Here is a 60948-nt window from a genome sequence, read left to right as displayed (position 1 = left end):
GATGGTACCTTCAAGACTCGTCATCCAGCAAATCTTGGTATTTTGGGCTCACCTGGACTTCTTTCTGCTCTTCTTGCATCCATTGAGCCAAAAGATTTCAAATCTGTGGCTAAAAATCCTGCTTGAGTTGCTGCCATGGATGAAGAAATTCGAGCTTTTTACAACAAAATGACACTTGGACTTTGGTTCCTCGCCCTGCCAACAACAATATTGTGGGCTCTAAAATGGATCCATCAAGCATTTCAAGGCTCATTTTGTTGTCAAAGGTTATACTTAGATTCCTGATCTTGACTACATTGACACTTTTAGTCTGGTTGTCAAAGCTACCACTGTCCGTGTTGTGCTTTCTATTGCGATCATAAATAAATGGCGTCTTCGGCAACTTGATGTTAAGAATACTTTCCTCAATGACACTGTTATTGAATATGTTCATATGGAACAACCTCATGCGTATATTGATCCTTGATTTTCCAACTCATGTCTGTCTCTTAAAGAAAGCCCTTTATGGCTTAAAGCAAGCTCCTCGCGCCTGGTTTCAGCGTTTTAGCTCATTTCTTCTCACACTTATTTTTCTTGCAGTCGCGCTGACACGTCCCTTTTTGTCTTCAATTAGCAATCTAACCTTATCTATTTGCTTCTTTATGTTGATGACATTATTGTTGCCGGCAACAACTTATCTCTCATTGACAGTTTTACTCCAAGCTTCATTCTGAGTTTACTACGAAGGATTTGGGTTCTCTCAGTTATTTTCTTAGTCTTGAAGCTTCACTCACTCCTTATGATCTCTTTATTAGTCAGTTAAAATATGTTCGAGATATTCTTACTCGTGCTCAACTGCTCGATAGCAAACCAGTCCACACCTCATGGTTGTTTCCCAACACCTGACTACTGATGGTTCTCCTTTCTCTGATCCTACTCTATATCAATCTTTTGTTGGTGACCTTCCATTATGTGTCCAGATATTGCCCATGTTGTCAATTCTGTCCGTCAATTTTTGCATTCCCCTACTGCAGATCACTTTCTTGCTGTCAAACGTATTCTTCACTATGTCAATGGAACACTCTACTTTGGCCTTACCTTTCGTCCATCCACTATTCCTAGTGCGCTAGTGGCTTATTTGGATGCTGACTGGGCTAGTTGTCTGATACTCGTCGTTCTACATCTGACTATTTTATTTATCTTGGTAACAATCTCATTTCTTGGAGCGCCAAAAAGTAATCTACTGTCTCACGCTCCAACTGTGAATCTGAGTATCGTGCTCCTGCCACGACTACTGTTGAACTTTTTTGGGTTACGCATCTTTTGCATGACCTCAAGGTCCCTATTTCACAGCAGCCCTTACTCTTATGTGACAACAAAAGTGTTTTTTTTAGCTCTAATCCCGTTTCTCACACGCGGGCTAATCATGTTGAACTAGATTATCATTTCCTTCGGGAACTTGTTATCGCTGGCAAACTTCGCACACAATATGTACCTTCTCATCTCCAAATTGCTGAAATCTTCACAAAAAGTGTTTCTTGACCTCTCTTTGAATTTTTCAGATCCAAGCTTCACGTTCGTTCAAATCCAACACTCAGCTTGCAGAGGGTGTTAAGGATATTTAACCTTGAATTACGATTTACGATATATATAATATTTGACTATTTATTATAGATAAAATATCTAGATATTTTTCATCAAAGCTTACCATATTTGCCCTTCTAACAAATATATTGTATTCATTTATTATTCTTTACATGTGGTTGTAATTTACCATAATTCTCTCTAATTATAAATAGAGAACTTTCACCATGATTTAGGTGCGGTGATTTTAGCAAATATTCTCCATTTGGAGAATTTTCAAAACCATATTTGATTATCCAATCAAAGTCCATAAAATTAGTTTAAAACATTTTTCATCGTTTAAAAATTATGCTCTCTCTCAAACGTTCTCTTCTAGTTAACGTCGAATATATAACTCAACAACATAATCCAAAAATTAAAGAGTGTACGTGGTCATCATTTGAACGGTACAAATTCATCTCTCTCAAAATAGAAACCTAAAGAACTCTTTGAAAGTGAAGCAAAAACAAGAGAGGAAATAGCTGCCCACATTGATCATTAATTACACAAAAGAATTAATTTCACTCACTAAAATAGCCTACCAAGGAAAAAATAAACTAAAAGTTCAATTCTTACCTCTACAACACATCACATGAATCAATTTTTATCTTAAATTTTCAATTTCATCCAATTAAAAACTTTCGATTTCATCTGAAAGTTTAGGATAAAAATCGATTCACCCGATCAACTTTTGAGATAAGAATCGTAATGATTGCAGAAGTGAGCGATACGGAGGTTGATATGATCATTGACATTTGGGGTTTCTACCAGGACCACCGTAGTAGAAGTGAGTGCCCCATTGGTCATTATACGAGCTCATGATATTATAACAATTGGTGTTTTCAGCCATAATCGAGATGTCTTGAACGGCGCTGAGGCTGTTGTCGCTATCAACAATCTCGAGGTTTCGAAAGTAGCTAGCTTTGCCAAAGCCGTCGTCGGGGAAATGGCCGGAGCCCATTTGGGTTGAAGTGTGCTGGCCATTGGCCCTTGAGTTGACCACCTCGCCACCCCACTCGACCATGGTGGCATGGTCGCCCAGGTGAGTGAACAGCTCCGCCGGCCAGTACCCGACCAGTGTGTTGTCCCCAAATCCCATCCACCAGCTTCCCAACTTCGGGTCCTGTTTTTTTTTTTTTTTTTTTTTTTTTTTTTAATAATCTTAAAAACAAAAAAAAAAACAAAAAAAACAAAAAAAAAACTACCTTCCAAATGAGAATGGTAATGTCATACTGGCTGCCGGAGAAGGAAGAAACCGGAGAAATGGCGGCTCCGATGGCGATTTTGTTGTTTGTTTGTACAAATCCAGAACATAACAGATTATAGCAACCGGTTGCCTGATACGCATCACTCTGAAAAAAAAAAGATAATAAATAAATAAATAAAAAGTAATAATTATAATAAAAATAAAATAATAATAATATTAAAATGTTTTATCTATAGATTAATGGTGAGTGGTTCCAATTTAATTAACTAAGATTAAAATCTATTATTTAAAAAGTTTGTTTTTTCATAATTTTAAATTATAAGATATTTAAACTCTTAGCTAAATTTCAAACCTAAAAATAATTTTTTTAAAATTTTAGTATTAATTTTCAAAATTCAGCTTGAATTTTAAAAATATTCTTAAAATATAGATAATAAAATAAAAAAATAAAAAAAAAAATGTAAAATTAGAGGATGTGTTGATAGAGATTAAATTATAAATTTAGTTCCTAAGTTTTGTATTAGTGTCTTTTCGAGATTTTAAACCTAAAAATTATAAATTCGATTGAAAGTTTAGAATTTTATTAAATATAAAATTTAAGTTTATATTTAATAAAAAAATGTTTGAATTTATAGATGATTAGCGTGAGAAGATACTTTTAAAATTTCAAGAGTGAAACGTATATAAATATCAACTTTCAAAAATTAAATTTGTAATTATCTTAAATTCTTACGACTTAAAAAAAATAATTTAAAAATAATAGTGAGATTAGAGATCGAACCGTCCAATACGTGAATAATCTAGGTCTGCTGTCACCATAAAGCTCCGGACTGACCTGACTAGTAGAATAATTAAGACTTTAGAAAATCCAATAAGCTCGATAAATACAAATTAAAAAATATATTTATAATGTTCTAACTAAAACACAGAGCTCAATTACATTTAATTGCATAAATCATATATTTTTAACAAAGAAAAAAAAATACGTGCATTATCTTTCGTATAATAATTGAATATTATTTTAATATTGAATCTTAAACAAACGAATAATCTTGACTTAAAACATTAATAATCAACCATTTTTTTAACTCGATTTTATTTATAATTATCTCAAATTTTCTTAAAATAACAAATATATATATATATATATATATATATATTTATAAGGAAAAAGAATCAAACAAACTTCTAGAAAATTGAATAAGCTTTGGATTCAACAAAGGACTGAAATTGCATTAAAATCAACAAGTTAATAAAAAAAGAAAAAAGAAAATACTTTTTTATTATTATTTTATTTTATGAAAATGGGGAGTGGTATGGGATTGTGTGCGGGAGGGTGCAGAAAATGTAAAAAAATACCTGCCAACCAGCTTCTATGCTGTTGAGATCAGAGCCGTCGAATGATCCCGAGATGATCCAAACCTGAGAGAGGCTAAACTCGTTGACCACTTGAATTGACGGGTCCCACACGTTTATTGTTGCCTTAGCTCCGTACATCTCTGATGATTCCGTGTATGCGATCGCATGCTATTTTATATGCAACCGTCCACATAATCATCATCAAATTAAATTGATAAAAATTGAATAAAATTTAGCAAATTAAAAACAAATAAAAAGATTTTTAGGGTAAATATATATATATATAAACTGACAGTAATAAAGTCAATTAGTTTAAGCTTTTTTTAATAGGTCATTTATTATGTTTGCTTTAAATTAATTACTAATCAACCCTTTGACCAGTCAAATTTTCAATATTTTTTTTATTGATGCTCATTTAAAATTTTATTTTTCCAAGTTGGGATATTTTAAAATATATTCAATATTTTTTTCAGCAAAAAAAAATTATGTTTTGCAATTTCTATGTTATTTGAGGTTAATAAATATTTATAATTACCTTATAAAATCATTGAAATAGTTTTTTTTAGCTAAATTAGTTATTTTAAGCCTCTCTCAATCTTCTAATAAATATATTAATTGATATTAAATAAAAAATTTCAAAATTAAGCAAAAAAAAAAATCAATTACTAAGTTTATAATATAATAATAAAAAAAAACCAAAACCAAAAATTTATTTATTTATTATTATATTATTATTATTTTAATGTAATAAAAATTTAATGATAGACCTAAAATATATAGAGTTGAAGTGAAGGAAAAGAATCCATTCATAAATGCTATGAAAAAGGAGAAAAAGGGAGGAAAGATCAGGTACCTCGTGACCATTCCCACTGACTACATCAGGAGCGTCGATTTGTCGATCAAGGAGTATCGGTCGTTTTTTCTTCCCGTAGTCAAAGATTGACTTGGTTCTTAGCACGTCGTTCACTGTACTGCGTCGCACTGGAATACTCCCTTTCGGACACCGTGTCCCGTTCACACGCCAAGTTTGAAATGGACCTCCCGCACCTGATCCTGCCCTCCCATCCCTCACATCTTCTTCATTCTCTTTCACCTTCTTCCTTTTTGGCCACTCTGTTGGCCCTCTCTGCACCAATAAATTAATAATTATATTAATTTTTTTTACAAGTTTTTAAATTGTTATTTTAGTTATTCAAATTAAAATATTTATCATTTTTATTCTCCGTAAATCAAGGGTGTATACGGGTTGAGTTGAATTAATTTTTTTTTAACCAATCCAAAATCGTTGGTTAGGTTTGATGACCCGAGTAACCTAAAGAGAGTTTACAATCATGATTTAGTTGTCGGGTTATTTTTTTATAATTATTTTTAAAAAATCTTATTTATTCTCAATTATACTAATAACTAAAATTTCTTAAAATTCAAATATCAAATATTTACCGTTCATACTAAAATCGATTACCAACTTTAAATATTCTTAATCCTTTTTAAAATAGGACGGGATTGTAACCTTATATTTTGAGAGAGCTAACAATTTCAACGTGTGCAAATTGAAACAAATTTGTTTGACTCTCTAGAAATTCAACATAACTCAAAGAGAGAGAAAAAAATCTAACCCAATTCAATCTTTATGGTTTCGATTAAGTACTTTGAATTAGTCGGGTTATCATTGAACGTCTCTACTTGTATAAACTATTTGTTAAATAATAGACGGAAAATGAAACCGTGAATTGATATGAAATTTATAATAATAAAAATTACTATTATTGTATTTAGAGAGTGTTTGGACCTGAATCTTGTGGTTCTTCAAGAGGGGATGATCCAAAGCAGGCTGTTTTCTTTTATGAACACAATCTATAATATCACCGTCTGGGCTCTGAATAAACAAAATAGAAAACTATTAGTAAAAAAAATTAAAAAAAAAAAATTATTTAATAATCTTCAAAAACAAATCAAAAAAATTGTAACGTTCATATTAGTTGGGAAGAACAAAACACAATTTATAAGGATGTGAAAACCTTTCCAGACACGTGTTAAAGCTGGAGATCCAAAAGGAAAAGTTCAGAGAAGACAATATCTACTACATACATTTCAAATACCCGTTTCAAAAAGGTTCGATTTTTTTGGTACAAACCAACAAAAAGATGGCAAAAATGTATAAAAGTTCATAAATTTGATATACCCATTACATACCCAATTAAAAAAATGGAACATTGAAGAGAAAAAAGGGGAGAAATTGATGACCTGAATGGTAAGAAGAGGAGGCTTGTTAATGGTGTCCAAATGCCTTTGAATCCTGTCCAATCTCAAGCTGCTAACTTGTTTGGAACTAAAATTGAGGCCACAAACCAGAGGGAATCTTTGAATAAGAAGAAGAAAAAGAGATAAGAACAACGCAAAAGGAAGAAGATGATCCATTAGGGTTCTTAGAACACGAAGAACATTAATGGAGTTTCAACATCAAGATCATGATTGGCTGCATTGGATTCAGATAAATAGAAGGGAAAGAAGAAGAGGAGGAAGAAGAAGAAGAAAGAGAGGAGGGAGGAGGTTGAGGAATTTAATGAAGGATATATATTATTTATAAAAACTCAAACCTACCAAACTCAAATTTTATTACACTTTTTCTCATCCTTCTTCAATGTGCATTATCTGTCATCTTCCTCTCTTTCTCTCTTTGCTTTTAATACTTTCTTTAAATTGCACATCTTCCCATCTTTTACCCTTTTTTTCCCCTTTCCTTTGCTTCTCACTTTCTCCTTTTTCTCTCTAAACCGGGTTCGTTTCGTTCGGATATGGAGCCGAAAAGGAAGGCTCGAGACCCTGAAATCTTGGTGGAGGACGAATCGAAACCAATTAATGTAGGTCTTCATGAAGAAAGACCTTTCTGACATCGAGCTGAAGTAGTGGCCAATATCTGTTAGGAGCAACTGATAGAGTGACTCGTATGGAATTTTTTTGAGTCTGGTCACGGGAGAGATGAAAAAAAGTTCGGGTAGAATCAGTAATGCTTTATGCTTAGGATTTGAATCAGGATTTAGAATATGGATTTGGTAATTGATGGCTCTTACATTACTTTGCATCCCTTGTGACATGGTTACGTTATTTTTGAAGTGCTTCTAAGAGTGAAGAGTATCCCTACTGCAACATATTAAGAGATAGCAAAGTTATAGGAACTCTAAAGTTAAGTGTATTTAGCTTGAAACAATCGTATGTTCGGTGACCTCTTGAAACTTTTCTTAGAAACATGTGATTGAGAATAAAAGTTCATTTGATTATATGTATCTACACGTAGAAAGCATATACTGCTCGATGAATTCGAACTTCGATTTAGAATAAAAAACTAATACCTGATAGTTTCGACAATACTCAATAACCCCTACGACATGGTCACCATACCTACTTGTCTTTGAAGTGTTTTTAAGAGTGAAGATTATCCCTACTGACCAACTTAATAAATTTTAGCATGTTTTGTCCTTACTAACACACTTTTTAGGAAAACTCTAGGAGGTAACTCAATTTTAGAAACTTTAAAGTTAACATGCTTAATTTTGAATAAGTTTGTCAGATGACCTATTGAGATTTTTTTAAAGAAGCACGTGAGTGAAGACATGTTACGTTGTCTTTAAATGATATTTGATCGTGATTTCTTTAAAGAACAGTGAATCTGTTGGTTAATTATATATATCTTAACTAATTGAGTTATGCTCATATTGACATTTATCTTCATATTACTACTATGGAAACCTATGTTGTGTGTTCATTTATGAATCTCTTTTATTAAAAAAAACTCCAACGAATCGAACTTGGCTCTCCTCTCATGTGCACGAAACTCTAGAACGAGCCAGTGCTACCAAGCCCCTATGTAATCGACTCACCTTAAAGGTTAGTGCACGGGATGGACTTCAGTTTTATTGTTTAGTCTCATACGAAGAATCAAAGTAGTATTTTTAGCTATTACTGATAGTTCATGGTTTTTGGGAACGGGTCATCAACGTATGAGTTCGATGGTCAGTGTCTCAAGGTATCAATTAGAATTGAGTTAGACGATCGTGATTCAAGGCAGACCATGAACGAGTGACCTTGTCTTGAAAAGAAAATTGGTCCCTTGATTTTGCTGGCTTGTTGTAACATGTATGCATGCCTACTTAAACCTAACCTAACAAAGGAATGTCTTAATTAGTATTTATGATACTCACCTTTGTTCAAACGATTTTTTGATAAAGACAAGACAGTAGCACAAGAGTTAGGGGTAGAATTATGAGACCGCCCATGTGGTCACTTAAAATTATTTTAAGCCAACCACCTAAAATTATACATTATTGGTATAGATACTAATTATCACTTTTTTTTTTTTTATCGAAATTTTCCTTTGAAGCTTCAATGAAAAATAAACATCCTGCATATGAATAATTACAAATGTAAGATTAATATCACTTTAAAAATTTAAAGATTATTCCAACTTTTAAACTTAATTTAAAAATTCAAATTTTGTGTCCTATTTTGGTAGATGAACGTGAAGAGTGTGTTACAACTATATTTGTCCAGTACGTGTTGTCTGTAGCCATGTATCGAATGTCTCAATTATGCTTGTCGAAGACATATTGTCCATGATTACATGTCCGTTCCGAACTCTTTTTACTTACTTTCATGTTAGATAAAATTTTACTATTCATGTTATGTCAATAAAGAAAGTGTATAACCGATCACCAAAATCATGACTACACCTGCCAGGGTTAATTGGGTAATGAACTATATTCAAGCCATTCGGGTACAACTTAACTCGTGTATAAAATTCGAAAATTGAGGGTTTATTAGGTAATGAACTCTATTCAAGCCATTCGGGTCCAACTTAACTCGTGTATAAAATTCGAAAATTGTGGGTTTATTGGGTAATGAACTCTATTCATGCCATTCGGGTCCAGCTTAACTCGTGTATAAAATTCGAAAATTGAGGGTTTATTGGGTAATGAACTCTATTCAAATCATTCGGGTACAACTTAACTCGTGTATACAATTCAAAAATCGAGGGCTTATTGGGTAATGAACTCTATTCAAGTCATTCAGGTTACTAACCCAAAATTTCGTGTCCAACTTAACTCGTGCGTACCTTGTATCGATCACCAACATACATATTTAGCGATTAAATATAAGATTTAATAAATAAATATATGATTTGTAGTCAAACCATGGAAGAAGGAACACGTGGGTTGAAATATTAAATGTTTGTTTTTTCTTTGAGAAATGAACATAAGCTTCTATTTTGGAATCTCTAACACATTGATAAGTGAGAGAGAAATTTTGAATTCATCCCTTCATTAACTTCAAAGCCTCAAAATTTGGGTAACGCTTTAATTATATAATATATTGTCAAGATCCATATTTTAATTTCCCAAGGAACTCCCATCTTTTTTTAAAAAAAAAAATTTATTAATTAAAATTGTGCAACAAAAAAAAAATAATAATAATAAAAATAAAAATGCTTGTCGGAAACAAAATCCTCTGTCGATTGTCGTAAGTGTTCTAGTCATTCTGTCGGAGTGTTAAGTTTATCTGGTTCTCAATATTATGAAGAGAGTTGTCGTTGGAATCCGCTCCAGTAGGTCAGTTTTTAAATTCTTTTTTCGTCAAAATTATGTCAATTTCGTTACAATTAAGTTGGAGTGGGTTAGAAAATTAAATACGAGAATAATTTACATGTTCTAGGAAATCACGTCACTGTCCATCGCCATAAAAAAACGATTATGAATTCAATCATAATTTTCCATTCTTAATTCTAATTACACTCAATAAAATTATTGTCTTAAAAATATGATCAAAATTATATGAAAGTATATACCCATGATTTTTAATTTCAACATACAAAACAATAGACTTGATTTTTGAGGAGAAAAAGATACAGTGGATATATCGAGATATTTTTTTATCTTTAATAATTGGATTACAAGGTGATTGATCTTTACCGTCATCTTGTTTTAATTGATATCAACAAAATATGGATCTGAGGTTGAATTGGACCTTGAGCAAATGTAGTCTGCTACCAAGAATAATTAGTAACCCGAGCTTAGGTCAATCATGTAAGTGACTCCACTATCAACTGGGGTTGGATGAATTGTATTATGTATGATTATGTGTGTCCCATGGCCCTTGCACGTGTCATGTATACGATTTATGTGTTATCCTATGCTAATTTATGTTATGCTATGACATGATATGTTATGATATGCCATGTTATGCTACATTATGCCATGTTATGCTATGATAAACTATGTCATCTAATAAAACTAAGCTATTTTTGTGATCATGTCATGTTGTAAAAAACTGTTATGAAATCGGTAATTTATGATCCATAAACCTCTTTAGATCATGCCATGAAAGTTATGTTATGTATTACATATTGTACAAGAAATAATATAAACATATTTTACAAATTTACTGTATTATAGATAAATGAAGGTTTGTCTTACATCATACATTATACCATAATTATAAGTTATGAGGAACTCATGCATATTTATGTGTCATGTGTATCAAAATACTTCCCAATACGATTTACGACATTATGTTTACCATGATATTATGTGTGCCCTTTCTCTTTGTGGTGTTCGACATAGAGCCCCTTAGCTAGTGCTAGCCTGATAAGTCAGGCCTACGGGGTTTGCTAGCCCGCCTAGTGAGCCCATGCTCGCAAGCGTGAATCATGTGTAGAGAAGTATTATACATCCAACCTTGTCTGAACTGGAGAGTTGCCCAATGTCATGCTATAATATGTTAAGTTCCACCATGTTGCATGTGTTTGCATTTCATAACTCCAGTGGTAGGGCTATTTATTAAGTAGTTTTTAAAGTGCTCAAGTTATGTGTAAAGGTAATGCATCCCTGTATTGGTGATGACGACGTCGCGATGAAGAACATGGAATCAGTGTTAGGGTAGTTGTATTATCTATTTTGTAGCCCTTAGTTTAGACCAACGTTACCAATGTTTAAGTCAATGACATCGATTTTAAATCAACGTTTCGCACTTAACAGACATGCATGAATGCAGAGACAACCTTTTTTTTTAACAGAAAAATTGGGTCGGTACAAAACATTTTCTAGGCCAATAAAGTTCACGATCAACCACCAACCAAAAAAGTAGTGACTTTTTAAATGACTTGAAAAATAATAGCAAATGAGCTTTTTAAATAGAAAAGATTAAACCATAACAATTAAGGTTTGGGGTATGTGTTTTTTTGACCAAGAGATTAGACATTCAAATCTCTCTTCCACAATAATAATTGACCTATACAATCTCTCGTGATATATCAAAAGTTCAAATTCCGCTACTCCAATTTGTTGTACTAAAAATCAGAAATAGCACCGAGCATAGATGGGAAGTCTTTCTCATTCATATCTTAATTTAATCTCCTTCTTTGTGAGATTCTTTATTTATTTTTGTGGGATCGAGACAAAAATTCTAATTAAGAAATTCATGAAATCTTTAATGAAATTTAACGATATGAAAAATAAAATTAATAAATCTAACTATTCAATGTCATCAATATTAAAAGTTTATAAAAAGTTGGAATATAATTTTTAATATTAAAGTTTATTCATGTAATAAATAGACATTAATTTCTAAAAATTCTCTTTGCTATAATTTAAAATAGCCTAACATTTATTCTCCTATATGTGTAATAAATCATTTTTTAAATCATAAATTACTTTAGGATCACATCTAATTAAATAAAATCTACCATACTAGACATTAGCTTACCAGCTTCAAGAAGTTATTGCATGTACCATTAGCCTGCGATTGTTGACATATTAGACTATGAGCTATAATTAGTTTGAGTCTAGATTGGTGAGGTTATCGGGTCAAACGAGCACCTTTAGTTAAAATTACAATACCTTTTACCGGAAGCAAGTTTGTCTTTACCAAACTCGAGACTAGAGGAGGCCTAAGCAGGCTGCGTAGCTTTCAGATTCCCATAAGTGATTGTTCACCTCTCCCTATATTTATTCTGTCATTTCCCGAGTGTTGAACTATCTCTTTTCTTGAACTAGATAGTAAGATCAGAGGCGGGAAAAGTCTCAAAAGAGAAAGCTAAATTCCTTATTTATCTAAATTTGATCAAAAATAGAAATTTGAAGATTAAAATTAACTCAATTCCCCCTCATTTAAGGTTAAAATTATTTAATTTACATAGGTTAGCTATTGTCTTTTTTGGGCTTTCTCTTTCCGGCTTCCTCTGAACTTTAAAATGTGTCTTCTAGGGGAAGATTTCCACACCCTTATAAAGGGTGTTTTGTTCTCCTCCCCAACCAATGTGGGACATGGTATCAGAGCTAGACACCGGACGATGCGCCAGCCTTCTCGCTGTTCCTCGAAGAGGGGTAGACATGAGACAGTGTGCTAGTAAGGACGCTAACCCCAAAGGGGGGTGGATTTGGTGGGGGTCTCACATCGATTGGAGAAAGGAATGAGTACCAGCGAGGACGCTGGGCCCCAAAGGGAGGCGGATTGTGATGACCCACATTGGTGGGGGAGGAGAACAAAACACCCTTTATAAGAATGTGAAAACCTTTTCTTAGCAAACGCATTTTAAAGTCTTGAGGGAAAGCCTGAAAAAGAATAATATCGGCTAGCTGTAGGTTCCGATTGTTACATTTTCTTTTGAGTGAATATCAAAAGATCCTCGTAATTAAGATGTAGCAATGAATGCAACCAAATATGTTGGCTCAACTCCCATAATTTATTGCTATCAGAAACTTTTTAAAAAATGAACCAAAAAGTTTTGTACTTGAGGGACGCATTTATATATGGAAAACCCTAAAAACCCTAATGTCAATGCAATTAGCTTATCATATCTTCATGAATTGAACTCACCCATACTAGTTTAGGTGACTTGTTATTTCACTTCATTTCAACTACTAAATTAATGTTTCGGTTTCGGTTTTAAATTTTCTACGATGTGTCGACCTTTTTTATCAACATTTTCGTACGTTCGTAGGTTGAAGTTGACATAAATGGGCGAATCAATATTTTCATCTTGAAACGTAATGAAATTATTGACAGAATATCTCGTTACTAATTATCGAAAATTCTAACTTAGTTACAATCGTGAAATGCTTATTTTTAAATTTAAGCTAAATTAGAAAAATACCCCTAAAATTTATATTTATCTTTGAAATATATCCTAAACTTTATATTTTGTCTAAAAAAATACCTCTAAACTTTTAAAATTTTCAACAATGCCCTTAACCTTTCAAAAAAGGTTCAAAAATATTCTTACCGTCAGTATATAGAACGAATCGTCTCCATAGATCATCTCCCTCTTCAATTTTAAGGGTATTAACAATAAAAACATTTTAATTTTTTTTCTAAAAGTTTATGGTATTTTTGAAATGTGGTATCAACGGTCGGTAAGAATAATTTAAAATTTTAAAATTTTTAAAAATATTGTTGAAGTTTTTAAAGAAGTTTACTTGTATTAATCTAAACTTTTGAAAATTTAACAGTATTTTTGAAATACTTTTAAAATTTAAATAATATTTTTGAACCGAGGAGTATTTTTTTTATCAATTTTTTTAAGTTAAAAGAATATCATTAAAAAAATTTGTGACAAAATGCAAAATTCAAGGGCGGTTTTTTTTTTTTTTTTTTTTTAATTTAGTCTTAAATTTAAATATTCTAATGATTTTTTAGGTTAAAAGGACTATTTCATATAGTTAATACCCGAAGAATTCTTGTCTATCTTCCCTGTCTTGAAACTGACAGGCCTGAAAGAGAAGAATGAGGGTTTTTTCTAACTATCTAATTACCCGGAAACCTCAACTTAGCCGACTAGACCTTAAACCGCTTCCAGACCGGACCAACCTACAACAAACAATGAACCGGTCGCTCCGTAACTCAAACAGGCTCCGAAGGAGTATAGCTTTGTTGGGGGTGAACTGATTGCTCCTGGCTTTCCTTTTCTCACAGGGGTAGACAGGCATCTTTTCTTTCTTTTTTGGTTCTCGAGGTAAACGACTGATTCTTAGTGAACTCGATTAGCTTCCTCTGCTTCCGGTGGTGGGCCTGTAATCTTGTCGCATCATTTAGAAGAGGTTATCCAATAAAAAATTACTTTATATTAAATACGAGTAATTTTTGAATTTTTATGATTGAGCCACACCAAAATTGAGTGAATTTTGTTCTCATAAATAGTAACTATTTATTATTTTAAGCATTTTGTTTACTAATTAGAGTTTACACGGGTTGAGTTTGAGTTGGATACGAGAAATCTTTTGAATCAATCCAAAATCTCGAGCTGGTGGCATTGGATTTGTTGGTTTTTTTAAACTTATCTAAAAAAATTAATTCTACTTCTTTACCATACATGTTAGGTTAATAATTAAAGTCTCATAAAACTCGAATATCAAACATTTACGAGTCACAATACATCACTAACATCGGTACAAAAGTCAAATATTCTTAATCTTCATAATAGTCTTAAAAGTAAGATATAGTCAGTTGGATTGTAACCCTATCTTTTTTGGATGAGTTGAGTTATTGGGTCATAGGAATGAATACGATTCGAAAAATATAAATAATAAAATAGTATTTTTGGTTAGGTGAAAACAATAATGAAAAATTAAAAGGATGGGCCACTATTGGGAACCGACCTCCTTCCTTTGGGGTTTGCTTTAAAGCCAATCACCGTCAAGAATAAATGACTTTGAAGAAAAATGTAAGTCTTTTTCAATATTTTATTATATTCATAAAATTGTTTGGTTATTGCTTTGGATTGAGGCTTTGATTTGGTATGTCCCAATAAAAATTAGGTATATGTTTGGTATTGTTGTATTGATTTATAATTATACAACTTTTTAAATTTATTATTATTTTTTTTTATCGACGTTCATATGACGTGAGAATCTGGCTAACCAAGTCATCTAATCCAACGATTATATATATTTTTTTTTTAAGTTTAAACTGAGTTGAATTTTCGAAAAATTGAAAATTAGGATAAATTTCTCAGTTAATATTTTTTTAATCGGGTTAATGGTGAACATACTCTCTATGGGAAACACTCACACACTAGGATCAATCGAAGATATTTACAAAAACTCTGTAGAACTACCGCTTGGGATTTGTTGGGATAAGAATTAAGTAGGGTGGACGGTATGGAGATAGTAGTCCATCTATTCCTAAATTTTTTTTTACTGAAATATCTAAATCATTTTTCTAAATTTATTCCTAAAATCCTAAATCATTTTCCTGACATAAATATAGTCATGCTTGGGCTTAATCGTATTGGGCTATGATACTTTAATAATTAACTCAACCAATTCAAATATAGGGTTACAACCCAATCTAACACTATTTTAAAGGTTATCAAGTAGATGCTTGTGAGTGATGTTAGTGATACGCTGTGACTTAGGTTTGACATTTGACTTTTTATGAGATTTTAGTTATTAATGTAACATGTATTATCAGTAAGTAAACTTTTTTTAATAATTAAAAAATAACCCAACAATCAAGTATAATTTAATTCGAAAATAGAGGGTTGAACGGAGTTGAATAGACTGTTTTTCGATCCTTTAAAGGTAAAGTTTGCCTTTCAATTTGGCCATTACATATAGAGGTTTGATCTGTATGGATGGGTTGGTTGAGGATATTTAAGAGGCTACTTTTACTTTTACTTTTACTTTTTATTTTTTTTTGTTTTGAGTTATGAGTGAGTGTAAATTGCATAACAAACAATTTAATGACACTCACGGTGGGTGAGGATTCATCTTGTTCTAGTGTAAGGATTATGAACCATGTTTACTGACTAACGTATATTATACCCCAAACATGAAGAATAAAATTATCAACTTTGGTCATGTAAGAGCCCTAGATTTTTACTAACCTAAAATCTCTACGGTCATCTTAATCTAAATCTTACGTGAAATTTAACTCTTAAAAACGTCATCATAAAGCATAACTTTATCTTAAAACACTGCTATGGTCTTATGTATTTGAAAACATAATTAAAAAACAAGCTAAAAATAACAATAATAAATAATTTAAACTATGAAATGCAGGAAGACTTATACTAACCTAAGTCTAAGAATTTAAAAATGTTACTCGCTTAAATAACTTATAAGCGTGCCCATGGTCTAGATTTGCGATGTCGTCGTCAGCTGTACAGTGACACGTCTTTACCTGAAAAAGATGTAGCACAAGGCCTGAGTATTTCTAGAATACTCAGAAAGTGACCCCACTATTGGGACCGTGAAAATGCAAACATATGTAAGATATGCTTTAGGGACCTATCGTTAGAACCATCATAGGGGTGGCCTCGGGTCTGGACTAAATTAGATGTGTAATACTTTCCTATACACGACCCATACATGCAAGTGTGAATCCCCAGGCGATTCGCACCCCCTTGACCCATCATAGTTGAGCTAGCTGTCTGTAGCAACGTTTGGAGGTCAGAAGATCCCTAAGTGTCATGCACTACATAATCACCATCATCATCATAGTGTACGCATCTGTACTCGTCACATAAAAGGGGAAGTAGCCTGATGTTTATGTACACACAGTATGCATGAGGTCCCTATGGTTTCTCATCTTTAAAACATTCATGACACCACCCTAATTTTATCTTTGTATTACTATAAGTAATATATGTGCATTAGTCTTCATACTTTCATCATTATTAACATTAACTAGGATTGTGTCTTAGAAAAATCATCATCATGATGCAATATGACATTTAAAATCATCATCATTATTAACATTAACTAGGATTGTGTCTTAGAAGATTCTGGCACATCGCTGGAATCCTTGGGGCTTCCGATGACTCGGCAATCTTTTTTTATAATGATTGTTACAAGTCAAATGAAAAAAAGAAGGCAACCATAGTGGAGTTTGTTAGTTCATTCCCCAAGATGTTCGATAGAAATAGAGCCTTGCTGATGAAGGTAAAACGGTCACAAAAACGCATGTACAAGATACTATTGGAGACCAGCCAGACCACATATCTATAGAAGGCACTTATATAGACCTAGTTTGGCTATGACATGCAAGACTTGGGCACATGAACTTTCAGGCGCTCAAAATGATGAGAGAGAAGAAGAAGGCTATGTGGCTACCCAAAATATACATTCGAGCAACTATGCGAAAGTTTCCTTGTGTCCAAACAAGCAAGATTATTGCTCCCAACTGAAACAAGTATTTGTACTAAGCGACCACTACAATTGTTTCATGTAAATTTATGTGGCCCGATCACTTCATCGTTTATTGCTGGTAACAAGTATTTTCTTTTATTTATTGACGAGTATAGCGGTTGGAAGTGAGTGTACATGCTTAGAGAAAAAAAGAGAGCACTATGTGCATCTAAGAAGTTCAAAAGACGTGTTGAAAATAGTTCTGATCAAAAGCTAAAAGCCTTGTGCACTGACCAAGGTGCTGAGTTCTTATCCCAAAGCTTCTCAAAATCTTGCAAAAAAAAAAAGGTATGAAGTATCAACTTACCACACCGTACACTCTACAAGAAACTTACTCAATAGCACGCAAGTCTCGACGATTTTCATGGGTGAGGCAATACGACAAGCGGTTTATCTTCTAAACCATTTATCAACAAAGTCATTGGACACTTGTACCCCCTATGAAACATCGTTCGGTAAGACACCTCACTTCGGATGTCTAAGAGTCTTCAGTTGTATATCAGATGTTAAGACTGCAAAACTATATATGAATGATGTCAGAGTTCAAAAAATAGAATATTTTGGCGGAGAGGATGGGACCAAGGCACACAAGTTGTATGATCTGCAACATGAGAAAATTCATGTAAGTAAAGATGTCATATTCGAAGAAGAAAAGAAGTGAGATTGGTGTAGCGTCGATGATAACAAACAGACTTTTATAGAGTTAACTACTCTCGAAGAAGTGGGAAATGGACAAACCTAGAAAGTGCACTGACACCAACAAGTTTACACATGTCATCACGAGGGACATTGAAAGGTGTGATGAATTCTTTATAACAAGAGAGTTGAGGCGAGAGCATATAAGAATCAACAATAGATGGAGGACCAAAGAAGTTCCGTTCTCTCACTGAAATTTATGTTGATACACTTGAAGAAGAATTGGATCTTGACAGCTAGTGTTGCTTGTGGCAGAGGAGCCAAAAATTTATCGTGAGGCAGTAACTAAGATGACGTGGCAGGAGGTCATGCAAAAAGAGTTTAAAATCATTGAGAAGAACAAGACCTGGACACTCACTTAAGTTACTGCTCGGACACAAGCCCATTGGTTTGGAGTGGTGTTTAATTTGAGGAAGAATAGTGAAACAAATGTTATCATGCATAAATCAAGACTTGTGGCTAAGGGCTATGTATAGCAACAAGAATTGGATTTTGTGGCTAGACTCGACATTATAAAGCTGATTCTTGCTCTCGCAGCTCAACACCGGTGGGAGGTCCATCACTTGGATGTCAAATCAGCGTTCCTAAATGATAACCTCCAAGAAGAAGTGTATGTTGCCCAACCCAAAGGGTTCTCATCAAAACCGAAGAGCACAAAGTATAGAAGTTGTCAAAGACCCTCTATTGTTTACGACAAGCACCTAGGGCGTGAAACTTATGCCTAGACAAGAGCTTAAAGAGTCTAAACTTCATGAAGTTCTCATAAAAACAAGTAGTGTATACAAGAAACAATGGAGCTAAAACACTCATAGTGGCGTGTACGTTGATGACTTGATCGTCACAGGTACAAATGTGGAAGACATCAAAGAGCTCAGTAACAAATGATGAAATAATTTGAGAAGACTGATCTCGAGTTACTCACGTATTACCTCGGTATTGAAGTAGACCAAAGGAAATATTGTATAATGCTAAAGCAATTGGTCTATGCTACGAAGGTGTGGTCAAATTATTATAAGAAGCTAATATAGTCCCTCGTTGAAAAAAAAAAAAAAAAAAAAAAAAAAAAAAAAAAAAAAAAAAAAAAAAAAAAAAAAGCTAACTTGAATGAAAGTGATGACTAACAAAGTGATGTAGCTTACATATACATATATACATACATGTATGTATGTGTATGTGTGTATATATATATATATGAGCTACTAGACCAAGGATCCATACGCCCTAGTATTTTTCAAGGGGCGGATTAACCTTGTTTATAAAGAAGATAATTCGATTCATGCCATTACAAATTTCTTACTAATTGTAGATTAAGTTAATAGTGTGAAACGAGTGCCTTCTGTAAAGAAGCAAAGATTTTCTCAAATATATGAGTAGTTGAATTCAATTGCGTTTGGAAGAGATTGTTAGGTTGCTTGGAGTGTCAGATAGAGATTCTCGATTCACATCGAGCTTTTGGTAAAATCGCCCGTGAGAGTTAGGCATAAAGTTTGAGTTTAGTACAACTTTTCACTAACAGACGAATGGTTAAATTGAAGGCCTACATCTCACTTTGTAGGACATGTTGTATGTTTGTTCATAAGATTTTATAGGTAGTTAGGACACTCACTTGCATTTTATGAACTTCACTTATACAACAGTTAGTAGTCAACAATCAATATGACACATTTTAGGGCACGTTGTGAAAAAAAAATGCAGATCCCATGTGTGTTGAGACCATTGAAGAGTGCAAGTTGTTAGAGCGTGAGTTAGTCCAAGCTTCAATATAGTTGCTCAAAAGATAAGGATGAGGATGTATCCAAGTACATAAAAGAGTTACAATAACATGAAACATAAAAGATTTTAGAGTTTGAAAGGGGTAACCAGGTGTTCTTAAATATAACATGAATGAAGGATATTATGAGTTTGGAATATAAAGAGAAGTTGAGTCCACGTGAGTGTGCCATTTGAGATACGGGACCGAATTAGTTTAGTAGCCTACTTATTAGCATTACAACCAATCTTTAGAGAGTTCATAATCTTTAGGTGTACAAGAGATTTGTCTCATGTTATTGATTACGAGTCACTATAACTAGACCATAGCTTCAGTTAAAAAGAAAAACTCGTGCAAATCTTTTGGTAGAATCACAAATCCAAGAAAGAAACATGAAAATGATGGTTAAATATTCATAGTTTTTCCAAGGAACGTGAGAATAAGGCTGGGTGTCGGAAGGGGTTCAAGAGTAAAAGTCTCAAGGACGAAAGTTCTTTTAAAGTGGATAGATTGTACCGGCCCATAAATTGAAAAAAAAAGCCTTATAGTTTCAGCTTTTAAGTTGCATGCAACTCGAGGGAGAGCCACCTTCTAACTTCAGAGTAGTACTAATACTTTTGTTAACTTTTATAATTTCTTTTCCATCTAGTATAATAACGATGACATGCATTTAGTAACAGCCCGATCAGTTTAGGTCTATAAGTTAGGTCATTATATAAATAATTCAAAACATGCACATTTTCTCGATCAAGCCAACAACACAACACTAAACACAAACCAAAGCAAATGCAACATTAAAAACGACATAATTCAAACCCTTTTGATTATAAGAGGCAAAAGAAGATTATATCTTTTCTCTGTCTTGTTCTTTCTTGGTTTCGTGGCTTTCGGTATTGCTTTTATTGCAATTTTTCAAGTCCTAGAATCCAATTCAAAGATGGTTGTGAGGTTCATAGGGTACATATATTTGGTTGACCCCGACAACATTTGCTTCACTATCATACCATTAGCCTTTTGAGAAGGATGAAAGGCATCCCAAAACGCATACGCATCTCTGTTCGAACATAAGTTTGATGCTTCGGTGCAAAGCCCTAAGCCATTGTATGGCCCTTGTCCACAACATGCCACTTTTGATGTCTCAAACCCTACCATACACCAATTTACATTATCATTAAAGGACATATAGACATAAACTTAGCAAAATTTTAGACATACCAAATGCTTGAGGATTGGAGACGAAATCATTGTGCATTTGTTGAGTATTAACAGCCACAAACACATTGGAACCAACTTGGGCATTGAGTCCTTTGATCATTTGAAGAAGTTGTGGATTATACAATGCCGCTGCCCGTTGCAGCTCCGCCGAGCACTGCCCGCCGCTGCTTCCTCGCATCGCTAATTCTGCTGGGACGCACCCTAGCGGCCCTGTTCCTGTAACCAGAACTCGTCGCGCTCCGAGCTCGTGAAGCCTCTGCATCATAAAATTACAATCTCATCGTCTTATCGAGAGTTGATGTTGAGAGTATATGCTTTATTATTATTATTTTTCTAATTTTGAATTTTAGAATTAGGGTAATTTTATTTTTATTATTTTCAAGTCATTTTAAATCTAATTAAGTAAAACTAGTTAAAAATTAAATCATTAATAAAAAGTGGTTAACTCTATCCACGTACGAGAATTAGGGTTTAAATTAATATAATTATTAGTTTGAAGTTTTAATTTATACATCCTCAATTAATCTATACTAAATGATGAGTACCTTGACGTAACAAAAAAATTTATAGAACAAAATGAGAAAGGGAGATATTACCAGGAGGAGCTTTCGATACTCAACGATGAGTACCTTGACGTAATCGGGGAGAGCATATTGCCTTGACCGAGCGGAGAAGGGGACGAGATAGTAATTATTGACGAAATCATTTCCACCAACGGTAACCAGAACCAAGGCTCCATTTACGAGTTGGGTTGTTTTTTGAGCTCCAATCAGGGCTGCAACTCTCTTTTGGTACTCTTCAAAGTACTCTAATTGCCTGAACATTCTTATTATATTGATCTGCACCATGCACATTTTCAACCATTTCGACATTGGCACAAAGGGCGAGTCGATGAATTCATCATCGATAAAATCGTCAAAAGATACTTAAGAATTAGAGGAAGGAAGTAATGTGGACGTACAAACTGAATTCCCGTGTCATTGAGAATGCCAATGCCAGCCGAAGCGAAATTGGCGCCGTCGAGCAACCTCCGACTGTTGAGCTCCGGACTCAAATAAGGAAGTAAGAACTCCGACCCGAGTTGCTTACCTGAAAGTCGTGTGTTAAGAATATGAATAAAAGATTAAAGCTACTAAAAACAGAGAGAGAAAATGATGCCAACTTATGTAATCAGGGATGTTAAGGCCGTTGGAGAAGCGGCCAGTCGGGCGATGCGTCGGGAAATCGATGCCATACGGGTATGCATCGGCACGGGCTGTGGTGGCAAGGTAGTTGTTATTGCCATTGTCAACGAGAGAGTCTCCAAAGACGAAGAAACTCCTCCCCGCCTTGGCTCGGGGGCTCAAAGAAGCTAAGGCAAGCACGATGACAAGAACGTCGACAAACGAGTGCGGTGCCATTGAAGGCGAGACGAAAAAGGAAAAAGGTTGAAGTGAAAGAATTTGGATGTGAAAAATGGAGGGGAGATGGAAGGATGTTATATAGAGAAGAGGGGTGAGATTTGGTTGTTTACATTACAGTGCCAGCTCAAAAAGGGTATGGTTTGTGTGAGTGAGCTGAAAAATTGGGTGTGATGTGGCCAAACATAGAATCTTTGAACACCTTTAAAGGCTGTGCTTTTATTTAATAGCTACATATTTTGGATGGGTAATTAATACTATTCAAAACTTTTAATATCGAAAAAATTAGGGTTTTTTTTTTTTTTTTTTTTGGTAATTACATGCTTTCCCTTTCGGGTTCGGGCTTCCCCTCAAGACTTTTTAAAAGCCGTCTGTTACGGAAAGGTTTCCACACCTTTATAAAAGGTATTTCGTTCTCTCCTCCAACTAACGTGGGATTGTAGGATGTCACAATCCACCCCCTTTGAGACCCAGTGTTCTTACTGGCACACCAGCTTGTGTCTACCTCCTTTCGGGGAAGAGCCTCCCAATGTGGGATTGTAGGATGTCACAATCCACCCCCCTTTGAGGCCCAGTTTCCTTACTGATACACCGGCTCGTGTCTACCCCCTTTTGGAGAAGAGCCTCCTCGCTGGCACATCGTCCGATGTCTAGCTCTAATTCCATTTGTAACGGTCCAAGTACACTGTTCGCAGATATTGTTTTCTTTGGGCTTTCCCTTTCAATATGAGTTATTAAATCCATCTAGAATTTTATCTGAGTGTTCAATATATATTATTAATAATAATTATAGTCTTATATATAATACATATAAGATAATATAATATAATAATCGTAGGGTTGCCAATTCAACCACTCTTAACAGCTTTTAAATATGCTTGATTAAGTGAGATTTCTTGTTAATGGATTGGTCATAAGTAACAGCATCATGTTTTTATAATATTTATTTTTTAACATGTTAATAAGATAGTCTCCAACCTACTCGACTATAAAATCGGGCGAGTTTGAATCTCCTCATAGAATTTCTAGCACCAAACGTCCCCGTTGCAATGTAACTTGACTCGTTTTCTCGATTAACCCTAGTAATCCCTGCAATGGATGTCACGCCACCATTCCAATTTGCTTTCCTTTTAAGCATCAAATGTCATCTCACCGTGCATATTTCTCGCTTAGACATAGTAATCGCACCACTGCCCCTCGTCATTAACGTGGTGCTCTCTCTCTCTCTTTCTCTTGTAGCATCTTTACTGCCACTTTTGGTTGCCAAATCTTTGCACGTCTCACCTCGCTGCTGATCATAGTGTTGTCCTCATCAAACATCGACTAGAACTATCGTACGAGAAAGAGTAACATAAGGGATTATTCTTTGCTTTATTTTTTTTCGCTCTTTTTATCTTTCTTAAATTTGTTGAGGATTTTATGCCATTATGGATAGCCCATAACTTTTTAAAAAACTAGTCACCATTGTATGGGTTGAGTGGTGTCTCTATGTGCAAGTTATAGTTGAGCTAGACAATCTTGATCAAAGACACGCCATAAACAACTGATCCTTTTTAAAAAATAAAACGCTCGTTGTTACTATACATGTGTTCATGTCTATTCTCGATAAGGGAGTGTCTTGTTGATATTTCTAATACTCGTACCCATTTAAAAATAATTAAGGGCAAGGTCGTAGCGTGAGAGTAACAAGCAGGTTTATAAAACATGTCATGAGATGACTCCTTTAATATTTTTAAATGCTTCCGTTTTAATATATTTTTAAACATGACATTTTGAGATAACTCATTCTTGAAAATTTTAGATTCAAGATTAAATAAAATATAAAAGGATCTAGAATTATTATTGTGATGTCCCACATAGGTTGGGGAGGAGAACAAACTACCATTTTTAAGGGTGTGGAAACCTTCCCCTAGGAGACATGTTTTAAAACCTTGAGGAGAAGCCCGAAAGGGAAAGCCCAAAGAGAACAATATCTGCTAGCGGTGGATCTGGACCGTTACAAATGGTATCAGAGCCAGACACCGGACGATGTGTCAGCCTTTTCGCTCTTCCCTAAAGGGGGTAGACACGAGGCGGTGTGCCAGTAAGGACGCTGGCCCCAAAGGGGGTGGATTTGGGGGCGGTCCCACATCGATCGGAGGAAGGAAAGAGTGCCAGTGAGGATGCTGGGCCTCGAAGGAGAGTGGATTGTGATGTCCCAAATTGGTTGGGGGAGGAGAACAAACCACCGTCTATAAGAGTATGGAAACCCCCCAAATTGGTTGGGGAGGAGAACAAACCACCATTTATAAGAGTGTGAAAACCGTGGATTGTGATGTCCCAAATTGGTTGGGGGAGGAGAACAAACCACCGTCTATAAGAGTATGGAAACCCCCCAAATTGGTTGGGGAGGAGAACAAACCACCATTTATAAGAGTGTGAAAACCCCAGCCTTCTCGCTGTTCCCCAAAGGGGGTAGACACGAGGAGGTGTGCAATAAGGACGTTGGGCCTCTGAGGGGGGTGGATTATGATGTCCCCCAAATTGGTTGGAGAGGAGAACAAACCACCATTTATAAGAGAGTGTGGAAACCCCAGCCTTCTCGCTGTTCCCCAAAGGGGGGTAGACACGAGGAAGTGTGCAATAAGGACGTTGGGCCTCTAAGGGGGGTGGATTATGATGTCCCACATTGGTTGGAGAGGAGAACAAACCACCATTTATAAGAGTGTGGAAACCTTCCCCTAGCAAACGTTCGGGGGTAGACATGAGACGGTGTGCCAGTAAGGACGCTGGGCTCCGAAGGGGGTGAATTGTGATATCCCACATTGATTGGGGAGGAGAAGAGGGGAACCTGATTTCGGGAAAGCCCAAAGAGGACAATATCTACGGGATAATTTTGAAATTATTTTATAAAATAAGAAACTCGAAGCAACCACTTACCTAAATTAAAATTTGTGTCATTAATAAAGTATTAAAGTCTAAAAAATGTTGGAATTTATTGATTTACTAGAATAATAAACTAGTCTTTTTGTTTTCAAGTATCAATTAAATATAATTAAAAAAAATCCATTCCCTTTAAAATCAATAATGCTATTAATTATTATTATTATTTCTTTCGAATAATTATTAATATCTTTGAGAAAATCGAAAATAAATTAATGCAATTTTAGTAATTAAAAATATGTTTGAATCGAAAATAATCCAACGGTTAGTAATAAAAGAAAGGAGAGGTTTATGGTTACCAACTACCCTACAACTATGTCCTCCAACCCAATTAACTTCGGTTGGAAAAACAGTTGACCTAACCCTTATTACCTACATCCATTTTTATTTTTTCAAACAAAAAAGTGTTGCAATTTTCGACCTATTTTTTCACTCTCATAAATTTCCCCTACCAAAATTTGAATATTCGGTGTACACCAGCTGAGTTAGGTTGGAGAAATCTTTTTTACTTGAGCAACCCGAATAGAGTTCACTACTGTAATAGTCCGAGCTGAATTAGGTTGGAGAAATCTTTTTTACTCGAGCAACCCGAATAGAGTTCACTACTATAACAGTTCGAGCTGAATTAGGTTGGAGAAATCTTTTTTACCCGAGCAACCCGATAGAGTTCACTACTGTAACAGTCCGAGCTGAGTTAGGTTGAAGAAATCTTTTTTACCCGAACAACCTGAATAGAGTTCACTATTGTAACAGTTTGAGCTAAGTTACGCTGGAGAAATCTTTTGTACCCGAGTAACCCGAATAGAATTCACTACTGTAACGCTTCGAGCTGAGTTAGGTTGAAGAAATCTTTTTTACCCGAGCAACCTGAATAGAGTTCACTATTGTAACAGTCCGAGCTGAGTTAGGTTGGAGAAATCTTTTTTGCCCGAGCAACCCGAATAGTGTTTACTACTGTAACAGTCCAACCCCACTACTAACCGATATTATTTTATTTGGGCTTGCTCTTTCAAGCTTCCCCTCAAGATTTTTAAAACGTGTTTGCTAGGGAGAGATTTTCATACCCTTACAAAGAATGTTTCGTTCTCCTCCCCAACTAGGATTTCACAACTACCCAACCCTCTATTTTCGGGCTGGATTGTCGGATTGTTTTTTTGTTTTTTTTTAATTACTGAAAAAAATCATACGTATTCTTAATACATGTGTATATATAACTAAAATTTTATAAAGTTCAAATATAAAACATTCATAAGTCACAATCCATTACTAACATATGTTACAAACGTCAAATATTCTTAATATTCATAATAATCTTAAAAGTAGGGTACAGTCGGGTTGGGTTGGACTGTAACCCTATTTTGGAGTTGATCGGGTTGACACAACAAAAAGATGTTAACCCAAACCGACTCGAATTATCAATTTTTCAAAAACTCAATCCAACCCAAACTGAAAAAATCTAACTCAACCTAACTTTTATCTTTGGGTTGAATAGTCTTGATTAATCGGATTATTGAGTCATATGAACACCCCTTATTTAATTATATTCAAATAATTATAAAATTATTTCAAATAGTTTCCTATAAAACCACTTATTTATATTTTTTTCAAAAAAAAAACCTAGTTTAAATGAAAAATAGGCATAGTCGACCATGTTAGAAGCGATATTAAAGTCGCATTTAATTTCGAAGCCTAAGGTTTGAGGTTATGAAGGTAGAAAGAGCATATTTATATGGTCTACTTTTAAGTTGGTAAGCAAAGTTATTTCAAGTGATTTCATTAACTAAAAGTCCTAAAAGGATTTCAGCAAGTTTCTCAAGGACATGCTACCCTAAACTAAGGGCAACCCATTAGGTCAAAGGTCCCATGGAATAGATATCACGTGATCCTTCAATGTTCTTTGCCATTTTGATTTGTAATTTAGGTATTAGGTTTTAGTGTATGGTCAAGATGTAACGATTCGACCTTTTAAACATTAACTATAGACCATTACTAAAGAACAGAAATCAACTCAGAACTTTTATATCTCAATAAATATACGACAAAAGCTTACAATATGGGTTTCCACATATTTTAAATATATGATCGGTAATTCTGAGCTCCATGGGCTCATAGCCCATCAACTCTAGTACGGTCTCGTCACTAACTGTGTAAACTTAAGGACGCCCTGAAAAAGAAGAGTAACACGAATGAATCAAAAAAAATATTCTCAAAAAGTAGCTGCCTTATAATTAGACACCTATCTCACTTAGAATCATTATATCGTGTGTCTAATTTATATACCGTTGATAGTGTTAACTTAGACTCTCGATGATTGAGATATTAACACAAATAAGACTTGGTCAGATCCTCTAAACTATGCAATACTAAAGAGTTATGTCGTTTTATTCAACTTAGGAAACATACTTAGTAAGCAATCTATCTCATCGCATATTTACCCTACTAAATTACCATGGACTTTTAGACTCTAGGAAGTTTGGGTCTATGTTCTCCAACTATTTGAGCTATTGGGTAGGCCTCAAAAAATTTTGAGCAATTCTCTTGCATGTCACAGATCTCGGGACCTAGAAGTTGCTCACTTTTTCTAGCGTCGTAGATCTGCTGGATTGACGTAACTGAGTTCTAGGATGAACCTTCTTTTATGTTTGTTAGACTAAGTCAACTTAGTTTTCTTTGATAGTGAATGACATGTATCTTGGGTGAAGGCACGACATCGTCATATATCATAGGACAATATGGTGTCTCTCTCTAAACATGTTTGTATAAGGTTAACTGGGAACCCTTCTACAAGAACTATTATAAAGTGAAAAGGTCTAGGGGAGTGACCGCAAGTGCTAGCTAGTTATTGAGTCTACATGTGTGGTCCCTTGCCTCCTCTTAGGATGGGTTTATGGTGCATTGGCTTAGTTCAGAAAACCCCTTTCCATTTTTACGAGATAATGACACCTAGTCGCCTTGACACGCTACCCTATCTAGCCTAGGCCAACCTTGGTGATATTACTTTTGAATTCCTACCACCACTTGGTAGGAGCGCTATTAGGTCTGACCTAGGTCGTCAATAACACTAATGATGTGTTAAAGGAGATAAGAGGTGAAACTCTGGTAATACCGTTCACACTACTAGTAGGCCTCATAAACTTTCTTCTTCTGTAGGTGTCGTGGATATTACCTAGGATCTTAGGGGGTCTAAGCAGTTTAAATCTTGAACTCTCATCTTCAAAACTCTCTCTAGACTAATTCCTTAGGGTTACCTTGGTTCCTAGGGTCTAAGCCTCTAATCGTTGCTCACGATCTTGGGGTACTTGGTCTACTGGAGGCGTTTAAACTTAGGTCATCGTAAAACTGTCCTAGCTCTAATAACCTCTTCTAAATTCAATACATTCATGCATGCTCAAATAAGTCAATCACATGGAATACATATCTCATTTTCAAAAGATACATGCATGCTAAACAGAGAGGTAACTTAATCAATCACTTGAAGTACAAATCTTAGTCTCAAAACATACGTACATGCCCAATAGTGATCCTGAAGTATAAATCTCATTCTCAATACAAAGGATCTAGCACAATGGAAACATCTTACACAGCTTTACAGCTCAATCCAACGCCTTAAACATGCATTTTCTAGCTATATATGATCGATTATACTTGAATACTAACACATCCTAGTGATCCCTATAATTAGTTCTCAAAGAAGTTAGAATGGCTTCATAATTGATCCTGCGTCTCCTGTCTGCTCTTGTTTCCTATGAGCTCGGTACTCTAAATTTCTAGAAAAAATGGTTGGCAAACCCTAATTAAGTTATAATAACTTAGTATTGAAACCGGAGCAAAAGAGTCGAACAGAAGTCGAACGGGTGAGAAATAACCCTTCACATGTGGCTAGAAAGACTCCTATGTAGATTTCAAGTGTGGGTCCAAATACACGGTTGCGGACGTTCTTCATTCGATTTCAAGTCAAAATAAAATGAAGAAATTTTGTTCTTAGATCGAAAAAAATTACAACATAAACATAGGTTAGGTCTAAAAAGTGTCACTATCTTACCCGACCCGACCTATGAACACCCCCAATTTTTATAACCGAAACACTCCTTACCCTAACATGGTCCAAAAATTTGGAGGTCTCTCCATTTAGAAGGGTTCATCATCTCCCATTTGGTCAATTATGTTCTGCAATCCTGATTTATAACTGGAAAACACAAGACTCACTCCCAACTCCCTTTTCATACGTACATTACACACTCTTTTTTCACCCCTTCCACTCCCATTCTTAATAACACTTGCTTCCATCTTCTCCGACAACTGTTCGATTTTACCAGGCCACTTTTTCATAACCAAATCCCGAGCATACGAGAAAACTTCTTCCCTTGGAGACGGATCGTCGTCGACTATGTTGTAAACTCTCCTGCAAATGCACATCCAGTATTGAATTCTTGCTCCATTCCTCACTCTAACTACATGATATTGATGTGTTACGTTACCTGGATGAAGGCTTTTGAATACAGGCTTTAAGAGCTTGGCAGATGTCGAGAACATGAACTCGAGATGTGTATTGTCTACGTCCTCTACGTTGTTGACGCTCGGATAACGACTTTTGCTTGATTAATGTGTCGATAGCACTGGATGAGAAAAACCAATCATTTGTAAAAAGAACATTCTAATACGAATATCAAGAGAAAGGATGACACGACCTTCTACCAGGACCATAGATACCTCCGAGCCGAAATACGTGCGCTGAGAGGCCAAGATCATTACCGAAATTTAACCATTGCTCCTCAGCTTTGATCCTCGACTTACCCGTCTGACTCGAGGGATTCGTCGGGTTGCTACCATAGAGTAATTACGCATTTAATACGAAATTGATTTACTAAATGGTGGTGAGGACTTAACCAAAATCACTTACTCTTCATCCACCCAATCACCACCATGATCTCCATAAACACCTGCCACAAAGAAGAAACGTTGATCATAGTCAATAATAAAGATATGTCATTTCTATGACCAGTCTCTAGTGGCAAAATGGTTATGCACGAACAAGGTGGGTGGAGCAGCTCAAGCCCACCTCTAGCATCTATTGTCTTCGGGCTTCCTCTCAAGATTTTAAAACGCATCTGTTAGGGAGATATTTCCACACTCTTATAAAAAATGTTTTGTTCCCCTCTCCAATCGATGTGGGACCCCCCAAATCCGCCCCCTTTCGGGGCCCAGCGTCCTCATTGGCACACCGCCTGGTGTCCACCCCCCTTCGGGGTTCAACCTCCTTGTTGACACATCGTCCGGTGTCTGGCTCTAATACCATTTGTAACAACTCAAACCCACCGCTAGCAAATATTGTCCTCTTTGGGCTTTCCCTTTTGGACTTCCCCTCAAGGTTATAAAATGCATCGGCTAAGGAGAGGTTTCCACATCTTTACAAAGAATGCTTCGTTTCCCTCTCCAACCGATATAAGATCTCACAGTAGGATCTCCTATATTCACAAATTTTATACTTCCATCCATGGCCATAGCCGCCACTGGCAACTTAATACATCCAGCAGCAACAAAACGATTTCGATAGTTGAAATAAGATGAACAGAGACGATAAAGATGATTGCTTCGCAAGAGGGAGGGCTCTATGAAGTTAAGGTTTAGGTCCTAGGGAACCCCCGTCTTTAAGAGAGGAAGAGAGGCAAAAGGGGCCAGAGAGAGAGAGCTCAAAAAATTCTTACATGCTTGCTTGCTAGACCTATGTTCTTCAACTGTTTTAAATGCATGTACGACGGAGGGAAATTTTAACAGCTCAAGCACACCGCTAGAAAATGTTGTCCTCTTTGGGCTTCCCCTTAGAGTTTTTAAAACATGTCTGCTAGAGAGAGGTTTCCACACTCTTATAAAGAATGTTTCGTTCTCCTCTCCAATCGATATGGGATTCCAAAGAAATGCTTGTCTGTGTATATTACAAAAAGAGCACATACTTGTTGATGACAAATAGCAAAGCCATTGAAGATCTCCACCCTGTAAACTAGCCCTTAATAATTTTTCATGCTGGAGCAGCTGCAATGTCAGTGCAAGAACAGCAAGAACATCAAGAACAATCACATAAGATAACCCAATACGGAGTATTTGATGCAGGACAATGTTACAAACATTTTATTGCGATTAATCTAAGGCATTTCAGATTACATCAGCCGTGAAATCCCCCTTCAGAAACTTCTAAAGCCTCAACTCAAACCCTTAATTAATCTCAACAAAAGTTTCTACAAATATCCTGCATCAGTATTCAAAAGAAAACAGAGAAATATAATGGCATACAGGATCACCAACATCCACATCTGGTGGAATCGAAACGAGAAGGTGAGTATGATACTTCATTGCTTTTAGAGCGCCCGGTCTACGAATCAAACATGGAACACGGCCAATAAAAACTTCACATTATAAGTACATCAACTTCCAAATAGTTAAACTACGAGCTTTGAGCAGATTGTTCAGTACTATCAGATGATCATAAAAGTTTCTATATCTATTCTACATGTGTAAGAAACGATATAATCCACATACGAGCACTAAGCTCATGGGGTTTGGTGTAACAGCCCAAACTCACAACAGCAGATATTGTCCACTTTGACCCGTTATGTATCGCCGTCAACCTCACGGTTTTAAAGCGCGTCTGCTAGGGAGAGGTTTGCACATGTTTATAAGGAAATGCTTCGTTCCCCACTCCAACCAATGTGGGATCTCACAATCCACCCCTCTTGGGGCCCAGCGTCCTCGTTGGCACACTGTTCGGTGCTTGACTTTGATACTATTTGTAGCAGCCCAAGCTCACCGCTAGTAGATATTGTCCGTTTGGCTTGTTACGTATCGCCGTTAGCCTCACGGTTTTAAAACTTGTCTACTAGGGAGAGGTTTCCACACCCTTATAAGAAATGTTTCGTTCCACTCTCCAACCAATGTGGGATCTCACAATCCACCCCCTTGGGGCCCAACGCCCTCGCTGGTACACTGTTCGGTGCCTAGCTCTAATACCATTTGTAACAGCCCAAGCTCACCGCTAGCAAATATTGTTCGCTTTGGCCTATTACGTATCGCCGTCAGCCTCACGGTTTTAAAACGCGTCTACTAGGGAGAGGTTTCCACACCCTTATAAGGAATACTTCGTTCCCCTCTCCAACCAATGTGGGATCTCACATTTGGTGTGAACCTCACCAGTAATATCATCCGAACAAGCTTACCGGACATCAGTGTCGATTTTGTTTACATTTAGAACTCTAATCTCATGAACTAGAAATATTTTCATATCGATGTAACATAATGTAAGGATAGCATATGTTTAATTTATGTTCTCTCAAAACTATAGAAACTTACTCTGGATTATTTGCATCAAAAATATGAACATCAAAACCCCTTTCCTCCAGTTCCATCTTCTGCCCAAGGTTTCTACATGTCCCAGAAACAGCCCTAATGATCAAAGCCCCTTTCATTAACTTCACAGCTATAATTCTTAAAACAAAATATCAAATAGAGAACGAACTTTAAACATCATGAATCAGTCGATACTTGACGAATCAATACAAAAACTATTCCAAATCCATAAGATATTAAAGGATAATTCTCTAATTTCTATAAGTTCAGCAAGGCATTATTGAAGTTAAACACAGATGACTAGGAATTGCAGACATTTTACCATCCCAACTTCTTTAGTTCTTGCGCGAAGAACCGTCCAACGAAACCCATCCCTAAGATAAACATCCGATTCTCGACTTTCAATGGCGATGGTTTCAATTCTGAATTTGAAATCTTCAATGCAGCTACATGGTGAAAATGTGGCATCGATTCGAGTCTAATGAAACCATAATTCTCAAAAATTTTGCTGCCTTTCAGAGAAATTGTTGGATGATTCCAACACAAGGCATTCATTTGGCAAAGCTGAACAAAGCAATCCTAGTTCTTCGTACCTACAAAACTACACAAGTGAATCTCAGCTTGCTTAGATTTGATTTTAACAATATGTTAATTTTAGGATTGATATAAGCACAAATCATCTCACATCAATAAGATCCAAATTTTTAGACTCAGATAGACCTACTAGGGGCGTTGCTATGTGGAAATCTTAGAGAAAAGATATACAGAATGAAATAATTCTCAATTAGAAATCGCATTGAAAACATTGCAATACAGTGAAATAAAACATTAAACCCCTTGAAACTCACAAATTAATGAGTTTGAACTCACAAATCTGAACTCTGTAGAAAATGTGTAATTCAATTTGAGGTCGTTCGAGTGTGGATTACGAAAATGAAGCAATTCGTGGTCCGCTTGCGAAGGATCCTCCCTACTCGAGCAGGGGAACCTCGCCGTTAGATGGTCGGACGTCGGAGACACGGCCGCGCCGCTACTGTTCGAGTCTTGCAATCAAAACGCGTTGGTAACTGATCTGAAAATCGTGCGTGGTGCGGTCGAATGGTGTTCGCGCCACCACTACAGTCAATGTCACAGAGAAATCCTTGCGTGGGTGAATCTCGCAGCCGCTGGAAACCACGCTGGTCTCCGGGCGCGTCAGGCGTGGCTGGACCGCTCGTTGCAGATCCGGTCGTGTCCAAGGCCGCCTGAATATAGTCGTCGCCGTCAGGATAGTCGGAAACGATGGGTGTGCCGTGGAAATTCAATTATTATGGTTTTAAACGTAAAAAATTTTAAAATTTTTAAAATTACTTTACTGTTGTTTTTTAATTTAAAAATATTATTGAAACTTTAACAAATTTATGAATATTTATTTTAGACAAAGTTTATATTTTATTATCTCTGTAAGATCCCATATTTATTAGAGAGTGGAACGAAACTGTAACCACTGTAGTTTTCTATTAATGTTGTGATGAATTATTTATGAAATATATCTTAGATATTATATCTTAATATTCTTTTCTTTCGGATTTGATTTATAGTATATTTTATTTTATTCTCAATATTTAATTAGTTTATATTTTCATTGTTGGTAGGTATTAGTTGCTAGCTTGTATCCTGTTTAAACGATATCAATATCAATGAGAATACATGCCTTCCCAATTCTATTTCTATTTCGTATTCTCCTTCATATTGACATCCTTTAAATAGGATACAAGCTAGCAACTAATATATATCAACAAGAAAAATATAAACTAATTAAATATTGAGAATAAAATAAAATATACTATAAATTAAACCATAAAAGAAAAAAAATTAAGATACAATATTTAAGATATATTCCATAAATAATATATCTCAACAATTAACCTAGATCATCGTTTAACGAGCCTAGCTCTGACCCCATTAACTCAATGTTAGAAACTATGCTTTATGGGAAGGACACTAATTAATCATCGTAGGATTGTCGTAAATTTTTGTGCAGACTTAGTTAGGGAGATAATCCTATTAATCACGTGAAGTATGGAATGGAAAACATTAAGATAATGTGCATTATAAAAGTCTCATCCTATGAGCATTATCGTAATTTTTCATAACATACAAAGTATTCGTATCCAAAATTGCCCCCCTAAAGTCCTAATCATGCATATTCTCTGCACGTAAGGCAAAGTATGCTTGCATGTCAGTATGTCTTAGTGATCCCAATAAGTATTACTCGAGAAAGCCTGGATGGCTATTTACTTGGGTGAAGTGTGTTTTCTCGAGCTTGTTTTTCATTGGCTAGGACCTTCAAAATTTTGGTAGACAACGCGAGCATGGAACGAACACAAATTAATATAAAAATGTACATCGAGAGTGGATCGAAACGCGACCTTTAGATCTTCAATGTGAAGCTCTCTAAACTGAACTATCCTCGCATAACCCTAAAGTAACATAGCAAACTAGTACGAAACTATTCAAGCTCTTAAATTAATATATTAAGATTTTGTAAAATGTATCATGAGCGTGGATCGAACACGCGACCTTTAGATTCTTCAGTTTAAGACTCCCAACTAGGCTATCCCCACATAACCCTAGAGTAACATAGCCAACTTGTACGAAACTATTTTCGAGCTCTTAAATTAATAAAAAAAAATCATCAACTCATTAAATATTACAAGGTCTTTAGTTTTTTTGTAAAATGTGCCAGGAGCGTGGATCAATCACGCGACCTTCAGTCTAACGCTCTCCCAACTAAGCTATCTCTACACAACCCTAAGTAATATAGTCAACCTGTACGAAACTATTTTCGAGCTCTGGAATACTCTTAAATTAATATAAAAAATACTCGTTAAATAAATTACAAATACTTTGACCTATCGCTGCATAACCCTAAGTAACGTAGCCAATTAGTACAAAACTATTTTCAAGTTCTTAAATACTTTTAAATTAATATAAAAAAAAAATCTACTCACGGTTAATTTATGAAGACTTGATTTTTTGAAAAACCTGCGTCGAGAGTAGATCGAACACGCTACCTTCAAATCTTCAATCTGATGCTCTGTAGTATAGCAAATCGAGTACAAAAATATTCTCAAACTCTTAAATACTCTTAAATTAATACAAATAATAGAAAAATACTCTACACAAATTTTGAAATCAATTGCATTGAAAAATAAAATAAAATTCGGATCAAGCAAGAGATAAGGCTAGTAATCTAAATTAGATTACTGATCAAAGATCTAGAACTAAGATTTTGAACCTTGTTTTAAATTGAATCACTCCACAATCGAACTTGATCAAGGCAAAAGTCCATCAAGCCCGTCTAAGCCAGTGATCCATACACAGTCGATCCATACATAGCGGACATACCTGGGTGACCCAGTAGCATATGCAGTAACTCCAAATTGATACCCCAACCACGTGATCGAACTTTCTTTTATAGCCCTTACAAACTAATATAACTAGTAAACTAACAAAGACCCCGGAAGAAATAGGTTAATCTAACCATTTCAACCCTAAAGGAATGGTCTAATCTAACTATCTTAATCATTCCTCCCCTAAATTGATTGTAAAAATGCTTTCATTTTACTCGTGGTACTACATACATACCTATTGACTCACGCAATTTTATGAACGCGTCCAACGTAAGTGGCTTTTTCATAATAACTGCAACATGTTCTTGTGTGATAAGATAAGGAATCAATACAAGGAGAATAAGATTCGGATTACCTTGTTGATCAAATATCTCAAGCCAAGAACACTTTGTTTGAGATTCGAATCACTCCAGAAGCAAGATCGATCATGTCTAGCTTCAATGATTCTTGTTGATCAAATATCTCAAGACAAGAACACTTGATTGAGACTCGAATCACTCTACAAGCAAGATTGATCATGTCGAGCTTGAATGATTCTACATGCAACCTAAACTACATAGAGTTGCAAATAAACTTAGTCATTTGCTAAAGAAGAGCATAAATGCTTCTTTTACTATATTTTTCAAGTCTGTTTACAAATACAACATACATGGCTTTATATAGCCTCAAAATGAAACTAGTAAAGGCATTCCGTAACATTCATACTTAATGACCATAATAAATGTAATCTATAAAGTAAATAAAATGTCTTAAAATACAATAACTCTACATTACTCTAAATTGTAACCCACCCAAAATTTACAACAATCAAACTTTATTTTTCTTCAATGTAGCATGAATTGAAACATCTTTTGATAATTTTGACAACCTTTTCTTCACATTTTCATTGAAGTATATTGTATGATTGATGTCTCTTGGTTCATATCATTGTGTGACACAATGTTTCAACTGAATAACTTCATCTTTGGCGAAGCCTTATAACGACGTGTTTGTTGCGTCCATGCATGTTTGGATTCTTGGATATCTTAATGATAGAAACTGTTATCACATGACATAGTGATACACTTCTCTTGAAAATGTAAAACCTCCCTCTGGACAAGCATAAGAGGTAGCTATCACAAACTCTATTTCAGTAGTGGACAAAGTAAATACAGGTTGGTTTTGGAGGACCAAGATACAACTCTTTCGTTGAGTAAAACACATAACCGTAAGTGTTTTTCCTGTACACATAACCATAAGTGTTTTTCTTGTCATCTACCTCTCCTACAAAACCAGTATCACATATAGGCTAACAATCGTCAACATTCAGAGCCCTGTTAAGAATCACGACTCTCCACAGTCATATGATATTGTACACTTTGAGTATAAGCTCTCATGGCTTTGCTTTGGGTTTCCTAGTGTTCCTCACTTATAAACACATGATCTTCCACTAAATTAACCGTGGGACTCACTCCCAATAATCTTCAACAATCCTCCCCTCAAACAAAGTACACTATAAGCCTCCCCTCATACTTATGGAGCTCTTGAATAGCCTCCCCTTAATCGAGGCTCGACTCCATTCTCTAGAGCCCTGAACAAAGTGCACCCTTTGTTCGACACTCTAGTCACTTTTGACTACACCTTCGAGACTCACAATCCTTTGTTCGATATTTGAGGATTCTATCGACATGGCTAAGTTCAGGGCATGACACTGATCCCAAATGTTAGGAATAGAGAGAAGGAATCCTCAACAGGCCCAGCGTCCTTGCTGGCACACCGCCTCGTGTCTACCCCCTTTGAGGAATAGTGAGAAAGCTGACACATCGTCTAGTGTCTAGTTTTGATACTATTTGTAACGACTCAAACTCACCGTTAGCAGATATTGTCCTCTTTGGTATTTTAATTTTCGACTTCCACTCAAGATTTTAAAATGCAGCCTTAAAAGTGTGTTTTGTTCTCCTCCCTAGCGATAGAGTCATGGGATTGAACTAAAAAATAAATAAATAAAGAAAAAAAGAAAATCGGCTAACAAAAAGGGAATTACACAAAACTCATCCCATTTCTATCTCAAATGTTCCATTTCAAAATTTTCGCAACCCAATTCAGCATCATCCCCAAGCTCCACAGAATCACAGACGCAATACGATTCCACAACATTTTTCTCATCCGCCATTTCAGTACCTCAAATTCCTCCTCCAATGGCTCCGGCACGCCTTCCAAAGACGACTATTTCGCCGCAATCCACCATATCTCCAACATTGTCCGCCGCGACATCTACATGGAGCGCACTCTCAACAAGCTCCGAATCTCCTACCTCAATTCCGAGCTCGTTTTCAGAGTCCTTCGTGCTTGCTCCAACTCAGGTACTGAATCCTTCCGTTTCTTCAACTGGGCGTGCTCAAACAACCCCTCTTACCAACCTACTACGCTTGAATTCGAAGAGCTCGTCAAAACCCTAGCTCGGACCAAAAAGTATACGACGATGTGGAAAGTTCTTCACCAGATGAAGACTCAGAATCTCAAAATTTCACCAGAAACGATATCATTCGTCATCGAAGAGTATGGTAAGCAAGGCCTTGTCGATGGTGCGGTTACGATTTTCAATCAATGTTCTAAATCTATCGATTGTCCACAAACGGTTGAGGTATATAACGCATTACTTTTTGCACTTTGTGAGATTAAGATGTTTCATGGAGCTTATGCATTGATTAGGAGGATGATTAGAAAAGGGGTAACTCCTGATAAAAAGACCTATGGAATTCTTGTAACTGGGTGGTGTTCATCGGGGAAGATGAAGGAAGCTCAGCAGTTCTTGGAGGAAATGAGCCAGAAGGGGTTCAATCCTCCTTTGAGAGGTCGTGATCTTTTGGTTGAAGGATTGTTGAATGCAGGGTATTTAGAATCTGCCAAGAACATGGTTAGGAAAATGATTAAAGAAGGATCCGTGCCTGATTTAGGGACTTTTAATTCTCTGATTAATGTTATATGTAACTCTGGAGAAGTTGATTTTTGCATCAATATTTATCATGAAGTGTGCAAATTAGGACTTTGCCCTGATATAAATACTTACAAGATTTTGATTCCAGCAACTTCGAAAGTAGGTCGGATCGATGAAGCATTCAGGCTTTTGAATTACTGTATTGAGGATGGACATATACCATTTCCAAGTCTTTATGGGCCAATAATTAAGGGAATGTGTAAAAGGGGTCAGTTTGATGATGCATTTTGCTTTTTCAGTGATATGAAACTTAAGGGGCATCCACCGAATCGGCCGGTGTACACAATGTTGATAACGATGTGTGGACGTGGAGGGAGATTTGTTGATGCTGCTAATTACTTGATGGAAATGGCTGAGTTTGGTTTACCACCGATTTCGAGGTGCTTTGATATGGTTACTGATGGATTGAAGAGCTGTGGAAAGCATGATTTAGCTAAGAAAATTGAGCAGCTTGAAGTTTCTATTAGAGGTACTTGATCTTGTAGTAAAATAATGAACAAACACTTTTCCTGCTTGAAGGATGCGGTTTAAAGGGATCACGATCGTCCCGGATTGTGGCTGAGACTACTTATATCTAGGTATCATATACAACTTCTAATGCTTCCTTTATGATATATCGCATTGTTTGCTACATGATTTGCTTGGTTATCTAAACCTGTCTTGACATGAACCAAGAGACATCAATCATACGATATACTTCAATGAAGATGTGAAGAAAATGTTGTTGAAATTATCAAAAGATATTTCAAGTCATGCCACGTTGAAAAAGAATGAAACTTCGTTGTTATAAATTTTGGGTGGATTACAATTTAGAGTATTTTGGAGTTATTGTATTTCATTAATGTATTTTAAGACTTTTTATTTACTCTAGGTTACATTTACATAATGGTTAATTATGACCCTAAAGTATAAATGTTATAACTCTTGGAATGCCGGTAGAGTTTTCATTTTGAGGCCATATAAAGTCATGTATCTTTAACTTTGTAAGATAGAGTTAGAAAAGGTAGTAAAAGAAGCATTTGTGCTTTCTTTAGCCAATGACTAAGTTTTTTTGCAATTCTATGTAGTTTAGGTTGCATGTAGAATCATTCAAGTTCGACATGATCAATCTTGCTTGTGGAGTGATTCGAATCTCAAACAAGTGTTCTTGCTTTGAGATATTTGATCAACAAGAATCATTGAAGCTAGACATGATCGATCTTGCTTGTGGAGTGATTCAAATCTAAAACAAGTGTTCTTGCCTTGAGATATTCAATCAACAAGGTAATCCAAATCTTACTCTCGTTGTAGTGATTTCCTTATCATTTGGCATCAAACATTTCCCTTGGGTTGATTACATATCAAGAACACATGCCCAATCCTTGCAGTTTTTGGAGGTTATTTATGATTTCTACAGGGAATTGTTCGAGTTCAAAGGACAGTGTTTCTTATATTGTCTTGTGATTGTGGCAGGAAAGAGGACTTTCTTCTTCTTCTTAAGTCAAATCATTGTTTGTTGTCTTATTCTAATTTGAGATATTAAGCAAGAGAATGAGATAGGACTGTGAGAGGAGATGGTCTGATGAGATTGTACTCAATTATAAAAAGGGTTGTTTTTCATACTCTCCTTAGACATCCACATTCTCATCTTCTACGAGCTTGCGATATACTTGTTTTGTTATGTGCAGATGAGTGATATTGTGAGATCCTACATTGGTTGAGGAGGAGAATGAAACATTCTTTATAAAAGTGTGGAAACCTCTATCCTAGCAAATGCGTTTTAAAAACTTTGAGGAGAAGCCCAAAAGGGAAAGACCAAATAGGACAATATATGTTAGCGGTGGGTTTGAACCGTTACAAATGGTATCAGAGTTAGACACCGGACGTTGTGCCAGCGAGGAGGTCGGGCCTCGAAGGGGGTGGACACGAGGTTGTGTGCCAGTAAGGACATTGGGTCTCAAAGGGGGTGGTCCCACATCGATTGGAGAAGAGAACGAGTGCCAGTGAAGACGCTGGCCCCGAAGGGGGGTGGATTGTGAGATCCCACATCGGTTGGGGAGGAGAACGAAGCATTCTTTATAAGAGTGTGGAAACATCTCTTTAGTTGACGTGTTTTAAAAACCTTGAAGAGAAGCCCGAAAGGAAAACTCAAAGAGGACAATATCTGTTAACAGTAGGCTTCGGACGTTAATATATATGAGTTTTAATATACAGAGAGAGAAATATGTTGAGAATTTGAGTAATAATTTTAAGGATAACTTTTGAGAGGGGAAAAGAAGGAAACACGAGCATTACTAAATTTAAATTTGTAGAGGTAAATTTTATTTTATTTTTTTTTTTACCGTTTAAAGTATCTATTTATTGTGGTTAGTTCATAAGATTTTACAATGATCAAAGATGATATTCCTCTGTAAAGAGATTGATCGTTCAGCGTTGAAGCTTAAAAAAGGAGAGAACATCTCTTGTTTATTTGAAACTTTGATATCGAAGAATAACGAGAAATGGAAAGGGATTAAGAGGTTATCAAAGAAGAGAGGAAGTGTTAGGTCATTGATTGAAGTAGATGTTTATATACCGATGGGAATGAACTTTTTTGAACGGTTAAAGGTATTAATGCAATTTTTAAAAGGTATAGACATTTGAACTACCATTTACGTCCTAGCAAAGAGGTGAGAAGAGGGCGAGTTCTTAAGGAAGTCACGTCATTAAGTAGTAGAGAGGTGCGATGAATATCGAAGAGGGAGAGAGGTGTGTGAATTATTTATATTGGTAACGTAATATTAGAAATGATTTATACTATACACTTTTAAAATGGTTTGATTTCTATGTCAAAATTGAATAAATAATTGTTTACACCGTCTTCTCCATGGTGCTAATTGTAACTCTCGTTCTACCCCTTTTTAGTGTTGGCCCGTCAGAGCCATGGTCTATCAAAAGACAGTAAGCTTGGGTTACAATTGATCCCGATACGTCATTCAATCAAGAATGCGTAAACAAGGACTCAACATGATTTAGAACTCTCATAAGACTTAACTATAATTCAAGTTCATATTTACTTATCTAGTTGCAGTAGAGTGTTTCAACGTATCATAGAATAGAGCATTCTCTATCCTGGGATGTATCCTCCGCTGTAGCCAAAGTTGTTGGACCTTCCTACAAGGTTCTAAAGTCTCTTCCCTCACCGTAGCATCTCTCGCTTCCAAGGCTTATCTCTCCTGGTGCTGTGACTATCACCGGTAAGTTGCCTTGGATTAACATCGGGGAGATTGTTGATCTCACTGTTTCTAGTCTCGCGACTGGGGCAAAAACCTCCTCGTAGTCAATCCCATGCGTGTTGAAAATGGCCGGGATAGCTCAGTTGGTAGAGCAAAGGACTAAAAATCTTTTTTAGAGCGAAAGGACTCAGACACGCAACTCTTTATAGATTCAGAACCTTCTTTAGGGGAACAAACGTTATACAACATTGAGTATAAAGTTATCCCCAACCCCGAGGTATAACCAATGTCGGTTACATGATCCCAAGCAAGCTGATTGATGCGACCAGACCTCAAACTAGGATTTTGCGGGGACGATTTCAGTATTCTATCTATCCCCTTCGTTCTTCGTTCTGGAGTTCAGGACTGATTTTCTATGGTCTCTTTTCCTTAAACTTCAGCCCTCTTTAGATAAAATATATTAAAATTTCACCCAAAAAAAAAAAACAACAATTTATAATCAAACAAATTCTTTATCAACAAATAACATGAGAGAATTGTAACATCCTAACATAGTTCAATATTGCCACGGAACCAAAAGACAACTAAATATCGGCACTTTCTTATTAATTGGTTAAGCAAGAAAAATATAAGAATAGACGTTAAAATTCAAAAATAATAAAAAATAATTAATTAAATAAATTATGCACAGCAAAATTAAAAACCCGTATAAAAGATATTTTTGCTAACCATGAAAAATATTTATTTATGCATCACGTTGATGAATTGTGATATATTGTAATAGATAGATAATAAATAATTTGAACTCCGAGTTACTTGTCTCAGTTTTAGAACAAAATCTTCAAATTGTTAGAGTAAAATTTAATGAAACTAATTTTTGTATTGATTCAATTTTGTATCTACCTCGTAGAACTTCTAAAATAATTAAGAATCATTCCACCCGTACTAAATGCTGATTCATAAGTTACCGTAGATATTAAGAGCAGTCAAAACATTTTAGAACTTTTGATAAAACTCGAAATTTAAAATCATTTACTTTTGATAAGCTCAATAAAAATGATGAATAGAACGAAAAAACAATTTGCTTTAATATTACTCAAATAAATGATTATGAACTTTGAACTCAATTCAATACGTTTTTACTCCAAAATAACACAAAATTTATAGACGATTGTTTGTTAGTTTATTCATATTATAAATAATATGTTTAAAAATATAAAATATATGATAGAGTTATTTATAAGCTTATTCGTTTGAAATTAAAAATAATAAAACACGTTTATAACATTAAAAAAAAAAATACAGCTTATAGCCCGATTCAAACTCAGTTGTTTTAAGATATTTTATAAGATTTGTTCTGGTTCTGGGTCAACTTAAAATTTTGTCCAATAAATTTAAAATTTGAATAGAATATACTCGGTTTTAAAAAATTTACTCAACCTAACTCAAAATGCTGACTCAATCCCTATAATTCGTATTGGGTTGGTTCGAGTTGTCAGGTTAAATATATATGCAAGTTATCTTAAGATATTTTATAAGATTTGTTTTGGTTCGGGTTAACTCGAAATTTTGTCCAATGAACTCAAAATTCGAATAGTTTTAGAAAATTAACTCAATCCAACCTAAAATGCTCACTCAACCCCTATAACCCTTATAATTAGGGTTGGGTTGGTTCGGGTGGTCAGGTTTAATGTACATCCCTAATTACTTTCATACTCAACCCCTATAACCCCTATAATTAGGGTTGGGTTGGTTCGGGGGGTCAGGTTTAATGTACATCCCTAATTACTGTCATATATATATATTTTTTTAACGGGTATATATATATATATAATATTTATTTTAAGGGAAAAAAAAAACATAAACAAAAAAAATAACATTTTAAAAATACAAACTAAAACAAAAAACGATAGCGGGGGGCGGCTCATAAATATTTACGAAGGGTTTAAATGTAGAAGGTTCAAAAACCCTAGTTATTAACGCCCCGTCGTCAAACTTTATCAGCAGCCTTCGGAATTCAAAAACAAGCTTCTGTTCTTCGCTATCTCGGCTAAATTCTTCGAACAACGCAGTATGTTTCTTGAATCCTCAAGTTCTTCTTCTTATTTTGCTTCATTTCATTGCTTTTTTTCTCTCTTTTTAGTCTCCAAATTTAAGTTTCATGTAGTTTTCCACTGCTATTGGTTTTCTCGTATCTGATTTTCTGAGAATTTGCTGTTGTTGTTGAATTATCCATTGTCTTTATCATCACTTTCTGATTCTTTGGCACTGAGTTTCTTGCTTCAATTTTGTGCAATTCGCTTTGTTTGTGGTTGTTATGTGCATTTCATCGTTTTCATTTCTTGAGTTTTGAAACTCTAAACCTGCGTATGTGCAGAAGGAAGTAACAAATTCGCTTTGAATCAGATGAAGTGAGCTATTTCTGCTGAGTACCAATTCTTCATTGGAATTTGTTACTCGGTATTGATTATATCCTCCCTTTTAGAGCTTTAAAGCACTTCGCTTCTCTTTTTGAGTTTGTTATGGCGTATACATTGACCGTCCAGAATTATATGGTAACACTTAATGGTCTCCATGAATGTTACAAGCAAGAGTATGTTAGTACTGGTAGTGGCCAATGCTTGATGGAAAAAGAAAAACCATTTTCTGTACACTTGAGTTGTTTGTGCAAGTCTAGTTGCAGTAGTTCATATAGCTATCATTGGAGTACAACTCCTGGTTTCGGAAGAAAACAACGGGTTTTGCGTTGTAAAGGAGCGCAGAGTAGTGTTTGCATTGATAGAGTTGACGATGCATACAAAGATGAATTGACTTTGAATGGTCATGAGATAGAGGTTGGGAGAAATTTTGTTGAGAAAATGACTAAAAAGAGGCTTAGTTCTCATAATGGTTCATCGGTGTATATGGATGGGCCCTTTATTGGAAATGATGAAGAGACTAACAATATGATTCTACAAAAATTCTGCACCATGGGGAAGTTGATGGAATCATCTAGGTTAGTCGATATTATGGCTTGTCGAAACCAGATTCCAGACTTCCATTGTTGTGTAAAATTGATTCGTGGGCTTGTGAAGATTGATGGAATGGATAAAGCTGTACAAGTCCTGAAAATCATGGTGATGTCTGGTGGCATTCCAGATGTTATTACGTACAACATGGTGATCGGTGGTTTATGCAAGAAAGGAAATTTGGAATCTGCCCTCGAGCTCTTGGATGACATGAGTTTGAGTGGCTGCCCCCCAGATGTGGTTACATATAATGCAGTAATCCGCCACATGTTTGACAATGGATGTTTCGATCAGGCTGTTGAATTTTGGAAGGAACAGATCAGAAAAGGAACTCCTCCTTATTTAATTACTTACACAATCCTTATTGAACTAGTCTGCAAGCACCTTGGAACGGTTCGTGCTATTGAAGTATTGGAAGAAATGGCCAATGTGGGTTGTTATCCTGATATTGTCACATACAATTCCTTGATCAACGTAACCTGCAAACAGGGAAAATATGAAGATGTAACTTTAGTTATAGATAACCTTCTTTTCCATGGAATGGTACCCGATGATGTGACTTACAACACCCTTCTCCATTCACTTTCGAGGCGTGGGAGTTGGGATGAAGTTTATGAACTCTTAACAATCATGAATAATAATTTGCACCCTCCAACAGTCGTCACTTACAACGTCTTGATCAACGGTCTGTGTAAAAATGGACGTTTAGATTGTGCCATCAACTTCCTCAATCAAATGTTTACCTACAATCGTCTGCCTGACATTATAACCTACAACACTCTACTTGATGCCCTTAGCAAGGAGGATATGGTAGATGAGGCTTTTCAATTGCTTCATCTTTTAATAGGCGCAAACTGTTCTCCTAGTTTAATTTCCTACAATACTGTGCTGAATGGATTATCGAAAAAGGGCTACGTCGATGAAGCAACGAGTCTATACAACCAAATGATACAAAATGGGATCCTGCCAGATGACACCACCCAACGTTCTCTAATTTGCGGATTTTGTCGATCGAACAAATTTGAAGAAGCTGTGGAGATGGTGAAAGGATTTCTTAAGGAAGGATACAGAGTCAATAGTCGTTCATACAGATATTTGGTTCATGAACTGTGCATAAATAAGAAGGTGGATCTTGCAATACAAGTTCTGGAAATGATGTTATCAAGTCGATGTAAACCGAACGAGAGTATTTATTTGACTATAATTAACAGCATAGCGTCTGCTGGTTTAAAGGAACAGGCTGACGAGTTACGTCAGAAGTTGATAGAATGGAAGGTTTTAGGTAAGGAAGTAGTTTAAAACCAAGCTTCTTTTTTTTTTTTTTTTTGGAAAGTTCATACCTCATGTAATGCTACATGAGATTTAGGCAGTGGTTCCTCCTGGGAAGTTGTACAGTCTGGTTTAAGTTGTTAGCAAGGTGAATCCATGAATCTTTGCTTCCTCCTTCCATGGAAGATGCCCGTTTTCTACTTCTAAAAAAGCTTGTTTCCAAGTTACTTGCGTTGATTGAACTGAATTTTCTATGATCAGAAAGTCTTTTGGAGCTTGCAGCAGGCTTAACATCATCTGTAAGTAAGTCTCGACCTTCTTCACTAGAAGAAATGCAGATACGTTGATTTTGATATCTATGATAACCTTGATCTTACTTGAATCGAATTTGTTCTATAGGTTATACAACTCCGTCGGAGTGTTCTAAGATAATGCCATTTTCATCAAGAACGAAGACGGGTAGTTTCGTGCCTCTTAGATAACGAGTTCATATAGTTGTTGTCCTATCATGAAAATTTTTAAATATGTCAAAGAGACCCTTTCAAGTTCTATATTTCATGAACTTCAAATTTTTGGGGAAAAAAAAAGGAAGCATTTTTATCTTTTGATGTCATTTCTCACTCGATGTTGATAATTTGATTGAACTTTAAGTAATAATAATTATTATTATAAAAACTTGAAGCTACTCACAAGGTTGCCCACAAGAGAGGAGAAAAAAAATTAAAAACTTATGTACATAGTACACAAATGAACTCGACAAGAAAATGATATTTTGTACGGAGAAATTTGAACCTATTTTTTGAACATATTTTTGTAACATTTTGTTGGCGTCATCGACCTTTTTCCTCACGCTCATTTTTTGGAGGCTGTGTGTGTGAGAGGGGAGGCCGTGTGTGTGAGAGGGGGAGTCTAGAGAGAACATCGATTAAGAGGTGTATATAGAGGTTCAAAAAATTCGATCAATCAAACTGAATACCCAATCGAACTTTTTTTGGTTCAAATAATTAAAATATTTTGAGTTTTTTTTGGTTCAAATAAATTAAAATATTTTGAGTTGAGTTGGTTTATAGACTCGATTAGAAATTGAAAGATTTTTTTTTTTATTTTTGCTTAAAACATACCAAGTATTTATTTATTTTAATTTCATAATTATTTTTTATTATTTATTTTTCAACAGATTTTAAAAATAATTTTAACTATTATGGTAAATCCTAATGAAATATTTGTTTTGTTGGATGAAAGTGTCCCACAATGACCGACAATGACTAATTTAGAAAATGGTCATGGATTTATAATCAAAGAATATACTCTTCATTGGCATTAGACCTTTTGGGGAGCACAAAACAAAGCCACAAGGACTTATATTCAAAGTGAACAATATCATACAACTCTTCGTTGGCATTAGACTTTTTGGGAAGCACAAAACAAAGCCACAAGGGCTTATACTCAAAGTGGACAATATCATACAATTGTGGAGAGTTTAGTTCGTCTAATAGTTTTTACACTATTAACATTTTATATTTAATAAAAATTGAATAAAAAATGGAATAAACTTGATTAGTCGAACTGACCAAAAAAATTTATGGTATTTTAATCATGCCAAAGGATTCAATCAATTTTTTCATAATTACATAACAAGTTTGGATTTGAAAAAATTTACAACCAAAATAATTGAATTGGGTCTAAAAAAATGTCCCAAATCCGATCAAACTCAACCCACGAACACCCCTAATATTAAAAAGAAATTGGAAAGGTTATAAGATCATATTTTGATATCCCGAATCCCGCCACATCTGCACGGTCGGAACAGATGAACGAAAGATAATGATATTAGGGCTCATAATCATCTTCTAAATTATCCAAATATTGCTTCCATTGCTTTCTAATTCACTGAGCTCAACAGAAACAAAATCAACTATCAATTTTCTTTTCAAAGTAATACACAAGAGATGCCCAAAAGCTAACACTTTTTGTAGTCAACATCACAGTTCTTGCTTTCTCATAAACTTAGCCCTTTATAAACCTCAAGCATTGGAAATATCTTGTTCAAACGCTTGGATGATTCCTCACAAATAACTCCCATTCTGTACAGAGCGTTAGCCAACTCCATAGCCTCCGCTCGCCACCCAGCATACGCAATCCCCTCGATCAACAACACGTAACTAGTTTCGTTCGGTTGGCAACCCTTCTCCACCATTGTTGTTAGCAGCTCAATGCCTTCAAAAACCCTGTGTGCTTTACACAATCCTAGAAGAACAATGTTGAAACTTATCACTGTTGGTTGGAAGCTGGTAGCCTCCATGTCTACCAACAATCCGATAGCCTCATCGACCAACCCATCCCGACACAAACACGAGATCAGTGAATTGTACGTTATCTCGTCGGCGTCGATCCCTTTTCCTATCATCTCTGATATCATCTCCAGAGCCTTGATCTTGTTCCCACAGCTCCAAAGTGCACTGAACATTGTGTTGTAGGAGCTCACATTTGGAGGGCACCCCACTTCATCAAGCTTTTCGAAGATGTCTAAAGCAAGATCAGCACTACCAAATTTACAAAGAGTAGCTAAGATTGAATTGTAGTTTACAATATCAGGCAAGCAACCATCAGAGACCATTTTATGCAAATACTCAATGGCTAAATCTAATCTGCCTTCTTTGCAGAAGGCAGATATCAAAGGATCATAGCTATATGCATCCGGGGTTAAGCCTTTCTGCTTCATTACCTTTAACACATTCACGGCTTCCTCGACTCGACCTTCACGACACAACGAACTAATCAAAATGCTATGAGTAACGACGTTTGGCTCACACCCACTTGAAACCATGTCTTTCATAAGCCTCTCCCCATCTCCCCACCTGCTTTTGTTAAGTAAAGAACGCAGCAGAATGTTGTATGATATCACATCTGGATTACACCCTCTAGCTAATAAATCCCTAACGAATTCCACAGCTTGATCCTCCATTCCTTCCTTACAAATACCCCTAATGATGGCATTGTATGTGTACCGATCGGGACGGAGTCCCCTCGATAGAAGCTCATCTAACAGCTTAAGAGCTTCCCTGATTCTACCGTCAAGAATGGTTGCTTCTATAAGAATTGTGTAAGTAATCACAGATGGCTCACACCCATCCTTCAAAAGCTCATCAAGAACTTCATAAGCAAGCTCAAGCTTCCCTCTACTACACAAACTCCCTATCAATATATTGTAAGTAACAACATCAGGGGAAAATCCCCTCCTGCGCATTCTATCGAACACCTTGTTTGCAGATTCAATTTGGTTAGCTTTACTAAACCCACTAATCATAGCATTGTAAGAATAAACATCAGGGTCACCATAAGTTTCCAAAATCTCCATAACCCTCATAGCTTTCTTTAAATTCCTCGAATTAAAGAACCCTTTAATGAGCTTCGTACAAAGAACAACATCAGGTTTAAAACCTTTACTCACCACGCTTTCAAGAAAATAGAGCGATTCGTTGTGCTTCCCAGCTCTGCAGGATCTGTTGAGGAGTTTCATCAAATGGGTCTCTCTGTTATCGAGAATCGGGTCATGGGGTTCCCTGGTTTCTGCAGAAGATGCGCCATTCCTTAGATGGGTTTTGTTTGGAAATCTGCGAGTGAAGGAGCTGGAATGTGATTGAGGAATTGTGGGATTCGACAATGGGTTGATGAAATGGAGGCTCTGTGAGAGCAATTCAGATGAAAACATGCTCGTTAATGGCGTTTGCTACGCAATTTGGTGTTCATGGAAATGGAGCATTGTTCTTCGTTTGATAAAAGATTATGAAAAGGGTTACTTGTTCTTCAGCGCGAGCAGAAATGAGCTACAAAATATTGAAATCACGCTCAACCGGATTCTAGGGCTAATGCCATTGGATAAGGAATCCATCAGATATGTTCTCACCTCATCCAAATCCATGCGTGTTTTTTTATTTTATCTTTTTAATGAGATTTTTATGAAACTAAATAAATATTTTAGATAAAAAAGATATTTTTTTCCATTTAAATTTTTAGAAAACTTAAAAACTAGTTTAGTTTAGTTGTCAAATTCTCCACACACGAAAAGTTATATACTGTTAAATCTTTTCTTCAAAATGGGATCTGAGGTTTGAATGCACATTGTCCGACCGTACGCAATGTGGTCCGAAGTTGGCTTGACGCACTCAGTGCTGAGGGTGAGTGTTGTGTGTCACAATCGCACTCTTGATGACAGCGAACTTGCGATTGTGCGGCACTCACTTTCCAACGACAGGTGAGCTAAGCCAATTCGTTCTTACGTTGCCTACGGCCAAGCGACGTATGCTCAAGCCTCTGGCCTCGGTTTAAGAAGATTTTAGAAGACGAGGGTAGAGAGATCTTTGAAAAGAGAAATTTTGAAAGAGACGTTATATAATCAAGCAAGAGAGTAACAACAACGGCTCACAATATATAACATTTGGTAGGGAGAAGTTGACAACTAGTTATATCCCCTATAGTACATTCTGAGGCATTTCATGTCTCACAGGCCTAGACATGATTTTTTCGAAACGTCACACTTCCTAGAAATACAAAAGTAAAACAAATATGGAAAGACATAAAGGGTTTGGCTTGTCACGGGCATGCGGCCATGGGCAATACGCCTTGGACGAGCATGACCGTGACACTGTGCAATCACCAAGTCTGCTGCTAAGAACGGGCGATTGTGACATTTGGTATCAAAGCGAAGTTCATACTTTTTTTATTAGGAAAACAAAATTAAATAATAGAAACAAACATAAAATAAAATATTGTTAGCATCCCATTTTTCGGTAATGGAAACCATTTGATGTTATTGTCTCTCCGTCTCTATTTTCAATAAAGCTCTCATTTTTAATTCAAATCACCTCCTTTCGTTTGTTTGCTTCGGTACATGTCTCGTTCGAAGATTCGAGTGGGTGTTTATCAAGTGGTTTCACTATAATCGAAGTCCAACTACTTGTAATTGTATCTTCACACTCATCAAAATGATCCCTAACTTCTTGAAACTTGAAAGACCAACAACAACTTTGGTCAGCGATTGCGCCAACACCATTTAGTGTGCGGTCGGGTCGGCTCGTCTCTTCAACATTCGACTTCTCCCTTTCATTTTCAATTGCTCGATTTTTGTTTAGTTTTCAGTCGTAACACCGCTATCTGCATCTAGATCTACATGCAACGATCTTTGTAGTACTGTTGCATAGATCATTGTAAATCTTCTCTCAATCTCAATTTCAGTCTGGGTTTTCGATTTTCAATTTTGATTCATCCTTCTCTCGATTGTCCACCACTATGTTGCACTGTCTTTCGTGCAAGTGTTCCTCAGAGGAGTAGTCATATTTTCATCCATGTAAATCGAAGGACAAGCTCTCACGAGTAGAAGTTCATAATTTATTCAGACTCAAGAAATATTAACCTTTTACATACGAATTATTTGATATAAAAAATTTCATGAAATTAAAATCCTCAATATAAATTTATGATTTAAATTTCGTTTTGGTTCGCGAACATTCAAATTTGTTTTACTTTTATCCTTGAACTTTTTAAAAAATATTAAAATATATCATTTTGGTCTTTTGCTTTGACCTGTTACATATCGTCGTCAACCTCACGATTTTAAAATGTGTGAGGTTTTCACACCCTTGGGAGCTAATGTCCTTGATCACACAACGCTCGGTGTCTAGCTCTGATCCCATTTGTAACAACCCAAGCCCACTGCTAGCAAATATTGTCTGCTTTGGCTTGTTACGTATCTCCATCAATCTCACAATTTTAAAATGCTTCTCTTAGGTCACACATTTAGAAGGAATGTTTTGTTCCTCTCACAACCAATGTTGTCTTTTACATTCTCTTTCTTGTTTTCCTTATTAAAGTTTTCAAAGCATCAATTTGGCAATTCTAAAATGAGTATGTTTTTAATTTTATGTTGCTTCGATAGCTTAGTTGGTTAGAACACTTATTTAGGAAGTGGGAGGTCTTGAGTTAAGAGCATTGGATTAATTTTTTTTGTTTATTTATCCTTCAACGTTCGATACATCCTCTTTTTTGAGTGGCTCTTGTAGCTCAGTTGGTTAGAGCACCCGTTTAGTAAGCGGGAGGTCTTGAGTTCAACTCTCAACAAGAGCATTGTGATTAATTTTTTTGTTTATTTATCGTTCAACATTTGATACATCCTCTGTTTCAAGTGGCTCTTATAGCTCAGTTGGTTAGAGCACCCGTTTAGTAAGTAGGAGGTCTCGAGTTCAACTCTCAACAAGAGCATTGTTTTTTTTTTTTATAAATCTAATAAATGGATTATTCGTAATTAATTTTTTTTGTTTATTTGTCGTTTAACATTCGATATACCCTCTTCTTCAAGTGGTTCTTATAGCTCAGTTGGTTAGAGCACTCGTTTAGTAAGTGGGAGGTCTTGAGTTCAACTCTCAACAAGAGCATTGTTTCTTTAGTGATTAATTTTTTTGTTTATTTATTGTTCAATGTTCGATACATCATCTTTTTCAAATGGCTCTTATAGCTCAGTTGGTTAGAGCACCCGTTTAGTAAGCGGGAGGTCTTGAGTTCAACTCTCAATAAGAGCATTGTTTTTGTTTATAAATCTAATAAAAATGTAATTTTTTTTTTGTTTATTTGTCGTTTAAGGTTCGATACATCATCTTTTTCAAGTGACTCTTATAGCTCAATTGGTTAGAGCACCCATTTAGTAAGCGGGAGGTCTTGAGTTTAACTCTCAACAAAAGCATTGTTTTTGTGTTTATAAATGGATTATTTACGATTTATAAAGTACATATCTAAGGTATAGCATTAATTTGATTTAGTAATTTTTTTTTTTTGTTTCAACGTTCGATATATGCTCTTTTTTAAGTGGCTCTTGTAGCTCAGTTGGTTAGAGCACTTGTTTCGTAAGCAAGAGGTCTTGAGTTCAACTCTCAACACGAGCATAACATTCTTTGGTAGTAAAATATATCATGGCGACAACTTCTTATTAATAATTTTATTAGTTATTTAAAATGAAGATGAAAAATATCCAAAGACTTATCAGATTTGAAACAAAGTATTTTAATTTGGGAATCCAATTCATCCTTGTAATCAAGCATAAAAAAGAAACCGTTCATCCATATATCAAAACATAAATAATAAAGTTATCATGATATTAGAACCTTATTCGGGTTGCTGGATCTCCAACCTAACCAACCTAACATTTCAGAGTTGCTCCAAAGAATTTTATGATCCAATTCTATATACAAGGTAAATTGTAGCGGTCTTTTCTTTTGCATTCTATTCCCCCTTTTTCTTATTAAAGTTTTCATGGTATCTGGGTCTTGGTTGTTTGGAGGTTTGTTCGTTTGGTGATTTTATAATTGATATCTTTTTAGTTTTAAGTAGCTTAGTTGGTTAGAGCACCTGTTTAGTAAGCGGGAGGTCTTGAGTTCAAATCTCAACGAGAGGAAGATTCAGCACATGTTGCACACAAACATTTCATTCGGGAAAAGCAATCCCTGTGCAAATATTCTCTCTCCCTTTGTTTTCTGTTATTTTCTTCGAATCTTCTTTGTTTTCCTTTGGCCGTTTTTTACTCCGTCGACGTTTTCCTCTCAATTACCAGAAGTCAACAATGTAGTCATAGGCATCAAAACCTCACGAAAACTTCGTTGAAAGGAAGGGGAGGGGCTGACAAAGAAGAAAGGGACGAAAAGGAACGAAAAATGACATTGGAAGATGACATACAAACGAGAGAGAAAGTCACCGGAGAAAAATCCTAGAAATTCGTGTGAAGAAGAAGACATCTCGGGTCGGATACACCAACTTGCAGCAAACTGGAAACCGATCCACTTACCTTCAACCCAAACAGCAGCCAACCTGAACTCCAGCGCCTCAGTCCAACTGAACACCTACCGCCTAAATTCTTAGGGAGAACATCGGCTAAAGCCAACCAACCAACTTGCCTGTGGTTCGCACGTGTCATAAATCGTATATGTAGACTATTATAAAATAATACGTAAATGCTACGCTACGTGGTTACTATGCTATTTTTGATGAATTTTTATCCTCAATGCTAGGATATGTTATGATGTGATTTATTGATGACGTGCTTGAAATGTATTATGTGATTGTTATGATATAGGCTATGATGTGCTCACGATATGAACTATTATATTTGAAAGCAAGAAAAGAACATGTTATGACTTGTAAGTTGCATGAATAATATGATATGATTGACATGAAAAACGACAAATAGCATGAAATACAACTCCAACATATGCATGAAAGATTACGATAAATGATATGTTAGACATTATGATAAATGGTATGAAAATGTGATGAAATGAAATATACGTTAGTGAAGTTAAGGATATTTAGTACTAAATTATAGTTTACCATATATATCATATTTGATATTTTATTATAAGACAAATATCTAGATATTTGCTTTTTAGCACAGGTATCTTTCCATTTATTGTTATTTTCATTTATTACTCTATTGTAATTTAGTTGATTATAAATAGATAACTTTCACACCATATAGGTGTGGTGGATTGAGTAAATATTCTCATGGTATCATAGCCCTTTTGATTTAGAACCCCATCCATTTTCAATGACCTCTCAATCCCCTACTCATCTTCTTCTCCACCACCGCTGCTGGCTTTGACGCCGCAGGGGCAGTCTCCATGGCTGCCACATGCGGAGCCAATTGATTACTCTTCGGCTCTGCCCTTTTGACCTCCAAATCACCCTTCGCCATACTCTGTACATACAACCTCACCTTTTCCAAACATAGCCTCTTCATTTTCTTTCCAATCTTCCCTTCATCATTCATCCTTCACAGAAACACTAACCTTAGGATCCTCATCAGTTTTCTCGTCGGAAATATACAGAATCTCGACAAGTCCATCGACCTTCTGCAGAAATTTACCTTCGGAATCTAGGCGCCACACTGGCCTCTTCGCCAACCAAGTCGCCGCCGCCCTTCTCGCCAAAATTGGCTCCTTCGCCCACTATGGCGACTATTCCAACTTCAACATTGTCTTTGTCCCTTGTTCTAGGTTTCCCCTTCTACTTTTTGGGTTAGACATATTCTCACCAGAGCCAAGGCAACATTGTCATTGAGTGACGATCCCTCTTCATGGGTTAAACATATCCTCGCCGAAGCCAAGGTAGCATCGTTACTGAGCGACGATCCCTTTGCAATTTTCGATGGCCAAGAAAGTGTTTCTCTACGGCTCCTCCGAACCAGGTTGTCGACATCTTCACGAAAAGTGTTTCTTGACCTCTTTTTGAATTTTTCAGATCCAAGCTTCACGTTTGTTCAAATCTGACTCTCAGCATGTGGGGGGTGCTACTAAATTATAGTTTACCATATATATCATATTTAATATTTTATTAGAAGGAAAATATCTAGATATTTGTTTCCATACCATAGGTATCTTTTCATTTATTACTCTTTCCATATCCTCGTAATTTATTTGATTATAAATAGATAACTTTCACACCATTTAGGTGTGATGGATTAAGCAAACATTCTCAGGTTGTATTAAGAATAATTAAAATAGAAAAATTTAGGGACCTCATACATTATTGTGTGCTCATATATTGGGGGATACCCCTATTCCTTCACGATAGTACGGGCGCGTACACTAGGAGAACGATCATTACGTTGGACATAATGCTACCGTGAAGGTCACTACTTCTAACGAGTGTCCGGCATCAACAATTACCAGAGTATGCTCGTCCGACCAGAAAGGGGCCCAGGGGGTGTGCAAACCGATTGGTGGGTCCATACTTGCACGTGTGGGCTGTGTGTAGGAAATTTTACACTCCAAGTTGCCCATTAGGATAGCCACCATGGAAAAACAGATTGTTATGATAGGCCACATGCACTCATTTGTATGTTCTTGCATTATAACCCCGATAGGTGGTCGCTTACTGAGTACTTTTTTAAATACTTAAGCCACATGCTACTACATTTTTTAGGTAAAGGCAAGGCGCCCCTGTAAGGCTGACGATGACATCGAATCCCGAGACTGTGGCACATGCATAAAATAGATTCATATTTAATTTGATTAGATCATAGGTTACTATAGGTCAATTACATTTTCATTTAGTAGTATCGGTCAGTATAGGTTGAGTTGTATTTTCCTTTAATAGCGTATAGGTTAGTACACGGTGTTTCATTTTGTATATCTCTTCATTTATTTATTTCCTTTGTATTAATTTTATTCCAAGATAATAATTGAAGTTTGCAAGTTTAATGTTGAGGTTATGATAAAAAAATAAAAAAATAAATAAAGTTCATTTCGCATTAAATGTTTAGGACATGTGTACGGTAGAAACCTTAAGTTAAATAGAAAATTTAGGACCGTTATAGTAAATTTGGGTAAATATCAATTTGTCGTTACGCTAAACAAAATACTTCTAAACTTTAGGTTGAGTATTAATAATGCATATAAGTTTTCAATAATTTTATTTTTTTCCTTTAATTTAAATTTGTTTCAAAACATTTACTTGTTGCCATTCTCGTTAAAATAAAGACGAAAAAATGACGGTGACAACTTATAAAATAATGATACATTGGCATAAATGATAGGTTTAAATTATACTTCTAAACTTTAGAATATGTTTCAATTATATAACAATATTTTTGTCATTGATCATGGTTTCAAAATAATAATTTCAAAATGAAGATGAAAAATATTAAAGATGTAATCATATTTGTTTGATCCAATTTATCCTCGTAATCAAACGTAAAAAGAATACATGTATCACATATGTCGTGCATGCCCATGCCGATTTGTTCGGCTCACACGACATTAACGACTCAGTTCGATGGCTTTGACAGCTCAAAAATGAGTTATTCGACTCAGGTTGCACTATTTGATACCCATTCTTTCATTTTTTCACCATCTCGGAGCTGAATTTGACCTTAATTAAGGCAACTGAGGTCATTATAGCGTCCTATTTCAAGGTTAAAATTAATTTAGATTAGAAACGTGACCTATTAATGAAAATGATATGGACATTCAAATAGGAAAAAACTCTAGACTATACATGGAGCAAATTCAGGAAACAGAATTCAAACGTACTCAAGTGTAGGGAGAACACCGGCTAAGGCCAACCAAGTAATTAGCCTTACTATCAATTCGGTCAGAAGACTTGCATTATCTATGACGACACGTGTCTATTCTTTATATGAATTGATGTGTTTGCTAGATTATAATAATAATGATGATATGATGACAATGATATAGGATATTATTATGACGTTATCTGGTGATGATACGATGACGATGTATGACATTATGTGATGATGATATGACAACAATGACATAATGATTATGATGTATGTTATATGATGACGTTATATGATGATATGATGACAATAGCTTGGAGCGCTTTCGAGGAACGCCGACTATTGGATTAGGTTAGGGTTTATCTTGTAAAATTAAATTAGTATTTTACTTATTTTTGTCGTTTGTATAAAAGATGTCTCTTTTGTTTGTATTTTATGATCCAATTCTATGTACAATGTAAACAGTAGCAGTCCTTTGCATTCTCTTCTTTGTTTTCTTTGTTAAAGTTTTCATGGTATCAGAGTCCTAAGATATATTTCATCATCTGGCGATTCTAGAATTGGTAGTTTTTTAGTTTCAACTAGCTCTCATAGTTCAGTTGGTTAGAGTACCTGTTTCGTAATTAATCCATTTGTATTCATTAACTATAGGTCACTCCACTACAAACCTATAGTTACACTCTTATGTACTGTATGACAAGTTATGTTCATTGATATAATCATTACAAGCAACTCAATCCTCTACGAGTTGTTCGAACCCCTGTAATTGCATCTCTTACCTTAAGTATCATTGATTCTTTACTGAACAAGTTTATGATACAATTCTTTGTACAATGTAAACCACAGTAGCCTTTTACTCTCTCTTTCTCGTTTTGCTTATTAAAGGTTTCAAGGCAACAATTTGGCGATTCTAAAATTCGTATGTTTTTAATTTAATATAGCTCTGGTAGCTTAGTTGGTTAAAGCACCGGTTTAATAAGTGGTAACTTTTGAGGTCAACTCTTAACCAAAATATTATTATTTTTTATATATCTAATAAATGGATTATTACGATTTAGAAAGTATATATCTAAAGTCATAATATAATTTTACATACAATGTAAATCCTAGTCGCTTATTATAGTGTTCGCGTATTTGTTTATTTGTCGTTTCAACGTTCGATACATCCTTTTTTTCAAGTGGCTCTTATAGCTCAGTTGGTTAGAGCACCTATTTAGTAAGTGTGTGGTTTTGAGTTCAACTCTCAACAAGAGCATTGTTTTATTCATAAATTTAAGATATTTACCTTTTTGATTTTTCTGTCTCTAAGCTTCATAATACAATTTTATATATAATATAATATTTGTTTATTTGTCGTTTCAATGTACAATACGCTCTCTTTTTTAAGTAGCTCTTGTAGCTCAGTTGGTTAGAGCACTCGTTTCGTAAGCAAGAGGTCTTGAGTTCAACCCTCAACAAGAGCATAATTGCATTAAAATTAATATGTTTAAGAAATAGAATATTAACCATCTATAGTTATTGAGTATTTGTTTATATGTTTTTTATAAAGGGGGTTCGAACTTGGAACGAACATAAAGAAATTAATGATACTTCTTTGTCTTTTGAGTTGTTCTGCCAGATCGGTCGTTCAAGACCTTTGGTCTCTATCCGGACTCGATGAAAAAAATGGAATCACTTCTTATGAACTCGTTGAGAATAATTCTGATCTAGTTTATGACCTATTAGAAGTATAAGGCACTCTGTTGGGATTGGGATTCTCTTTCGGTTTCGGTTAAAGCACTTGTTCCGTAAACTTTCAAGTTTATTTTATTTTAGTAACTTCTACTTGTTTTGTTTTGTAAAAGGCCGGTCTTGAGTTCAACTTTCAACAAAAATAAAAAATAATGGAACCACCATCAAGGGACCTATCGAGACTTGAATGTTTGATCAAGATTATACATAAGATTATACATGAGTAGTTAAGTGTGTGTCAATACCTAATTTCGATTCAATACACATAGCAAGAGACATAATTTAAATCCTAATTTTGAGGACGACAAGTAGAAGAAAAAAAACATGTGGATTACCCATATTTATAGAGATGAAAACTTTGTTCATATATTTTCCATTTCAAATGAAAAGAGTTCAAACTTTAGAACTCAAGAAATCAAATCAACATTAACTTGAAGCTAGAATCTTTGAATTTAAAAAAATTAATATCTTCTCTTACGTAATTTAGATGAACCATAGATAAATCTAGAATTAGATTATCTCTTCAAATCAAAGATCTAAAGGCAAGATTTGGAGCCTTGTTATAAATTGAGTCACTCCACAGTTGAACTTGATTAAGACTTGATTGAATAGTTCCTATGCAATCTACTATCAAAATTGCTTGAAATCTTAGAAATGACAACGATGATACTCAAATTTCTAAAGGTAAAAGTCTATTACGAGGACTGCTTGAAATCTTAGAAACGACAACGATGATACCCATATTTCTAGAGGTGAAAATTTAAACTTGAGACCTTAATTTCATTCCTTCATAATTTCATAATCTTCTTTTAATATACTATTTTATGGGTATTTTCAGCCTCCTCACAAAAGAAATACCTGATGATATGAACCATGACATCAATCATGCTATATAAACTTTAAAGAAAATATGAAAAATAATGTTGTTCAAATTATCATTAGATATTGCAATTCATGTCACATTAAAGAAGAATCTGTTAAGTTGAATGACACAATAACCTATATGGGTCACATCCTCGTATATATAGGAGATGTGTATAATGAAGATTACCTGCGTGGACCTTGATCCACGACAACAAACCAGGAAATTAGGAGACAGCTCTAAGAATAGAGGATTCTCCTACTATGTACAGATATAACCTTCTATGTTTAACACCCCCTCAATCTGGACGATGTACCATTAAGTTCAAATTGCGCCGGAAATTGCTAAAAGAAGGAGCTCGCAGCGGCCTTGTCATGATATTAGCGAGCTGATCCTTGGAAGATATGAGCTGCACATCAAGCTGACGAGTTGATATTCGTTCACGAACGAAGTGATAATCAATTTGAACATGCTTTACCCATTGTCACACCACAGGCTAGGCGCTCGGGCTTGCGAAATCCCGAACTCACGCAAGAGGACTTGGATCTGGATTAATTCGGCAGTGGCATCAACAATTGCCTTGTATTCGACCTCCATATTAAAATGAGAAACTTTCGATTGTTTCCTTGAACTCTGTGAGATAAGACTGCCACCAAAGAATATCACATAGCCTCTAGTGCTTCGACGATCATTAGGATTCTCGGCCCAATTAGCATCTGAGAAGGCACTAAGCAAATTAGTGCTAGACTTTGTAAAACACATGCCTATATCAATAGTGTTATG

General features: G+C 35.5%; 6 protein-coding genes and 5 non-coding genes across 14 annotated transcripts; 7 read left to right on the top strand and 4 right to left on the bottom strand.

Moving 5' to 3' along the window:
* Positions 1–1967: 1967 nt before the first annotated feature.
* On the bottom strand, positions 1968–6739 carry LOC111461698. Its single transcript, XM_023105312.1, has 7 exons — positions 6413–6739; positions 5958–6044; positions 5022–5294; positions 4169–4336; positions 3591–3644; positions 2808–2954; positions 1968–2725 (listed from the first exon to the last, which is right to left on the bottom strand). Exons 1-7 carry the CDS (start codon positions 6584–6586, stop codon positions 2348–2350), a joined length of 1281 nt encoding a protein of 426 aa, XP_022961080.1. The 5' UTR covers positions 6587–6739; the 3' UTR covers positions 1968–2347.
* Positions 6740–20481: 13742 nt separating this feature from the next.
* LOC111461320 (GDSL esterase/lipase At5g33370-like) lies at positions 20482–22473 on the bottom strand. The gene is made up of 5 exons (XM_023104816.1): positions 22170–22473; positions 21969–22096; positions 21604–21846; positions 21008–21263; positions 20482–20937 (listed from the first exon to the last, which is right to left on the bottom strand). The coding sequence occupies exons 1-5, from the start codon at positions 22405–22407 to the stop codon at positions 20705–20707; spliced, it is 1098 nt and encodes a 365-aa protein (XP_022960584.1). The 5' UTR covers positions 22408–22473; the 3' UTR covers positions 20482–20704.
* Positions 22474–29429: 6956 nt separating this feature from the next.
* On the bottom strand, positions 29430–33944 carry LOC111461506 (protein YeeZ-like). 2 transcript variants are annotated; one of them, XM_023105045.1, is made up of 9 exons: positions 33516–33944; positions 32990–33268; positions 32671–32763; positions 31618–31696; positions 31281–31359; positions 30230–30269; positions 30018–30152; positions 29808–29945; positions 29430–29731 (listed from the first exon to the last, which is right to left on the bottom strand). In XM_023105045.1, exons 2-9 carry the CDS (start codon positions 33220–33222, stop codon positions 29458–29460), a joined length of 1071 nt encoding a protein of 356 aa, XP_022960813.1. In that variant the 5' UTR covers positions 33223–33268; positions 33516–33944; the 3' UTR covers positions 29430–29457. The 2 variants fall into 2 exon arrangements, with proteins under 2 accessions (XP_022960813.1, XP_022960814.1); XM_023105046.1 differs by having other exon boundaries at positions 31630–31696.
* Positions 33945–38098: 4154 nt separating this feature from the next.
* Positions 38099–39672, top strand: LOC111461504 (pentatricopeptide repeat-containing protein At5g18390, mitochondrial). The gene has a single exon (XM_023105044.1). It carries the CDS (start codon positions 38113–38115, stop codon positions 39514–39516), a length of 1404 nt encoding a protein of 467 aa, XP_022960812.1. The 5' UTR covers positions 38099–38112; the 3' UTR covers positions 39517–39672.
* Positions 39673–44156: 4484 nt separating this feature from the next.
* On the top strand, positions 44157–47123 carry LOC111461502 (pentatricopeptide repeat-containing protein At1g08610). Of its 3 annotated transcripts, none has more exons than XM_023105041.1 (3): positions 44157–44325; positions 44611–46813; positions 46910–47123. In XM_023105041.1, exon 2 carries the CDS (start codon positions 44756–44758, stop codon positions 46538–46540), a length of 1785 nt encoding a protein of 594 aa, XP_022960809.1. In that variant the 5' UTR covers positions 44157–44325; positions 44611–44755; the 3' UTR covers positions 46541–46813; positions 46910–47123. The 3 variants fall into 3 exon arrangements, with proteins under 3 accessions (XP_022960809.1, XP_022960810.1, XP_022960808.1); XM_023105042.1 differs by having other exon boundaries at positions 44158–44304; positions 44611–46809; XM_023105040.1 differs by having other exon boundaries at positions 44158–44304.
* A 1128-nt stretch (positions 47124–48251) lies between these two features.
* Positions 48252–50406, bottom strand: LOC111461503 (pentatricopeptide repeat-containing protein At3g04760, chloroplastic). Its single transcript, XM_023105043.1, has one exon. The coding sequence runs from the start codon at positions 50220–50222 to the stop codon at positions 48510–48512; it is 1713 nt and encodes a 570-aa protein (XP_022960811.1). The 5' UTR covers positions 50223–50406; the 3' UTR covers positions 48252–48509.
* Positions 50407–52559: 2153 nt separating this feature from the next.
* On the top strand, positions 52560–52633 carry TRNAT-AGU. The gene has a single exon. It is a non-coding gene; the product is annotated as a tRNA-Thr (tRNA).
* Positions 52634–52867: 234 nt separating this feature from the next.
* On the top strand, positions 52868–52941 carry TRNAT-AGU. The gene has a single exon. It is a non-coding gene; the product is annotated as a tRNA-Thr (tRNA).
* Positions 52942–53011: 70 nt separating this feature from the next.
* TRNAT-AGU lies at positions 53012–53085 on the top strand. The gene has a single exon. It is a non-coding gene; the product is annotated as a tRNA-Thr (tRNA).
* A 286-nt stretch (positions 53086–53371) lies between these two features.
* Positions 53372–53445, top strand: TRNAT-CGU. Its single transcript has one exon. It is a non-coding gene; the product is annotated as a tRNA-Thr (tRNA).
* Positions 53446–58961: 5516 nt separating this feature from the next.
* Positions 58962–59035, top strand: TRNAT-CGU. Its single transcript has one exon. It is a non-coding gene; the product is annotated as a tRNA-Thr (tRNA).
* The last annotated feature ends 1913 nt before the right edge of the window (positions 59036–60948 follow it).

Source organism: Cucurbita moschata, unplaced genomic scaffold, assembly GCF_002738365.1.
Source record: "Cucurbita moschata cultivar Rifu unplaced genomic scaffold, Cmos_1.0 Cmo_Scf00025, whole genome shotgun sequence".
In the NCBI taxonomy this organism is placed as follows: domain Eukaryota; kingdom Viridiplantae; phylum Streptophyta; class Magnoliopsida; order Cucurbitales; family Cucurbitaceae; genus Cucurbita; species Cucurbita moschata.
Note: the sequence above shows the minus strand (reverse complement) of the source record. Positions and strands in the feature narration are given on the sequence as shown.

Coding starts and splice junctions, on each gene's coding strand:
- LOC111461506 (XM_023105045.1), bottom strand. CDS start 33,222: ATGAATGCCTTGTGTTGGAATCATCCAACAATTTCTCTGAAAGGCAGC. Junction 31,360..31,617: donor ATGTGGATGTTGGTGATCCT/GTATGCCATTAT, acceptor CTGACATTGCAG/CTGCTCCAGCATGAAAAATT. Junction 30,270..31,280: donor TTGCTATTTGTCATCAACAA/GTATGTGCTCTT, acceptor TCTTTGTGGCAG/GTGTTTATGGAGATCATGGT.
- LOC111461503 (XM_023105043.1), bottom strand. CDS start 50,222: ATGTTTTCATCTGAATTGCTCTCACAGAGCCTCCATTTCATCAACCCA.
- LOC111461698 (XM_023105312.1), bottom strand. CDS start 6,586: ATGGATCATCTTCTTCCTTTTGCGTTGTTCTTATCTCTTTTTCTTCTT. Junction 4,337..5,021: donor TCAGTGGGAATGGTCACGAG/GTACCTGATCTT, acceptor CATATAAAATAG/CATGCGATCGCATACACGGA. Junction 2,955..3,590: donor GATTATTCACGTATTGGACG/GTTCGATCTCTA, acceptor TTTTTTTTTCAG/AGTGATGCGTATCAGGCAAC.
- LOC111461320 (XM_023104816.1), bottom strand. CDS start 22,407: ATGGCACCGCACTCGTTTGTCGACGTTCTTGTCATCGTGCTTGCCTTA. Junction 22,097..22,169: donor TAACATCCCTGATTACATAA/GTTGGCATCATT, acceptor CACGACTTTCAG/GTAAGCAACTCGGGTCGGAG. Junction 21,847..21,968: donor ATGACACGGGAATTCAGTTT/GTACGTCCACAT, acceptor TGCATGGTGCAG/ATCAATATAATAAGAATGTT.
- LOC111461502 (XM_023105041.1), top strand. CDS start 44,756: ATGGCGTATACATTGACCGTCCAGAATTATATGGTAACACTTAATGGT.
- LOC111461504 (XM_023105044.1), top strand. CDS start 38,113: ATGTTCCATTTCAAAATTTTCGCAACCCAATTCAGCATCATCCCCAAG.